The following is a 72,089-nucleotide window of genomic DNA, read 5'->3' as shown; positions in this document are numbered from 1 at the left end:
CCGACACAGGAATGGAAGACCCAGAGTTACCTCTGCTGCCCAAAAATTGCAGCCCAAAAGAATGCTTCACAGAGTTTAATTAACAGACACATCTCAACATCAACTGTTCAGAGGAGACTGTATGAATCAGACCTTCATGGTCGAATTGCTGCAAAGAAACCACTACTAAAGGACACCAATAAGAAGAAGAGACCTGCTTGGGCCAAGAAACATGAGCAATGGACATTCGACTGGTGGAAATTTGTCCTTTGGTCTGGAGTTCAAATTGGAGATTTATGGTTTCAACCGCAGTGTCTTTGTGAGACGAGGTGTGGGTGAACGGATGATCTCTGCATGTATGTGTCCCACCGTTAATGCATGGAATAGGAGGTGTTATGGTGTGGGGGTGATTTGCTGGTGACACTGTCTGTGATTTCTTTAGAATTCAAGGCACACTTAACCAGCATGGCTACCACAGCATTCTGCAGCGATACGCCATCCCATCTGGTTTGGGTTTAGTGGGACATATCATTTGTTTTTCAACAGGACAATGACCCAACACACCTCCAGGCTGTGTAAGGGCTATTTTACCAAGAAGGAGAGTGATGGAGTGCTGCATCAGATGACCTGGCCTCCACAATCACCTGACCTCAACCCAATTGAGATGGTTTGGGATGAGTCGGACTGCAGAGTGAAGGAAAAGCAGCCAACAAGTGCTCAGCATATGTGGGAACTCCTTCAAGACTGTTGGAAAAGCATTGAAGGTGAAGCTGGGTGAGAGAATGCCAATACTATGCAAAGCTGTCATCAAGGCAAAGGGTGGCTATTTGAAGAATCTCAAATATATTTTATATGTTTAACACTTTTTTGATTACTACAGGATTCCATATGTGTTTTTTCATAGTCTTGATGGCTTCACTATTATTCTACAATGTAGAAAACAGTAAAAATAAAGAAAAACCCTTTAATGAGTAGGTGTTCTAAAACTTTTGAATGGTGCTGTACTTCATAACAAAAAGAAGAACATCATGCAAAGCAGCCACAACTGTCAGTAAGAGTGTCCATGATTGAGTCTTTGAATGAAGAGATGGAGAAAAAACTGTCCAGTTTGAGTGTTATTTGCAGCGCGTTCCAGTCGCTAGCTGCAGCGAACTGAAAAGAGGAGCGACCCAGGGATGTGTGTGCTTTGGGGATCTTTAACAGAATGTGACAGGCAGAACGGGTGTTGTATGTGGAGGATGAGGGCTGCAGTAGGTATCTCAGATAGGGGGGAGTGAGGCCTAAGAGGGTTTTATAAATAAGCATCAACCAGTGGGTCTTGTGACGGGTACACAGAGATGACCAGTTTACAGAGGAGTATAGAGTGCAGTGATGTGTCCTATAAGGAGCATTGGTCCATTGGTGGCAAATCTGATGGCCGAATAGAACATGGAAAGATAAAAACAAGAGAAGCATCTAGAGAAAACAGAACCAATACTGCCTGAAGAGTAATGCTACAGACTGCTAGATAAAGGGGAAGTAATCATGGTAGTGATGAAGTCCAGGTGTGTGTAATGACGGTTGCCAGGTGTGTGTAATGACGGTTGCCAGGTGTGTGTAATGACGGTTGCCAGGTGTGTGTAATGATGGTTGCCAGGTGTGCGTAATGATGGTTGCCAGGTGTGCGTAATGATGGTTGCCAGGTGTGCGTAATGATGGTTGCCAAGTGTGCGTAATGATGGTTGCCAGGTGTGCGTAATGATGGTTGCCAGGTGTGCGTAATGATGGTTGCCAAGTGTGCGTAATGATGGTTGCCAGGTGTGCGTAATGATGGTTGCCAGGTGTGCGTAATGATGGGTTACCAGGAGCGGTGGTTAGTAAACCGGCGACGTCAAGCGCTGGCGCGGGAAAGCGGGAGTAGGCGTGACAGTACCCCCCACGATGCCGGCCAGGGGGACGGCCCCGAGGGCTCAGAGCGGGCCAGGGGGACGGCCCCGAGGGCGAGGAGCCGGCCAGGGGGACGGCCCCGAGGGCTCAGAGCGGGCCAGGGGGACGGCCCCGAGGGCTCAGAGCGGGCCAGGGGGACGGCCCCGAGGGCGAGGGGCCGGCCAGGGGGACGGCCCCGAGGGCGAGGGGCGGGCCGGCCAGGGGGACGGCCCCGAGGGCGAGGGGCGGGCCGGCCAGGGGGACGGCCCCGAGGGCGAGGGGCCGGCCAGGGGGACGGCCCCGAGGGCGAGGGGCCGGCCAGGGGGACGGCTCCGAGGGCGAGGGGCGGGCCGGCCAGGGGGACGGCCCCGAGGGCTCAGAGCGGGCCAGGGGGACGGCCCCGAGGGCTCAGAGCGGGCCAGGGGGATGGCTCCGAGGGCGAGGGGCCGGCCAGGGGACGGCCCCGAGGGCGAGGGCCGTCCCCCTGGCCGGCCCCTCGCCCTCGGGGCCGTCCCCCTGGCCCGCCCCTCGCCCTCGGGGCCGTCCCCCTGGCCGGCCCCTCGCCCTCGGGGCCGTCCCCCTGGCCCGCCCCTCGCCCTCGGAGCCATCCCCCTGGCCCGCTCTGAGCCCTCGGGGCCGGCCAGGGGGACGGTAGTTAGTGGGGATATGTAATCTATATGTCACCTTGTTGATCCTCCGGAGGACCTTGAACGGCCCCACGAACCGGGGGCTCAGCTTCTTATAGGGCCGACGGAGTGGGAGGTTCCTGGTGGAGAGTCAGACACGATCACCAGGATGGAACACGGGAGCCTCACTGCGGTGGCAATCCGCCTGCTCCTTCTGGCGGCGGACGGCGCGCTGGAGCCTCACGTGGGCATTGTTCCAAACCTCTTCTGCACGCCTGAATCACTCGTCCACCGCAGGAGCTTCGGTCTGCCTTGGGGTTCACAGAGCCAGGGCTGGCTGATATCCCAGAACACACTGGAAGGGAGTCAGCCCGGTGGAGGAGTGACAAAATTAATTCTGGGCGTACTCCGTCCAGGGAAGGAATCGGGCCCACTCCCCCTGCCGGTCCTGGTTCATGCTCTCCACCTGCCCGTTAGACTGAGGCCGGTACCTGGAACTGAGGCTGACCGTGACCCCCAGGACCAGCGGTTAGTAGACCGGCGCTCGAGCGCCGGAGCGGGAGTAGTTGTGACAGAAACACCTAAACAATAAAGACCTTGCTCCTGGAAGGTAAGGAACCCCTCATCATCCTGATGGTGGTTGGTGATCAGGGAGATAAAACCCTTCAAACAGAGACTCCCTGTTGTGCTATGGGTGGCTGTGTCACATGAGGCACAGAGAAGATGCCTGGGCAGGCAATCTTTGCATCGCACAACCGTATCCTCACTGTTGCAACACTGACACCGGCCCAACACAGTACCTTCAGCAGAGAGCATGATGTCCACCATTATCAATACTGATACTGGCCCAACAGTACCTCCACTTCTATGATCCTCAACACTGGGACCCCACAAGGGTACGTGCTCAACCCCCTCCTGTACTCCCTGTTCACCCATGACTGCATGGCCAAGCACGCCTCCAACTCAATCATCAAGTTTGCAGACGACACAACAGTAGTAGGCTTGATTACTAACAATGACGAGACAGCCTACAGGGAGGAGGTGAGGGCTCTGGGAGTGTGGTGCCAGGAAAATAACCTCTCACTCAACATCAACAAAACAAAGGAGATGATCGTGGACTTCAGGAAACAGCAGAGGGTGCACCCCCCTATCCACATCGACAGGACCGCAGTGGAGAAGGTGGAAAGCTTCAAGTTCCTTGGCGTACACATCACAGACAAACTGAAATGGTACACCCACACAGACAGTGTGGTGAAGAAGGTGCAACAGTGCCTCTTCAACCTCAGGAGGCTGAAGAAATTTGTCTTGGCACCTAAAACCCTCAAAAACCTTTACAGATGCACCGTTGAGAGCATCCTGTCGGGCTGTATCACTGCCTGGTACGGCAACTGCACCGCCCGCAACCGCAGGGCTCTCCAGAGGGTGGTGCAGTCTGCCCAACGCATCACCGGGGTAAACTACCTGCCCTCCAGGACACCTACAGCACCCGATGTCACAGGAATGCCAAAAAGATCATCAAGGACAACAATCATCCGAGCCACTGCCTGTTCACTCCGCTATCATCCAGAAGGCGAGGTCAGTACAGGTGCATCAAAGCTGGGACCGAGAGATTGAAAAACAGCTTCTATCTCAAGGCCATCAGACTGTTAAATAGCCATCACTAGCACATTAGAGGCTGCTGCTGCCTATTGAAATCACTGGCCAATAATAACATTTTGTTTTTAAATTATATTGTAAATTGGAAGGGTAGAGTTACAGTAAGGTCTGCTCAATCCAAGATTCCAACCAACTGATTACAGCATTACCCCAAACATGGAGTTATCAGAATGGTATGGGAAGGTCTGCTCAATCCAAGATTACAACCAACTGATTACAGCATTACCCCAAACATGGAGTTATCAGAATGGTATGGGAAGGTCTGCTCAATCCAAGATTCCAACCAACTGATTACAGCATTACCCCAAACATGGAGTTATCAGAATGGTATGGGAAGGTCTGCTCAATCCAAGATTCCAACCAACTGATTACAGCATTACCCCAAACATGGAGTTATCAGAATGGTATGGGAAGGTCTGCTCAATCCAAGATTACAACCAACTGATTACAGCATTACCCCAAACATGGAGTTATCAGAATGGTATGGGAAGGTCTGCTCAATCCAAGATTCCAACCAACTGATTACAGCATTACCCCAAACATGGAGTTATCAGAATGGTATGGGAAGGTCTGCTCAATCCAAGATTCCAACCAACTGATTACAGCATTACCCCAAACATGGAGTTATCAGAATGGTATGGGAAGGTCTGCTCAATCCAAGATTCCAACCAACTGATTACAGCATTACCCCAAACATGGAGTTATCAGAATGGTATGGGAAGGTCTGCTCAATCCAAGATTCCAACCAACTGATTACAGCATTACCCCAAACATGGAGTTATCAGAATGGTATGGGAAGGTCTGCTCAATCCAAGATTCCAACCAACTGATTACAGCATTACCCCAAACATGGAGTTATCAGAATGGTATGGGAAGGTCTGCTCAATCCAAGATTCCAACCAACTGATTACAGCATTACCCCAAACATGGAGTTATCAGAATGGTATGGGAAGGTCTGCTCAATCCAAGATTCCAACCAACTGATTACAGCATTACCCCAAACATGGAGTTATCAGAATGGTATGGGAAGGTCTGCTCAATCCAAGATTCCAACCAACTGATTACAGCATTACCCCAAACATGGAGTTATCAGAATGGTATGGGAAGGTCTGCTCAATCCAAGATTCCAACCAACTGATTACAGCATTACCCCAAACATGGAGTTATCAGAATGGTATGGGAAGGTCTGCTCAATCCAAGATTCCAACCAACTGATTACAGCATTACCCCAAACATGGAGTTATCAGAATGGTATGGGAAGGTCTGCTCAATCCAAGATTACAACCAACTGATTACAGCATTACCCCAAACATGGAGTTATCAGAATGGTATGGGAAGGTCTGCTCAATCCAAGATTCCAACCAACTGATTACAGCATTACCCCAAACATGGAGTTATCAGAATGGTATGGGAAGGTCTGCTCAATCCAAGATTCCAACCAACTGATTACAGCATTACCCCAAACATGGAGTTATCAGAATGGTATGGGAAGGTCTGCTCAATCCAAGATTCCAACCAACTGATTACAGCATTACCCCAAACATGGAGTTATCAGAATGGTATGGGAAGGTCTGCTCAATCCAAGATTACAACCAACTGATTACAGCATTACCCCAAACATGGAGTTATCAGAATGTTATGGGAAGGTCTGCTCAATCCAAGATTACAACCAACTGATTACAGCATTACCCCAAACATGGAGTTATCAGAATGGTATGGGAAGGTCTGCTCAATCCAAGATTCCAACCAACTGATTACAGCATTACCCCAAACATGGAGTTATCAGAATGGTATGGGAAGGTCTGCTCAATCCAAGATTCCAACCAACTGATTACAGCATTACCCCAAACATGGAGTTATCAGAATGGTATGGGAAGGTCTGCTCAATCCAAGATTCCAACCAACTGATTACAGCATTACCCCAAACATGGAGTTATCAGAATGGTATGGGAAGGTCTGCTCAATCCAAGATTCCAACCAACTGATTACAGCATTACCCCAAACATGGAGTTATCAGAATGGTATGGGAAGGTCTGCTCAATCCAAGATTCCAACCAACTGATTACAGCATTACCCCAAACATGGAGTTATCAGAATGGTATGGGAAGGTCTGCTCAATCCAAGATTCCAACCAACTGATTACAGCATTACCCCAAACATGGAGTTATCAGAATGTTATGGGAAGGTCTGCTCAATCCAAGATTCCAACCAACTGATTACAGCATTACCCCAAACATGGAGTTATCAGAATGGTATGGGAAGGTCTGCTCAATCCAAGATTCCAACCAACTGATTACAGCATTACCCCAAACATGGAGTTATCAGAATGGTATGGGAAGGTCTGCTCAATCCAAGATTCCAACCAACTGATTACAGCATTACCCCAAACATGGAGTTATCAGAATGTTATGGGAAGGTCTGCTCAATCCAAGATTCCAACCAACTGATTACAGCATTACCCCAAACATGGAGTTATCAGAATGGTATGGGAAGGTCTGCTCAATCCAAGATTCCAACCAACTGATTACAGCATTACCCCAAACATGGAGTTATCAGAATGGTATGGGAAGGTCTGCTCAATCCAAGATTCCAACCAACTGATTACAGCATTACCCCAAACATGGAGTTATCAGAATGGTATGGGAAGGTCTGCTCAATCCAAGATTCCAACCAACTGATTACAGCATTACCCCAAACATGGAGTTATCAGAATGGTATGGGAAGGTCTGCTCAATCCAAGATTACAACCAACTGATTACAGCATTACCCCAAACATGGAGTTATCAGAATGGTATGGGAAGGTCTGCTCAATCCAAGATTCCAACCAACTGATTACAGCATTACCCCAAACATGGAGTTATCAGAATGGTATGGGAAGGTCTGCTCAATCCAAGATTCCAACCAACTGATTACAGCATTACCCCAAACATGGAGTTATCAGAATGGTATGGGAAGGTCTGCTCAATCCAAGATTACAACCAACTGATTACAGCATTACCCCAAACATGGAGTTATCAGAATGGTATGGGAAGGTCTGCTCAATCCAAGATTCCAACCAACTGATTACAGCATTACCCCAAACATGGAGTTATCAGAATGGTATGGGAAGGTCTGCTCAATCCAAGATTCCAACCAACTGATTACAGCATTACCCCAAACATGGAGTTATCAGAATGGTATGGGAAGGTCTGCTCAATCCAAGATTACAACCAACTGATTACAGCATTACCCCAAACATGGAGTTATCAGAATGGTATGGGAAGGTCTGCTCAATCCAAGATTCCAACCAACTGATTACAGCATTACCCCAAACATGGAGTTATCAGAATGGTATGGGAAGGTCTGCTCAATCCAAGATTCCAACCAACTGATTACAGCATTACCCCAAACATGGAGTTATCAGAATGGTATGGGAAGGTCTGCTCAATCCAAGATTCCAACCAACTGATTACAGCATTACCCCAAACATGGAGTTATCAGAATGGTATGGGAAGGTCTGCTCAATCCAAGATTACAACCAACTGATTACAGCATTACCCCAAACATGGAGTTATCAGAATGGTATGGGAAGGTCTGCTCAATCCAAGATTACAACCAACTGATTACAGCATTACCCCAAACATGGAGTTATCAGAATGGTATGGGAAGGTCTGCTCAATCCAAGATTACAACCAACTGATTACAGCATTACCCCAAACATGGAGTTATCAGAATGGTATGGGAAGGTCTGCTCAATCCAAGATTCCAACCAACTGATTACAGCATTACCCCAAACATGGAGTTATCAGAATGGTATGGGAAGGTCTGCTCAATCCAAGATTCCAACCAACTGATTACAGCATTACCCCAAACATGGAGTTATCAGAATGGTATGGGAAGGTCTGCTCAATCCAAGATTACAACCAACTGATTACAGCATTACCCCAAACATGGAGTTATCAGAATGGTATGGGAAGGTCTGCTCAATCCAAGATTACAACCAACTGATTACAGCATTACCCCCAAACATGGAGTTATCAGAATGGTATGGGAAGGTCTGCTCAATCCAAGATTACAACCAACTGATTACAGCATTACCCCAAACATGGAGTTATCAGAATGGTATGGGAAGGTCTGCTCAATCCAAGATTACAACCAACTGATTACAGCATTACCCCAAACATGGAGTTATCAGAATGGTATGGGAAGGTCTGCTCAATCCAAGATTCCAACCAACTGATTACAGCATTACCCCAAACATGGAGTTATCAGAATGTTATGGGAAGGTCTGCTCAATCCAAGATTCCAACCAACTGATTACAGCATTACCCCAAACATGGAGTTATCAGAATGTTATGGGAAGGTCTGCTCAATCCAAGATTCCAACCAACTGATTACAGCATTACCCCCAAACATGGAGTTATCAGAATGTTATGGGAAGGTCTGCTCAATCCAAGATTCCAACCAACTGATTACAGCATTACCCCAAACATGGAGTTATCAGAATGTTATGGGAAGGTCTGCTCAATCCAAGATTACAACCAACTGATTACAGCATTACCCCAAACATGGAGTTATCAGAATGGTATGGGAAGGTCTGCTCAATCCAAGATTACAACCAACTGATTACAGCATTACCCCAAACATGGAGTTATCAGAATGGTATGGGAAGGTCTGCTCAATCCAAGATTACAACCAACTGATTACAGCATTACCTCAAACATGGAGGAGGCTGGTGGCAGCAGGAGGAGGTAAGGAACTGGTCTGTCTGCCCAATATAAAGGATCAAGGGAGGAGGCAGGGAACTGGTCTGTCTGCCCAGTATAAAGGATCAAGGGAGGAGGTAGGGAACTGGTCTGTCTGCCCAATATAAAGGATCAAGGGAGGAGGTAGGGAACTGGTCTGTCTGCCCAATATAAAGGATCAAGGGAGGAGGTAGGGAACTGGTCTGTCTGCCCAATATAAAGGATCAAGGGAGGAGGTAGGGAACTGGTCTGTCTGCCCAATATAAAGGATCAAGGGAGGAGGTAGGGAACTGGTCTGTCTGCCCAATATAAAGGATCAAAACTGGTGGAGGAATAAAAATATAATAAATAGGAAAGTATAGCAGTTTCATTTGAGGACCAGGATGTTGCCAGCTGTGCCATACAGATTGCAAAATAGTTGGGAAGAGATTTTTGTTGTACCTATTCCATGGTACAGGGTGTATGAGTTGATATATAAAACGACACAAGACTCAAGACTTCGTGCTTTTCGGCTAAAATTATTTTACGGAATTCTCGCCACCAACAAAATGTTGAATATTTGGGGCTGTTTTGGAATTCCCTCAGGTTGTTTCTGGTCTCAGGTTCAGGAATGGCTGAAAATGCATAACATTGATCTAAAATTGACCCCAGAAATAGTATTGTTGGGAGATCTGGAGAGACCGGGTCAGTCAATTACTAACATACTAATACTCTTAGTAAAAGTATTTATCTTCAACTCGCAATCTGTGGATTCTATTCGATTAGATAGATTCAAATTGTATGTTAAACATCACAACATAGTTGAAAGATATAAGGTGTGTAGAAATCCGAAGAGGGTGGCCAGCAGAGATAGGTGGGATGGGCTGAGGGAAGCTGAGGGTTGGGATGGGGAGATAGGTGGGATGGGCTGAGGGAAGCTGAGGGTTGGGATGGAGAGATAGGTGGGATGGGCTGAGGGAAGCTGAGGGTTGGGATGCAGAGATAGGTGGGATGGGCTGAGGGAAGCTGAGGGTTGGGATGGAGAGATAGGTGGGATGGGCTGAGGGAAGCTGAGGGTTGGGATGGAGAGATAGATGGGATGGGCTGAGGGAAGCTGAGGGTTGGGATGGAGAGATAGGTGGGATGGGCTGAGGGAAGCTGAGGGTTGGGATGGAGAGATAGGTGGGATGGGCTGAGGGAAGCTGAGGGTTGGGATGGAGAGATAGATGGGATGGGCTGAGGGAAGCTGAGGGTTGGGATGTGGGAGTGGAGTTTCTGGGAGGGGATAGAATGACGGTCAAAGATAAAAGTCAAAAAATAAAGTCAAAATAAAACATAACAGAAAGTCAGTTTGAATGACACTGAGGGGCAGTTGTTGTTACAGCTAATGGCTGAGGCTGATGCTGTGCAGGTGTTTTTTACACATGCATATTTACATTTTAGTCATTTAGCAGACGCGACTTACAGTTAGTGAGTGCATACATAAAAATAAAAAAATCATTCTGGCTCCCCGTGGGAATCAAACCCACAACCCTGCCGTTGCAAGCGCCATGCTCTAACAACTGAGCTACACTAAACACACTTTCATTGAAATGTACACACGTTGTCACGATCGTCGAAGGGAGTAGACCAAGGCGCAGCGTGATGAACGAACATACTTCTTTATTTAATGAATGCACGAACAACAAAACAATAAACGATACCGTGACGTCCTATGTTAAACACAACAACACGGAATAACCCAAAAGGAACAAGATCCCACAACTAATGTGGGAAAACAGCCTCTATAAGTATGGCTCCCAATCAGAGACAACCAGCAACAGCTGACACTCGTTGCCTCTGATTGGGAACCACTCTGGCCAACACAGAAATACAACACTAGAATCCCGACATAGAAACACAACACATAGAAAATACACACCCTGGCTCAACATATAGAGTCCCAGAGCCAGGGTGTGACACACGTGCACATACACACACACACACTGTACACACGTAAATAATGCCATACATGCACTCAAACATATTCAGTTGTCCTTGATGTTATGATGTTTGTTGTCCTTGATGTTATGATGTTTGTTGTCCTTGATGTTATGATGTTTGTTGTCCTTGATGTTATGATGTTGTTGTCCTTGATGTTATGATGTTTGTTGTCCTTGCTGTTATGATGTTTGTTGTCCTTGATGTTATGATGTTTGTTGTCCTTGATGTTATGATGTTTGTTGTCCTTGATGTTATGATGTTTGTTGTCCTTGCTGTTATGATGTTTGTTGTCCTTGATGTTATGATGTTTGTTGTCCTTGATGTTATGATGTTTGTTGTCATTGATGTTACGATGTTTGTTGTCCTTGATGTTACGATGTTTGTTGTCCTTGATGTTACGATGTTTGTTGTCCTTGATGTTACAATGTTTGTTGTCCTTGATGTTACGATGTTTGTTGTCCTTGATGTTACGATGTTTGTTGTCCTTGATGTTACGATGTTTGTTGTCCTTGATGTTACGATGTTTGTTGGGGACAGGGCCTTGGGGACAGGGCCTTGGGGACGGGGCCTTGGAGACGGGGCCTTGGGGACGGGGCCTTGGAGACGGGGCCTTGGAGACGGGGCCTTGGAGACGGGGCCTTGGAGACGGGGCCTTGGGGACGGGGCCCAAGGGACACCAGAGTGTCTAACTTAAGTTGGATCTGCAGTTTGTTCCATAAATAAGGTGCAAAGGAACTGAAGGCAGTCCTACCCAACTCTGTGGAGACCACAGGAGTCTCTAATGTCATCCACATCTGTGATCTGGTTTTAAAATTAGTATATCTAGTGGAAATTAATGATGAAATATATGGAGGTAGTTTTAAAAGAAGTGCTTTATAAATGAACAAGAGAGCATGTTGCTCTCGCCTCACAGATAGAGAGGCCCAACCCACATGTTGATATAGGAAACAGTGATGAGTTTTGTAACTATCACCCGTGATAAACCTGAGTGCACAATGGTAAATAGCCTCCAGTGGTTTTAATGTGTTTGCCGATGCATGCATATAGATAATATCACCATCATCTAAAACGGACATAAAAGTATCCTGCACAATTTGTTTTCTATTTACGGAGGACAGACAAGCCCTGTTTCTGTAAAGGAACCCTATCTTGAATTTGAGCTTTTTTCCCAATTCAGTAACATGTTTTTTAAAAGAAAGCCTATCATCTAACCATACCCCTAAGTATATATATGCAGAGACCTGTTTGATTTGAGTACCATCCAAGCTAGTGATTACAAAAGTGTTTCTAATTGAGAGTTTAGACCTAGAAAAAAACATGACATTTGTTTTCTTAGCGTTTAAAACAAGTTTAAGCTGTAAAAGAGACCCCTGTAGTATCCAACTGCATTAAAGCTTGGTCCGCTGTTGGAGCAATAGACTACATCACTGGGTCATCTGCATATAAATGGAATTTACAATATCTGACATCATCACCAATGTTGTTTATATAAAGTGAGAACAATAGTGGGCCAATTATTGAACCCTGAGGGACCCCTTTAAGTTACTGTAAGGGGTCAGACTTGACCCCGTCCACCATGACGGCCTGAGTTCTATCTTTAAAATAGTCATAAAACCATCGACAGGCATCAGTGCCCAGTCCTATAGATGACAGCTTACTCAAAAGGATAGCGTGGTCTACAGTGTCAAAAGCTTTTGACAAATCTACAAACAACGCAGCACAGTGCTTTCTATCATCTAAGGCATTTGCAATATAATTTACAACAAGCATAGTGGCCGGTGTGGTACTGTGTTTAGATCTAAAACCAGATTGATTGGGGCTAAAAATACTGTTAACAGAAAGAAAAGATTGTAACTGTTTGTTGACTATAGATTCTAGGATCTTTGCCAGACAAGGGAGCCTAGAGATGGGTCGATAGTTATCCAAATCACTACCGTTACCTCCCTTATGTAATGGCAGAACAAAAGCTGCTTTCCACACCTTAGGGATATTTCCTGTGCTTAATGTTAGATAAAAAATGTGTGTCACTGAACCAGTAATGATAGGTGCAGCACACTTAAGTAAGTATGGGTCTAAATTGTCAGCGCCTAAGGATTTTGCGAATACTACTTAATGTATTCCTGGTCGGTCTGTAAAAGCTGGCAAGGTGACTGAGAATATGGCCGAATACAAACAATTTAGTTATTCCCTCCGTAAGGCAATCAAACAGGCAAAACGTCAGTATAGAGACAAAGTGGAGTCGCAATTCAACGGCTCAGACACGAGACGTATGCAGGGTCTACAGACAATCACGGACTACAAAGGGAAAACCAGCCATGTCACGGACACCGACGTCTTGATCCCGGACAAGCTAAACACCTTCTTCACCTGCATTGACGATAACACAGTGCCACTGACGCGGCCCGCTACCAAGGACTGTGGGTTCTCCTTCTCCGTGGCCGACGTGAGTAAGACATTTAAGCGTGTTAACCCTCGCAAGGCTGCCGGCCCAGACGGCATCCCTAGCCGCGTCCTCAGAGCATGCACAGACCAGCTGGCTGGAGTGTTTACGGACATATTCAATCTCTCCCTATCCCCGTCTGCTGTCTCAACATGCTTCAAGATGTTCACCATTGTTCCTGTACCCAAGAAAGCAAAGGTAACTGTACTAAATGACTATCGCCCCATAGCACTGACTTCTGTCATCATGAAGTTCTTTGAGAGGCTAGTTAAGGATCCTATCCCCTCTACCTTACCTGACACCCTAGACCCACTTCAATTTGGTTACCGCCCCAATAGATCCACAGACGATGCAATCGCCATCACACTGCACATTGCCCTATCCCATCTGGACAAGAGGAATACCTACAGTGAGGGAAAAAAGTATTTGATCCCCTGCTGATTTTGTACGTTTGCCCACTGACAAAGACATGATCAGTCTATAATTTTAATGGTAGGTTTATTTGAACAGTGAGAGACAGAACAAAAAAATCCAGAAAATCGCATGTCAAAAATGTTATAAATTGATTTGCATTTGAATGAGGGAAATAAGTATTTGACCCCTCTGCAAAACATTACTTAGTACTTGGTGGCAAAACCCTTGTTGGCAATCACAGAGGTCAGACGTTTCTTGTAGTTGGCCACCAGGTTTGCACACATCTCAGGAGGGATTTTGTTCCACTCCTCTTTGCAGATCTTCTCCAAGTCATTAAGGTTTCGAGGCTGACGTTTGGCAACTCGAACCTTCAGCTCCCTCCACAGATTTTCTATGGGATTAAGATCTGGAGACTGGCTAGGCCACTCCAGGACCTTAATGTACTTCTTCTTGAGCCACTCCTTTGTTGCCTTGGCCGTGTGTTTTGGATCATTGTCATGCTGGAATACCCATCCACGACCCATTTTCAATGCCCTGGCTGAGGGAAGGAGGTTCTCACCCAAGATTTGACGGTACATGGCCCCGTCCATCGTCCCTTTGATGCGGTGAAGTTGTCCTGTCCCCTTAGCAGAAAAACACCCCCAAAGCATAATGTTTCCACCTCCATGTTTGACGGTGGGGATGGTGTTCTTGGGGTCATAGGCAGCATTCCTCCTCCTCCAAACACGGCGAGTTGAGTTGATGCCAAAGAGCTCGATTTTGGTCTCATCTGACCACAACACTTTCACCCAGTTCCCCTCTGAATCATTCAGATGTTCATTGGCAAACTTTAGACGGCCCTGTATATGTGCTTTCTTGAACAGGGGGACCTTGCGGGCGCTGCAGGATTTCAGTCCTTCACGGCGTAGTGCGTTACCAATTGTTTTCTTGGTGACTATGGTCCCAGCTGCCTTGAGATCATTGACAAGATCCTCCCGTGTAGTTCTGGGCTGATTCCTCACCGTTCTCATGATCATTGCAATTCCACGAGGTGAGATCTTGCATGGAGCCCCAGGCCGAGGGAGATTGACAGTTCTTTTGTTTCTTCCATTTGCGAATAATCGCACCAACTGTTGTCACCTTCTCACCAAACTGCTTGGCGATTGTCTTGTAGCCCATTCCAGCCTTGTGTAGGTCTACAATCTTGTCCCTGACATCCTTGGAGAGCTCTTTGGTCTTGGCCATGGTGGAGAGTTTGGAATCTGATTGATTGATTGCTTCTGTGGACAAGTATCTTTTATACAGATAACAAGCTCGTTACCTGTATGAAAGACACCTGGGAGCCAGAAATCTTTCTGATTGAGAGGGGGTCAAATACTTATTTCCCTCATTGAAATGCAAATCAATTTATAACATTTTTGACATGCGTTTTTCTGGATTTTGTTGTTGTTATTCTGTCTCTCACTGTTCAAATAAATGTACCATTAAAATTATAGACTGATCATTTCTTTGTCAGTGGGCAAACGTACAAAATCAGCAGGGGATCAAATACTTTTTTCCCTCACTGTATGTAAGAATGCTGTTCATTGACTATAGCTCAGAATTCAACAAATCATATCACATTTTATTTGTCACATACACGTGTTTAGCAGATGTTATTGCGGGTGTAGTGAAATGCTTGTGCTTCTAGCTCCGACAGTGCAGTAGTATCTAACAAGTAATATCTAACAATTTCACAGCATATACCCAATACACACAAATCTAGCTCGTTACCTGTATAAAAGACACCTGGGAGCCAGAAATCTTTCTGATTGAGATGGGGTCAAATACTTATTTCCCTCATTGAAATGCAAATCAATTTATAACATTTTTGACATGCGTTTTTCTGGATTTTGTTGTTGTTATTCTGTCTCTCACTCCTGAGTGGCGCAGTGGTCTAAGGCACTGCATTGCAGTGCTAACTGTGCCACTAGAGATCCTGGTTCGAATCCAGGCTCTGTCGCAGCCGGCGGCGACCGGGAGTCTCATGGGCGGCGCACAGTTGTCCAGGGTAGGGGAGGGAATGGCCGGCAGGGATGTAGCTCAGTTGATAGAGCATGGCGTTTGCAACGCCAGGGTTGTGGGTTCGATTCCCACGGGGGGCCAGTATAAAAAAATATGTATTCACTAACTGTAAGTCGCTCTGGATAAGAGCGTCTGCTAAATGACTAAAATGTAAATAGTAAGGAATTGAATTTAAGAATATATACATATATGGACAAGCAATGACAGAGCGGCATGGACTAAGATACAGTAGAATATTATAGAATAGAATACAGTAAATACATATGAGATGAGTAGTGCAAGATATGTAAACATTATTAAAGTGACTAGTGTTCCATTTCTTAAAGTGGCCAGTGATTTCTATAGGCAGCAGCAGCCTCTAATGTGCTAGTGATGGCTATTTAACAGTCTGATGGCCTTGAGATAGAAGCTGTTTTTCCATTCTCTCAGTCCCAGCTTTGATGCACCTGTACTGACCTCGCCTTCTGGATGATAGCGGGGTGAACAGGCAGAGGCTCGGGTGGTTGATGTCCTTGATGATCTTTTTGGCCTTCCTGTGACATCGGGTGCTCTAAGTGTCTTGGAGGGTGGGTAGTTTGCCCCCGGTGACATTCTGACAGTTTGTGCAGAAATTATTCTGTTGTTCAAATCCACAGTTTCATCAGCTGTCCGGGTGGCTGGTCTCAGACGATCCTGCAGGTGAAGAAGCTGGATGTGGAGGTCCTGGGCTGGCGTGGTAACACGTGGTCTGCGGTTTTGAGGGTGGTTGAACATACTGCCAAATTCTCTAAAACGACGTTGGAGGCGGCTTATGGTAGAGAAATGAACATTCAATTCTCTGGAACAGCTTTAGTGGACATTCCTGTAGTCAGCATGCCAATTTGCACGCTCCCTCAAAACTTGAGACATCTGTGACATTTTAGAGTGGCCTTTTATTGTCCCTAGCACAAGGTGCACCTGTGTAATGATCATACTGTTTAATCAGCTTCTTGATATGCCACACCTGTCAGTTGGATGGATTATCTTGGCAAAGGAAAAATGCTCACTGACAGGGATGTAAACAAATTAGTGCGCAACATTTGAGAGAAATAAGCTTTTTGTGCATATGGAGAATTCCTGGGATCTTTTATTTCAGCACATGAAACATGGTAACAAAACGTTACATGTTGCGTTTATATTTTTGTTCAGTATAGATACTGTTATGTTTACTAAAAGTATTTAGTATGTAAAAGTATTACATATTATTTATAACATACTGTTTAATAAAAATGACATATGACTATAACCCTACTGAGGTATAGGCTAACGGCTAACCCTCAAAAAGGGCTTTAGTTTGTATTTATTTATATATATATACACTACCAGTCAAAGGTTTGGACACACCTACTCATTACAGGGTTTTTCTTTATTTTTTACTATTTTCTACATAATAGTGAAGACATCAAAACTATGAAATAACACACATGGAATCATGTAGTAATCAAAAAGGTGTTAAACAAATCAAAATATATTTGAGATTTGAGATTCTTCAAAGTAGCCACCCTTTGCCTTGATGACAGCTTTGCACACTCTTGGCATTCTCTCAACCAGCTTCATGGGGGCGTGCTCAGTCCTCTTTTTTTTCCTGTAGTCCAAAATCATATCCTTTGTCTTGATCACGTTGAGGGAGAGGTTGTTATCCTGGCACCACACGGCCAGGTCTCTGACCTCCTCCCTATAGGCTGTCTCATCGTTGTCGGTGATCAGGCCTACCACCGTTGTTTCGTCAGCAAACTTAATGATGGTGTTGGAGTCGTGCCTGGCCGTGCAGTCATGGGTGAACAGGGAGTACAGGAGGGGACTGAGCACGCACCCCTGAGGGGCCCCCGTGTTGAGGATCAGCATGGCAGATGTGTTGTTACCTACCCTTACCACCTGGGGGCGGCCCGTCAGGAAGTCCAGGATCCAGTTGCAGAGGGAGGTGTTTAGTCCCAGGGTCCTTAGCTTAGTGATGAGCTTTGAGGGCGCTATGGTGTTGAACGCTGAGCTGTAGTCAATGAATAGCTCACGTAGGTGTTCCTTTTGTCCAGGTGGGAAAGGGCAGTGTGGAATGCAATAGAGATTGCATCATCTGTGGATCTGTTGGGGCGATATGCGAATTGGACTGGGTCTAGGGTTTCCGGGATGATGGTGTTGATGTGAGCCATGACCAGCCATTCAAAGCACTTCATGGCTACCGACGTGAGTGCTACGGGGCGGTAATCATTTAGGCAGGTTACCTTCGCTTCCGTGGGCACAGGGACTATGGTGGTCTGCTTGAAACATGTAGGAATTACAGACCGGGTCAGGGAGAGGTTGAAAATGTCAGTGAAGACACGTCCTGGTAATCCATCTGGCCCTGCGGCCTTGTGAATGTTGACCTGTTTAAAGGTCTTGCTCACATCGGCTACCGAGAGCGTTATCACACAGTTGTCCGGAACAGCTGGTGCTCTCATACATGCTTAAGTGTTGCTTGCCACGAAGCGAGCATAAAAGGCATTTAGCTCGTCTGGTAGGCTCGCTTTACTGGGCAGCTTGTGGCTGGGTTTCCCTTTGTAGTCCATAATAGTTTTCAAGCCCTGCCACATCCGACGAGCATCAGAGCCGGTGTAGTAGGATTCAGTCTTAATCCTGTATTGACGCTTTGCCTGTTTGATGGTTCGTCTGAGGGCACAGTGGGATTTCTTATAAGTGTCCGAATTAGTGTCCCGCTCCTTGAAAGCGGCAGCTCTAGCCTTTAGCTTGATGCGGATGTTGCCTGTAATCCATGGCTTCTGGTTGGGATATGTACATACGGTCACTGTGGGGACGACGTCGTTGATGCACTTATTGATGAAGCCGATAACTGAGGTGGTATACTCCTCAATGCCATTGGATGAATCCTGGAACATATTCCAGTCTGTGCTAGCAAAACAGTCCTGTAGCGTAGCATCCACGTCTTCTGACCACTTCCGTATTGAGCGAGTCACTGGTACTCCCTGCTTTAGTTTTTGCTTGTAAGAAGGAATCAGGAGGATAGAATTATAGTCAGATTTGCCAAATAGAGGGCGAGGGAGAGCTTTGTATGCATCTCTGTGTGTGGAGTAAAGGTGGTCTAGAGTTTTTCTTCCTCTGGTTGCACATGTGACATGCTGGTAGAAATTAGGTAAAACGGATTTAAGTTCGCCTGCATTAAAGTCCCTTGGCCACTAGGAGCGCCGCTTGTGGATGAGCATTTTCTTGTTTGCTTTTGGCCTTATACAGCTCGTTGAGTGCAGTCTTAGTGCCAGCAGCGGTTTGTGGTGGTAAATAGACGGCTACGAATAATATAGATGAGAACTCTCTTGGTAGATAGTGTGGTCTACAGCTTATCATGAGATACTCTACCTCAGGCGAGCAATACCTCGAGACTTCCTTAATATTACACATCGTGCACCAGCTGTTATTGACAAATAGACACACACCTCCACCCCTCGTCTTACCAGACGTAGCTGCTCTGTCCTGCCGATGCTCGGAAAACCCAGCCAACTGTATATTATCCATGTCGTCGTTCAGCCACAACTCAGTGAAACATAAGATATTACAGTTTTTAATGTCCGTTGGCAGGATATTCTTGATCGTAGATCATCCATTTGGTTTTCCAATGATTGCACGTTGGCCAATAGAACGGATGGTAGTGGAAGTTTACTCACTCGCCTACGAATTCTCAGAAGGCAGCCCGAACTCCGCCCCCTTTTTCTCCGTCTTTTCTTCACGCAAATGACGGGGATTTGGGCCCGTTCCTGAGAAAGCAGTATATCCTTCGCGTCAGACTTGTTAAAGAAAACCTCTTCGTCCAGTGCGAGGTGCATAATCGCTGTTCTGATGTCCAGAAGTTATTTTCGGTCATAAGAGACGGTAGCAGCAACGTTATGTACACAATAAGTTAAAACATAAGTTACAAACAATGCAAAAAAACTAACAAAATAGCACAGTTGGTTAGGAGCCTGTAAAACGGCAGCCATCCCCTCCGACGCCATTATGCATTATGTTCTGAGCCAATTGTAATTTTCCTAAGTCCCTCTTTGTGGCACCTGACAACACGACTGAACAGTAGTCCAGGTGCGACAAAACTAGGGCCTGTAGGATCTTAGCTACTGTTGTATCAACATGTTTTGACCATGACAGTTTACAATCCAGGGTTACTCCAAGCAGTTTAGTCACCTCAACTTGCTCAATTTCCACATTATTCATTACGAGATTTGTTGAGGTTTAGGGTTTAGTGAATGATTTGTCCCAAATGCAATGCTTTTAGTTTTTGAAATATTTAGGACTAACTTATTCCTTGCCACCCATTCTGAAACTAACTGCAGCTCTTTGTTGTGTTGCAGTCATTTCAGTAGCTGATGTGTACAGTGTTGAGTCATCCGCATACATAGACACACTGGCTTTACTCAAAGTCAGTGGCATGTCTTTAGTAAAGATGGAAAAAAGCAATGGGCCTAGACAGCTGCCCTGGGGAATTCCTGATTCTACCTGGATTTTGTTGGAGAGGCTTCCATTAAAGAACACCCTCTGTGTTCTGTTAGACAGGTAACTCTTTATCCACAATATAGCAGGGGATGTTAAGCCATAACACATACGTTTTTCCAGCAGCAGACTATGATCGATAATGTAAAAAGCAACACTGAAGTCTAACAAAACAGCCCCCACAATCTTTTTATCATCAATTTCTCTCAGCCAATCATCAGTCATTTGTGTAAGTGCTGTGCTTGTTGAATGTCCTTCTCTATAAGCGTGCTGAAATTCTGTTGTCAATTTGTTTACTGTGAAATAACATTGCACCTGGTCAAACACATTTTTTTCCAATAGTCTACTAAGTGTTGGTATCAGGCTGATTGGTCGGCTATTTGATCCAGTAAAGGGGGCTTTACTATTCTTGGGTAGCGGAATTACTTTTTCTTCTCTTGTCAGTAATTTTCCATCCAAGTTGTCAGACTGTGCTTCTACATCTGCATTGCTTGCTCTTTGGGGTTTTAGGCTGGGTTTCTGTATAGCACTTAGTGACATCTGCTGATGTAAAAAGGACTTCATAAATACATTTGATTGATTGATTGGTTGATCCTGGTGGCTTGAGAACTGCTGGGAGAAGGCAGAATGGCTGAGAAAAGTAGGGAGAAGTGTCAGACCTACTCCCACTCCCCCGCTCCAGCGCTCGGCGTCGCCGGTCTACTAACCACCAGTCCTGGCAACCCTCATTACGCACACCTGGCAACCCTCATTACACACACCTGGCAACCCTCATTACGCACACCTGGCAACCCTCATTACGCACACCTGGCAACCCTCAATACGCACACCTGGCAACCATCATTATGCACACCTGGACCTCATCATCACCTTGATTACTCTCCCTTTATTTAGCCCTCAGTAGCCTCAGTCATCAGGTGGGTTTTTTCACGTTCAGTACACGGCTCCTGTTTTGTTTCTCTGCCTTTGTTATGATTATTAAACTCACCTTCTGTTCCTGCTTCCTGACTCCTAGTGTAATCGTTACAAGAAGACAGAATGGCTGAGAACTGTAGGGAGAAGACAGAATGGCTGAGAACTGTAGGGAGAAGGCAGAATGGCTGAGAACTGTAGGGAGAAGACAGAATGGCTGAGAACTGTAGGGAGAATGGCAGAATGGCTGAGAACTGTAGGGAGAAGGCAGAATGGCTGAGAACTGTAGGGAGAAGACAGAATGGCTGAGAACTGTAGGGAGAAGACAGAATGGCTGAGAACTGTAGGGAGAAGACAGAATGGCTGAGAACTGTAGGGAGAAGACAGAATGGCTGAGAACTGTAGGGAGAAGACAGAATGGCTGAGAACTGTAGGGAGAAGACAGAATGGCTGAGAACTGTAGGGAGAAGGCAGAATGGCTGAGAACTGTAGGGAGAAGACAGAATGGCTGAGAACTGTAGGGAGAAGACAGAATGGCTGAGAACTGTAGGGAGAAGGCAGAATGGCTGAGAACTGTAGGGAGAAGACAGAATGGCTGAGAACTGTAGGGAGAAGGCAGAATGGCTGAGAACTGTAGGGAGAAGACAGAATGGCTGAGAACTGTAGGGAGAAGACAGAATGGCTGAGAACTGTAGGGAGAAGACAGAATGGCTGAGAACTGTAGGGAGAATGGCAGAATGGCACCTAGAGTTTTCGAGAGCTAGCTTAACATGCACAATTATGTGCCAAATCGGTTATTTTGTGAATTTTTATTGGATAAGCATTAGAATAAGACGCCTCAATATTTGCAGCCGTCGGTAGTAATATCTCTCTAGGAACTGATCCCTCATCAGTACAGTAAAATCATTTTAATGTTATGGAAAGATTTGAATACAGAAAGCTGATTCGAGAGTAGCACTCCCTTTCGAGACGTCAGTATTGATACATGCTCCAACAACGCACTTAGCGACAGTTCTCTCTGCGTGCTGTTTTGTGAAACGCATGTTACATCTTCTGCCGTTGTAGGAAAGATCCACTTATCGTAAGAGTAGGGGTGTTAACCCCGGTGTCCTGGCTAGATTCTGGCCCACATACCATCATGGCCACCTAATCATCCCCAGCTTCCAATTGGCTCATTCATCCCCCTCCTCTCCCTTGTAACTATTCCGCAGGTCGTTGCTGTAAATGAGAATGGGTTCTCAGTCAACTTGCCTGGCAAAATAAGGGTAAAATAAAATAAATAAGCCTACATTCCATCACTATCGGGGAAACCGGGCCACAGACAGAAGGGGTAACCCAGACACGTCACACGGGCTATAAAGCCGAAGCATCCATTTAGAACGTTTTCTCACCTCCAAATATTTTAGTGAGAGGAAGTCCAATCGACGGTAATGGGAGAGGATGGAACTAGGTGAAACTGGGCCGACATTCTGCTAATTTTCTCATTGATGAAAGATCTGATATCAATACATTTTTCTGTTACCAAAACTATAATATATTACGAACACAGTGCACTAGGTTTTATAGACTTGACGCTTTGCCAAAGTTGTAAAAAATGGCATTGTTTAGAAAGAGTGCAAGGTCGAATCGAGTTTGTGCACACGCGCACTTCACAGAGGAGGCGTCCCCTATGCTTCATTTGTTCCCACGTTAAAACGACACAGGTCAACTATCTGGAGTTAGTTCTGTTTATCTTGGACCGGCCATGGTCATTGCGTCACACTGACATGCTCAGTAGCGCCAGGGCAGAACAGGTGCAGAGCAGAACTACACGGTTCATGTTGTGTTGGTGTATTTTAAACATCGATATATAAATCGTGAGAATAGTTTTTGTTTTACATTTATATCTGAATCTTTGCAGTTACTGATAGAAAATAACGGCAGTAAACTAGCGGGTCTACTACGCATACAGAAGTGCATTTTGGATCTTTATCCCAGCAGCGCCGAAAGCCTCCATCCATCCAGCACTAAACCAATCTAAAGGAATCTGGCTATCCGACCTGAAGTGTGCATCAGACGGTCGTCAATAGGTGACAGCATCGGACTATTGGGTGAGTCAGGTTTTAATGTCATCAAGACGATAACAACCCCAGGTTGTAGACTCACACCGCATATTGTATATAAGACATGTAGGACTTTGAAACAGTTGGCAGCTGCTGCACGTTTCGGAACATTGTTTTTACCACTATATTATGTCAGCAAGTGGCACTGACGTGTCCGGCTCCCTGGTCAATATTACAACATATCTCATGGTGATGATGCTTTCTGGAGCCAGAGAGTCAAACCGACAGCTACTGGACTGAATGTAGCCTACAGAACATTTCTCCTCTTGTTAGGCCACACATTTTGCAGGGAAAATAATGGGTTATGCAATGGAGTTCCTTTGTATTGCACAGCTCTGCATATAGCTACCTCCATGGGCCCCAAGCTGTGGAGCTAACCCTACACAACCAGCTAACGCTAACCCTACACAACCAGCTAACCCTAACTCTACACAACCAGCTAACCCTAACTCTACACAACCAGCTAACCCTAACCCTACACAACCAGCTAACCCTACACAACCAGCTAACCCTAACCCTACACAACCAGCTAACCCTAACCCTACACAACCAGCTAACCCTAACCCTACACAACCAGCTAACCCTAACCCTACACAACCCAGCAGCATCTTTATTCAGCCAGGTCTCATAGGCTAGATGTAACATAGTAAATGACAATCCGGGACATTCAAATTAGTATGATATGTTACGTTTGGTACGGTTACATAAGAGAGAAGGTTACTTATTCCATTTGAGACTCAGACTCGGGGGGGCTTCATGCGGGCTGAGCTCTTCCTGAGTCCGGCAGAATCATATTACTCTGGGTTCCAGCTAATGGTACTCGGCCGAGTTCACTTCAGCATATCCTGCCCGATTCAACTTTTTCAGGAGTAGGGTTTTATATGGCAGGTGATGGAAGAATAAAAAAACTAAGATGTAATAATTTCACCTGCACATTTTCTAGGTCATTTGCAAACAAACATTCGGTCCTTTAGGCTAGTAGATTGAGAAGGACCCTAATGAGGGCATTTTAAAACCCTGTTGATTAATGAGTACACCGAGGTGTGCAATTGATTTAATAACTTGTTTATGATGGCTGTGAAGTTAGTGATGTTGTAATACACCTGTTATTTACAGTTGAAGTTGGAAGTTTACATTCACCTTAGCCAAATACATTTAAACTCAGTTAGGGTCACCACTTTATTTTAAGAATGTGAAATGTCAGAATAATAGTAGAGAATTATTTCTTTCAGCTTTTATTTCTTTCATCACTTTCCCAGTGGGTCAGAAGTTTACATACACTCAATTAGTATTTGGTAGCATTGCCTTTAAATTGTTTAACTTGGATCAAACGTTTCGGGTAGCTTTCCACAAGCTTCCCACAATAAGTTGGGTGAATTTTGGCCCATTCCTCCTGACAGAGCTGGTGTAACTGAGTCAGGTTTGTAGGCCTCCTTGCTCGCACACGCTTTTTCAGTTCTGCCCACAAATGTTCTATAGGATTGAGGTCAGGGCTTTGTGATGGCCACTCCAATACCTTGACTTTGTTGTCCTTAAGCCATTTTGCCACAACTTTGGAAGTATGCTTGGGGTCATTGTCCATTTGGAAGACCCATTTGCGACCAAGCTTCAACTTCCTGACTGATGTCTTGAGATGTTGCTTCAATTTATCCACATAATTTTCCTTCCTCATGATGCCATCTATTTTGTGAAGTGCACCAGTCCCTCCTGCAGCAAAGCACCCCCACAGCATGATGCTGCCACCCCCGTGCTTCACGGTTGGGATGGTGTTCTTCGGCTTGCAAGCAACCCCCTTTTTCCTCCAAACATAACAATGGTCATTATGGCCAAACAGTTCTATTTTTGTTTCATCAGACCAGAGGACATTTCTCCAAAAAGTACGATCTTTGTCCCCATGTGCAGTTGCAAACCGTAGTCTGGCTTTTTTATGGTGGTTTTTGAGCAGTGGCTTCTTCCTTGCTGAGCGGCCTTTCAGGTTATGTCAATATAGGACTCGTTTTACTGTGGATATAGATACTTTTGTACCGGTTTCCTCCAGCATCTTCACAAGGTCCTTTGCTGTTGTTCTGGGATTGATTTGCACTTTTCGCACCAAAGTACGTTCATCTCTAGGAGACAGAACGTGTCTCCTTCCTGAGCGGTATGATGGCTGCGTGGTCCCATGGTGTTTATACTTGTGTACTATTGTTTGTACAGATGAACGTGGTACCTTCAGGTGTTTGGAAATTGCTCCCAAGGATGAACCAGACTTGTGGAGGTCTACAATATTTTTCTGAGGTCTTGGCTGATTTCTTTTGATTTTCCCATGATGTCAAGCAAAGAGGCACTGAGTTTGAAGGTAGGCCTTGAAATACATCCACAGGTACACCTCCAATTGACTCAAATGATGTCAATTAGCCCATCAGAAGCTTCTAAAGCCATGACATCATTTTCTGGAATTGTCCAAGCTGTTTAAAGGCACAGTCAACTTAGTGTATGTAAACTTCTGACCCACTGGAATTGTGATACAGTGAATTATAAGTGAAATAATCTGTCTGTAAACAATTGTTGGAAAAATTACTTGTGTCATGCACAAACTAGATGTCCTAACCGAATTGCCCAAACTATAGTTTGTTAACAAGAAATTGGTGGAGTTGTTGTAAAACGAGTTTTAATGACTCCAACCTAAGTGTATGTAAACTTCTGACTTCAACTGTATCTTAGCTAACTGTTAAAGCAGAGGTAAGGCAATACGTTTAGGGTCCACCCTATGTGACGTTATGTAGCTAATTGAAGGAACTGGTTTTTGTTTGTAAAACATTGGTAATCTAGCTAAGACTAGGCAAGACAGCACCCAGTTAACATAGCTAGTTAGCTAGCAGTCACAGTTAGGTAGTCACAAAGTATTAGAGCGACCACAACTGGTCTCGAGCAGACATGGCAAAGAGCGCTCCAAGATTGAATGGTTTATTTAATTTGTTTCATATGTAAAAGCTGAATTACAGTAACACAAACAATACATAAAAAAAATATATATATATATACACTGCTCAAAAAAATAAAGGAAACACTTAAACAACACAATGTAACTCCAAGTCAATCACACTTCTGTGAAATCAAACTGTCCACTTAGGAAGCAACACTGATTGACAATACATTTCACATGCTGTTGTGCAAATGGAATAGACAACAGGTGGAAATTATAGGCAATTAGCAAGACACCCCCAATAAAGGAGTGGTTCTGCAGGTGGTGACCACAGACCACTTCTCAGTTCCTATGCTTCCTGGCTGATGTTTTGGTCACTTTTGAATGCTGGCGGTGCTTTCACTCTAGTGGTAGCATGAGACGGAGTCTACAACCCACACAAGTGGCTCAGGTAGTGCAGCTCATCCAGGATGGCACATCAATGTGAGCTGTGGCAAGGTTTGCTGTGTCTGTCAGCGTAGTGTCCAGAGCATGGAGGCGCTACCAGGAGACAGGCCAGTACATCAGGAGACGTGGAGGAGGCCGTAGGAGGGCAACAACCCAGCAGCAGGACCGCTACCTCCGCCTTTGTGCAAGGAGGAGCAGGAAGAGCACTGCCAGAGCCCTGCAAAATGACCTCCAGCAGGCCACAAATGTGCATGTGTCTGCTCAACACCATGCAGGACGTTTGGCATTTGCCAGAGAACACCAAGATTGGCAAATTCGCCACTGGCGCCCTGTGCTCTTCACAGATGAAAGCAGGTTCACACTGAGCACATGTGACAGAGTCTGGAGACGCCGTGGAGAACGTTCTGCTGCCTGCAACATCCTCCAGCATGACCGGTTTGGGGGTGGGTCAGTCATGGTGTGGGGTGGCATTTCTTTGGGGGGCCGCACAGCCCTCCATGTGCTCGCCAGAGGTAGCCTGACTGCCATTAGGTACCGAGATGAGATCCTCAGACCCCTTGTGAGAACATATGCTGGTGCGGTTGGCCCTGGGTTCCTCCTAATGCAAGACAATGCTAGACCTCATGTGGCTGGAGTGTGTCAGCAGTTCCTGCAAGAGGAAGGCATTGATGCTATGGACTGGCCCGCCCGTTCCCCAGACCTGAATCCAACTGAGCACATCTGGGACATCATGTCTCGCTCCATCCACCAACGCCACGTTGCACCACAGACTGTCCAGGAGTTGGCGGATGCTTTAGTCCAGGTCTGGGAGGAGATCCCTCAGGAGACCATCCGCCACCTCATCAGGAGCATGCCCAGGCGTTGTAGGGAGGTCATACAGGCACGTGGAGGCCACACACACTACTGAGCCTCATTTTGACTTGTTTTAAGGACATTACATCAAAGTTGGATCAGCCTGTAGTGTGGTTTTCCACTTTAATTTTGAGGGTGACTCCAAATCCAGACCTCCATGGGTTGATACATTTGATTTCCATTGATAATTTTTGTGTGATTTTGTTGTCAGCACATTCAACTATGTAAAGAAAAACGTATTTAATAAGATTATTTCATTCATTCAGATCTAGGATGTGTTGTTTAAGTGTTCCCTTTATTTTTTTGAGCAGTGTGTGTGTGTGTGTGTGTGTGTGTATAGATATAGATATATATATATATCTCAGTGAGGTGAAAAAAGTATTTGATCCCCTGCTGATTTTCTATGTTTGCCCACTGACAAAGACATGATCAGTCTATAATTTTAATGGTAGGTTTATTTGAACTATCAGCGTCTGGGTGCAGTGGGGAAAAGGAATCAGGCGCAGGTTACAGAACTGAGAATAAATGGCTTTACTCGACTCCAAGTAAATATTAGCAAACCTTCCACGCAGGGAAGAGCAAAAACAACAGCTCAACAGACGACGTAACAAAGAACAATCACGCACACACCCATGAGGGAAAACAGAGGTAATATAGGGAAACTAATAAGCCTAATGAGTAACAGGTGGGAACAATACAGACAGAACTAGTGAGACACAGAAACATCGATCGGTGGCAGTTAGTACTCCGGTGACGACGACCGCCGAAGCCTGCCCGAACGAGGAGGAGGAGCAGCCTCGGCCGTATCCGTGACAGTACCCCCCTGATGCGCGGCTCCAGCCGTGCGTCGACACCGGCCTCGGGGACAGCCAGGAGGACTCGGAGCAGGGCGAGTCGGATGACGACGATGGAACTCCCTTAACAAGGAGGGATCGAGGATGTCCCTCCTAGGGACCCAGCACCATTCCTCCGGACCGTATCCCTCCCACTCCACGAGGTACTGCAGGCCATCCGACGCCTCAAATCCATGATGGAACGGACCGAGTAAGCCGGTGCCCCCTCAATGTCCAATGGGGGCGAGGAACCTGCCGTACCTCAGACTCCTGGAGCGGACCAGCTACCACCGGCCTGAGGAGAGACACATGGAACGAGGGGTTAATACGGTAATCAGGGGGGAGCTGTAACCTATAACAAACCTTGTTCAACCTCCTCAGGACTTTAAATGGCCCCACAAACCGCCGACCCAGCTTCCGGCGGGGCAGGTTTCTGGTCGAGAGCCAGACCCGGTCCCTCTGTGCATAAACCGGAGCCTCACTGCGGTGGCGGTCGGCACTCGCCTTCTGTCTCCTAATCGCCCTTTGCAGGCGTACATGGGCAGCGTTCCATGTCTCCTCCGAGCGCCGAAACCATTCATCCACCGCAGGAGCCTCGATCTGGCTCTGATGCCACGGTGCCAGGACCGGCTGGTAACCTAGTACACACTGAAAGGGAGACAGGTCAGTGGAGGAGTGGCGGAGGGGATTTTGTGCCATCTCTGCCCAGGGGATGTAAACTGACCAATCCCCCTGCCGGTCCTGGCAATACGACCTCAGAAACCTACCCACATCCTGGTTTACTCTTTCCATCTGCCCATTACTCTCGGGGTGAAAACCTGAGGTCAGGCTGACGAGACCCCCAGATGGTCCATAAACGTCTTCCAGACCCTCTGTGAACTGGGGACCCCGATCAGACACTATATCCTCAGGCACCCCGTAGTGCCGGAAGACGTGTGTAAACAGGGCCTCTGCGGTCTGTAGGGCAGTAGGGAGACCGGGCAAAGGAATGAGACGACAGGACTTAGAAAACCGATCCACAACGACCAGGATCGTGGTGTTACCCTGTGACGGAGGAAGATCTGTAACAAAGTCCACCGATAGGTGTGACCACGGCCGCTGTGGAACGGGGAGAGGTTGTAATTGACCTCTGGGCAGGTGTCTAGGTGCCTTGCACTGAGCGCACACCGAACAGGAAGAAACATAAACCCTCACGTCCTGAGCTAAGGTGGGACACCAGTACTTCCCACTAAGACAGCGCACTGTCCGACCAATGCCAGGATGGCCAGAAGAAGGTGACGTGTGAGCCCAATAAATCAAACGATCGCGAACCTCGGACGGAACGTATGCACGACCCACTGGACACTGGGGGGGAGTGGGCTCCGTGCGTAACGCCCGCTCGATGTCCGCGTCAACCTCCCATACCACCGGTGCCACCAGACAAGAAGCCGGAAGTATGGGAGTAGGCTCCCTGGTCTGATCCTCTGAGTCATATAGCCGGGACAGAGCGTCTGCCTTAGCATTCTGGGAACCTGGTCTATACGATAGGGTGAACACAAAATGCGTGAAAAACATGGCCCACCTTGCCTGACGAGGATTCATTCTCCTCGCTGCCCGAATGTACTCCAGATTGCGGTGGTCAGTCAAAATGAGAAAAGGGTGTTTAGCCCCCTCAAGCCAATGCCTCCACACCTTAAGAGCTTTCACAACAGCTAACAGCTCCCGATCCCCCACGTCGTAGTTTTGCTCCGCCGGGCTGAGCTTCTTTGAGAAGAAAGAACAAGGGCGTAGTTTGGGAGGCGTACCCGAGCACTGAGACAGTACAGCTCCTATCCCCGCCTCGGACGCGTCCACCTCGACTATGAATTGCAAGGAAGGATCCGGATGAGCCAGCACGGGAGCCGTGGTGAACAGCGCCTTCAGCTGACCAAAAGCCCTGTTCGCCTCCGCTGACCACTGCAGACGCACCGAACCGCCCTTTAGCAAATAGGTTATGGGAGCTGCTACCTGGCCAAAGCCCCGGATAAATCTCCGGTAGTAGTTGGCAAAACCCCAAAATCGCTGCACCTCCTTTACCGTGGTAGGAGTCGGCCAATTACGCACGGCTGAAATGCGGTCACACTCCATCTCGACCCCTGACTCTGACAAGCGGTATCCTAAGAAGGAGACGGACTGTCTGAAGAACAGACATTTCTCAGCCTTAACGTACAGGTCATGCTCCAACAGTCTACCAAGCACCCGACGCACCAGGGACACATGCTCGTCGTGTGTTGCGGAGTATATGAGAATATCATCTATATACACCACTACACCCTGTCCATGCAGGTCCCTGAAAATCTCATCGACAAAGGATTGAAAGACTGATGGAGCATTCATCAACCCGTACGGCATGACGAGGTACTCATAGTGACCAGAGGTGGTACTAAATGCCGTCTTCCACTCGTCCCCCTCCCGGATACGGATCAGATTGTACGCGCTCCTGAGGTCCAATTTTGTGAAGAAGCGTGCCCCGTGCAATGACTCCGTCATACTAGCAATGAGAGGAAGAGGATAGCTGTATTTTACGGTTATCTGATTTAGACCTCGATAGTCAATGCACGGGCGTAAACCTCCATCCTTTTTCTTCACAAAAAAGAAACTTGAGGAGGCAGGGGAAGTGGAGGGCCGAATGTATCCCTGTCCCAGAGATTCTGTGACATATGTCTCCATAGCCACCGTCTCCTCCTGTGACAGAGGATACACGTGACTCCTGGGAAGTGCAGCACCCTCACGGAGATCTATCACACAATCCCCTCGTCGATGGGGTGGTAATTGAGTCGCCTTCCTTTTACAGAAGGCGAGAGCCAAATTGGCATATTCTGAGGGAATGTGCATTGGGGAGACATGGTTTGGACTCTCCACCGTGTTTGCCCCTACGGAAACACCTACACACCTTCCCGAGCACTGAGGTGACCATCCCTTAAGAGCCCTCTGTTGCCACGAAATACTGGGGTCATGGGTGGCTAGCCAGGGAAGGCCCAGCACCACGGGAAACGCAGGGGTATCAATAAGGAAGAGACTAATTCTCTCTTCATGACCCCCCTGTGTCTCCATCCGAAGTGGAGCTGTGACCTCCCTAACCATACCTGACCCTAATGGGCGACTATCTAGGGCACGTATGGGGAAGGGCACATCTAACGGCAATATAGGAATCCCTAATCTATGCGCAACCAATCTATCCATGAAATTCCCAGCTGCGCCGGAATCTACGAGCGCCCTATGCTGGGAATGTGGGGAAAACTCAGGGAAAATAACATGAATCATCATGTGAGCAACAGGGAGCTCTGGGTGAGTTGGGTGCCTACTCACCTGGGATGGTCCCCCAGAACCCTGCCTGCTGCCTCGATTCCATGAGGGTCGTCTCCTGCACCGGCCCGCAGAGCCACAGTTGGTGCAGGAGACCACCCCCTTGCTCGGTCTCTCCGCATCAGCACTTCCAAGCTCCATAGGTGTGGACTCGGAAGTGCTGGGGGATGGACTGGACAGACCCTGATCTGGACGTCCGCGGGTAGCCAACAGGTTATCCAGCCGGATCGATAAATCTACCAGCTGGTCCAGGATAAGATTAGTGTCCCTGCAGGCCAGCTCCCGACGAACGTCCTCCCGTAGACTGCATCAGTAGTGATCAATCAGGGCCCTCTCGTTCCATCCCGCGCTGGCTGCCAGTGTCCTGAAATCCAGGGCGTATTCCTCCTTCCCTGGCTGAGGTGAAACAGACGCTCCCCCGCCGCTCTCCCCTCAGGCGGATGATCGAATACTGCCCGGAAACGGCAGGTAAAGTCCTCATAACGAACGGACTCAGCGTCTATTCCACCCCACTCCGCGTTGGCCCGTTCCAGGGCTCTGCCCGACAGACAGGAGGTGAGGGCGGACACGCTCTCGTATCCCGAGGGAGCCGGGTGGATGCTGGCCAGGTAAAGCTCCACCTGGAGCAGGAAACCCTTACACCCGGCAGCTGTCCCATCTTATTCCCTCGGGAGCGAGAGCCGAAGACCACTGGACCCAGGGTTTGAGGATCCTGATGGAAGAGAAATCGGCGAAGGAGGAGGTGCAGAAAACCCAACTCTCTCCCATCGACCCATGGTGTGGATCACTTGATCCAGAGCCGAACCTAGTGTAGGTCTACAATCCTGTCCCTGACATCCTTGGAGAGCTCTTTGGTCTTGGCCATGGTGGAGAGTTTGGAATCTGATTGATTGATTGCTTCTGTGGACAGGTGTCTTTTATACAGGTAACAAACTGAGATTAGGAGCACTCCCTTTAAGAGTGTTCTCCTAATCTCAGCTCGTTACCTGTATAAAAGACACCTGGGAGCCAGAAATCTTTCTGATTGAGAGGGGGGTCAAATACTTATTTCCATCATTAAAATGCAAATCAATTTATATCATTTTTGCCGTGCGTTTTTCTGGATTTTTGTTGTTGTTATTCTGTCTCTCACTGTTCAAATAAACCTACCATTAAAATTATAGACAGATAATTTCTTTGTCAGTGGGCAAACGTACAAAATCAGCAGGGGATCAAATACTTTTTTCCCTCACTGTATATATGTATGTATGTATATGTGTATGTGTGTGTGTGTGTGTGTATATATATTGTGATTGACCCTATACAGTCAATGGGTCAATCAGCTACTGTCTACTTTCATTGAAAAGCAAATCTATAAGAAAATAAACTATACGTTTAATGTAAAACAACATTCTATAGGTTGAATGATTAGTGTTTCCAGCTGATCCTATTCCTCACTTGAACCCCATGTAAAGTGATGTGCTCTACAATACGTCTTCTTGTTTGTCTCCCTGCCAGCAGACTCAAGTTTCTCCATCCTCAGCCTCTCTGACGGACTGTCTCCACCTTCCACCACCGTGTGCTAGATACTTAGACTGTCTCCACCTTCCACCACCATGTGCTAGATACTTAGACTGTCTCCACCTTCCACCACCATGTGCTAGATACTTAGACTGTCTCCACCTTCCACCACCATGTGCTAGATACTTAGACTGTCTCCACCTTCCACCACCATGTGCTAGATACTCAGACTGTCTCCACCTTCCACCACCATGTGCTAGATACTAAGACTGTCTCCACCTTCCACCACCATGTGCTAGATACTAAGACTGTCTCCACCTTCCACCACCATGTGCTAGATACTTACTGTCTCCACCTTCCACCACCATGTGCTAGATACTTAGACTGTCTCCACCTTCCACCACCATGTGCTAGATACTTAGACTGTCTCCACCTTCCACCACCATGTGCTAGATACTAAGACTGTCTCCACCTTCCACCACCATGTGCTAGATACTAAGACTGTCTCCACCTTCCACCACCATGTGCTAGATACTTAGACTGTCTCCACCTTCCACCACCATGTACTAGATACTAAGACTGTCTCCACCTTCCACCACCATGTACTAGATACTAAGACTGTCTCCACCTTCCACCACCATGTACTAGATACTAAGACTGTCTCCCCCTTCCACCACCATGTGCTAGATACTAAGACTGTCTCCACCTTCCACCACCATGTGCTAGATACTTAGACTGTCTCCACCTTCCACCACCATGTGCTAGATACTTAGACTGTCTCCACCTTCCACCACCATGTGCTAGATACTTAGACTGTCTCCACCTTCCACCACCATGTGCTAGATACTTAGACTGTCTCCACCTTCCACCACCATGTGCTAGATACTAAGACTGTCTCCACCTTCCACCACCATGTGCTAGATACTTAGACTGTCTCCACCTTCCACCACCATGTACTAGATACTAAGACTGTCTCCACCTTCCACCACCATGTGCTAGATACTTAGACTGTCTCCACCTTCCACCACCATGTACTAGATACTAAGACTGTCTCCACCTTCCACCACCATGTGCTAGATACTTAGACTGTCTCCACCTTCCACCACCATGTACTAGATACTAAGACTGTCTCCACCTTCCACCACCATGTACTAGATACTAAGACTGTCTCCACCTTCCACCACCATGTGCTAGATACTTAGACTGTCTCCACCTTCCACCACCGTGTGCTAGATACTAAGACTGTCTCCACCTTCCACCACCGTGTACTAGATACTAAGACTGTCTCCACCTTCCACCACCATGTGCTAGATACTTAGACTGTCTCCACCTTCCACCACCGTGTGCTAGATACTTAGACTGTCTCCACCTTCCACCACCATGTGCTAGATACTAAGACTGTCTCCACCTTCCACCACCATGTGCTAGATACTTAGACTGTCTCCACCTTCCACCACCATGTGCTAGATACTAAGACTGTCTCCACCTTCCACCACCATGTGCTAGATACTTAGACTGTCTCCACCTTCCACCACCATGTGCTAGATACTTAGACTGTCTCCACCTTCCACCACCGTGTGCTAGATACTTAGACTGTCTCCACCTTCCACCACCATGTGCTAGATACTTAGACTGTCTCCACCTTCCACCACCATATACTAGATACTTAGACTGTCTCCACCTTCCACCACCATGTGCTAGATACTAAGACTGTCTCCACCTTCCACCACCATGTGCTAGATACTAAGACTGTCTCCACCTTCCACCACCATGTGCTAGATACTTAGACTGTCTCCACCTTCCACCACCATGTGCTAGATACTAAGACTGTCTCCACCTTCCACCACCATGTGCTAGATACTAAGACTGTCTCCACCTTCCACCACCATGTGCTAGATACTTAGACTGTCTCCACCTTCCACCACCATGTGCTAGATACTAAGACTGTCTCCACCTTCCACCACCATGTGCTAGATACTTAGACTGTCTCCACCTTCCACCACCATGTGCTAGATACTAAGACTGTCTCCACCTTCCACCACCATGTGCTAGATTGATATTTAGATTGAAATTTAGATTGTTCACAGCCAGAAATGTATGTGTGACACAACAGTTATCACTCATAATAACGTATTATTGATCAACAATTACAGTCCATCCATTCTGGTTTACAATACTTTTTCACTTTCCACTAGTAATGACAAGAAGTATAATGTAAAACATTATTACATTCATGCTTGTGGCAATGAGGCAATGAGGCTTGTGAGTTTGTTGATGCTTGGGCCATAAAATAAAATATAACACACAGTGCTTTGAATATACTATTGAACATTAATATGGATGACAATTGGATGGATGTTAGGATGTTGTTTTTAAGGGTTAAAACAAGAAGGAAATATATAAACGCAACAAAGATTTTACTGAGGTCCAGTTCATAAGGAAATCAGTCAATTGAAATAAATTCGTTAGACCCTAATCTATGGATTTCACATGACTGGGAATACAGATCTGCATCTGTTGGTCACAAATACCTTTAAAAAAAGGTAGGGGCGTGGATCAGAAAACCAGTCAGTATTTGGTGTGACCACCATTTCCCCTATTTGACCTAGATAGTTTGTGTGTATGTATTGATATGTAGGTTACATGCTTTAAAAAATAAAAATAATAATGATTGATGTAGTTCTGTCCTTGAGCGGTTTTTGTCTATTAATGTTCTGTATTATGTCATGTTTCATGTTCTGTGTGGACCCCAGGAAGAGTAGCTGCTGCTTTTGAAACAGCTAATGGGCATCCTAATAAATACCAAAAATACCATTTGCCTCATGCAGCACGACACCTCTCCTTTGCATAGTTGATCAGGCTGTTGATTGTGGCCTGTGGAATGGTGTCCCACTCCTCTTCAATGGCTGTGTGAAGTTGATGGATATTGGTGGGAACTGGAACACGTTGTCGTCCATTGTCAATCCAAACATGTTCAATGGGGGACATGTCTTGTGAGTATGCAGGCCATGGAGGAACATTCTCAGTTTCGACATGGGGCCGTGCATTTTCATGCTGAAACATGAGGTGATGGCGGCAGATGAACGGCACGGCAATGGGCCTCAGGATCTCATCAAGGTATTTATGTGCATTCAAATTGCCATCGATAAAATGCAATTGTGTTCATTGTCCGTAGCTTATACCTGCCCATACCATAACCCCACCGTCACCATGGGGGACTCTGTTCACAACGTTGACATCAGCAAACCGCTCACCCACACAACGCTGGTACAGTTGAAACCGGGATTCATCCGTGAAGAGCACACTTCTCCAGCGTGCCAGTGGCCATCGAAGGTGAGCATTTGCCCACTGAAGTCTGTTATGAAGCAGAACAGCAGTCCGGTCAAGACCCTGGTGAGGACGGCAAGCACGCAGATGAGCTTCCCTGAGACGGTTTCTGAAACTTTGCAGAAATTCTTTGGTTGTGCAAACCCACAGTTTCATCAGCTGTCTAGGTGGCTGGTCTCAGACGATCTTGTATTTGAAGAAGCCGGATGTGGAGGTCCTGGGCTGGCGTGGTTACACGTGGTCTGTGGTTGTGAGGCCAGTTGGACGTACTGCCAAATTCTCTAAAACGACGTTGGTAGAGAAATTAACATTCAATTCTCTGGCAACAGCTCTGGTGGACATTCTTGCAGTCAGCATGCCAATTGCACGCTGCCTCAAAACTTGAGACATCTGTGGCATTGTGTTGTGTGACAAAACTGCACATTTTAGAGTGGCCTTTTACTGTCCCCAGCACAAGGTGCACCTGTTTAATGATCATGCTGTTTAATCAGCTTCTTGATATGCCACACCTGTCAGGAGGATGGACTATCACGGTAAAGGAGAAATTCTCACTAACAGGGATGTAAACAAATTTGTGCACAAAACTTGAAAGAAATAAGCTTTTTGTGCGTATGGAATATTTCTGGGATCTTTTACTTCAGCTCATGAAACATGGGACCAACACTTTACATGTTGCGGTCCCGCTTTAAATGAGGTGCAGCTTATAAAGGCTTCATAAACACTACATAAATGTGTTACAAATCATCTATAACCATATGTCATGCTTTGTGGTCCTCTGTAGCTCAGCTGGTAGAGCACGGCGCTTATAACGCCAAGGTAGTGGGTTCGATCCCCGGGACCACCCATACACAAAGAAATGTATGCACGCATGACTGTAAGTCACTTTGGATAAAAGCGTCTGCTAAATGGCATATTATTATTATTTATTATTATTATAAAAGGTTCATAACTGTGACAGAAACGCCAATGTCAAATGGGACATAACCCACTATGTCAAATATGACAAACCTGTGCTTTATAAAGGGTGGCATAAGCACCGCTTAATAAAGACCTTATAAATCATATTAAATTGCGGCTTCACAAAGCATTTATAACCCTGTTATTTTTTTGTAGAGCATTGCAACGCCAGGATATTGGGTTTGATTCCCGGGACCACCCATTCATAAAAATGTATTCACGCATAAAAGTGACTGCTAACTTTGATGTATAATATTGTATTTCACTAAAACATTTCTAGGATGGCCCAACCTCTTTCCCTCTTGGGTGCATAGCAGTGGAGGCTCCTCAGAGGAGGAAGGGGAGGACCATCCTCCTCAGTGAATTTCATAAAAATGGTGAAACATTGAAAAAGTTATAATTTTTAGATAAAACTATACTAAATATAATTAACTAAATATATTCACGTCACCAAATAATTGATTAAAACACACTGTCTTGCAATTAAGGTCTACAGTAGCCTCATCAGCACTCTGTAGGGCAGCACCATGATAAAGCCGGAGGACAGCTAGCTCCTCTTGGTACATTGACTTCAATACTAAACCTAGGAGGCTCTTGGTTCTCACCCCCTTCCATAGACTTACACAGTCATTATTACAACTTCCGGAGGACGTTCTCCAACCTATCAGAGCTCTTGCAGCATGAACTGACATGTTGTCCACCCAATCAAAGGATCTGTAACGATCTGGGTTGGACAGACGCTGGGAGACAGGAAGCAGGGGGATGATTTAATAATTAAAAGCCGGACAGCGTCTGGACCGGGGAAACAAAACAACATCAATGATGGGGATCACACTGAGGAACAGACAGATATAGGGGCGGTAACCAAGCAGTGATGAAGTCCAGGTGAGTCCAATGAAGAGTTGATGCACGTAACGATGGTGACAGGTGTGTGTAATGATGGGCAGCCTGGCGCCCTCGAGCACCAGGGAGAGGGAGCGGGCATGACAGTACCCCCCCCCTCTAGGGACGCCACCGTGATCAGGGGTGTATTCATTCCGCCGATTCTGTTGAAAAACGTTTCTTAAACGGAAGCAAACGAAACAGGCATAAAAATACCTGAATTTGTCCAATAGAAACTCTCGTTTGCAACTGTTGGACTAATGATTACACCCTAGATCAGCTAGATGCAGGCGAGAGTGTGCAAGGCGTTATTGAATGTGTCACTATGTCATCTCAAATGTTTCTCTCGACCTGTGTGCACCTACATTGTAAACTTTCATTCATAGGCTAGGTAGTAGCAACCTCATGATGGGTATAGGGAACATTTGAGTATCATGTAGTAGCCTAAACCTATTGCTGTTACATTGAACTGGGTGGATGGAATATGAATGACAGTCATACAACATGCTGTAATAGACATACAGTCCATTCAGAAAGTATTCAGACCTCTTGACTCTTTCCACATTTTGTTATCTTACAGCCTTATTCAATTTTGTATATTTTTTTATCCTCATCAATCTACACACAATACCCCATAATGACAATGCGAAAACAGGTTTTTAGAAATGTTTGCAAATGATTTAAAATAGAAAACAGAAATACCTAATTCACATAAGTATTCAGACCCTTTGCTATGAGACTCGAAATTACTATATAATGCCCATAGTTGACAGTGCATGTCAGAGCAAAAACCAAGCCATGAGGTCAAAGGAATTGTCCGTAGAGCTCAGAGACAGGATTGTGTCGAGGCACAGATTTGGGGAAGGGTACCAAAACATATCTGCAGCATTGAAGGTCCCCAAGAACACAGTGGCCTCCATCATTCTTAAATGGAAGAAGTTTCGAACCACCAAGCCTCTTCTTAGAGCTGGCCGCCCGGCCAAACTGAGCAATCAGGGGAGAAGGGCCTTGGTCAGGGAGGGACCAAGAACCCAATGGTCACTCTGACAGAGCTCCAGAGTTCCTCTGTGGAGATGGGAGAACCTTCCAGAAGGACAACCATCTCTGTAGCACCTCCATCAATCAGGCCTTTATAGTAGAGTGGCCAGACGGAAGTCACTCCTCAGTAAAAGGCACATGACAGCCCGCTTGGAGTTAGCCAAAAGGCACCTAAAGGACTCTCCGATCATGAGAAACAAGATTCTCTGGTCTGATGAAACTAAGATTGAACTCTTATGCCAAGCGTCACGTCTGGAGGAAACTGGCACCATCCCTACGGTGAAGCATGGTGGTGGCAGCATCATGCTGTGGGGATATTTTTCAGCGGCAGGGACTGGGAGACTAGTCAGGATCAAGGGAAAGATAAACGGAGCAAAGTACAGAGAGATCCTTGATGAAAACCTGCTCCAGAGCGCTCAGACTGGGGCGAAGGTTTACCTTCTAACAGGACAATGACCCTAAGCACACAGCCAAGACAACGCAGGAGTGGCTTCGGGACAAGTCTCTGAATGTCCTTTAGTGGCCCAGCCAGAGCCCGGACTTGAACCCAATCGAACATCTCTGGAGAGACCTGAAAATAGCTGTGCAGTGACGCTCCCCATCCAACCTGACAGAGCTTGAGAGGATCTGCAGAGATTAAGTGTTGAGTTAGATTACGTACTGTAGCTACCTCAATCGTTATTTCAAATAATTTTGGTGACTTCACATCAATTGCTAGCTAGCCGAAATGTAGAGTCGTGGTCAAACGTTTTGAGAATGACACAAGTATTGATCTTCACAAAGTTTGCTGCTTCAGTGTTTTTAGATATTTTTGTCAGATGTTACTATGGTATACTGAAGTAAAATTACAAGCATTCCATAAGTGTCAAAGGCTTTTATTGACAATTACATTAAGTTTATGCAAGTCAATATTTGCAGTGTTGACCCTTCTTTTTCAAGACCTCTGCAATCCGCCCTGGCATGCTGTCAATTAACTTCTAGCCACATCCTGACTGATGGCAGCCCATTCTTGCATAATCAATGCTTGGAGTTTGTCAGAATTTGTGGGTTTTTGTTTGTCCATCCGCCTCTTGAGGATTGACCACACGTTCTCAATGGGATTAAGGTCTGGGGAGTTTCCTGGCCATGGACCCAAAATGTCGATGCTTTGTTCCCCAAGCCACTTAGTTATCACTTTTGCCTTATGGCAAGGTGCTCCATCATGCTGGAAAAGGCATTGGTCGTCACCAAACTGTTCTTGGATGGTTGGGAGAAGTTGCTCTCGGAGGATGTGTTGGTACCATTCTTTATTCATGGCTGTGTTCTTAGGCAAAATTGTGAGTGAGCCCACTCCCTTGGCTGAGAAGCAACCCCACACATGAATGGTCTCAGGATGCTTTACTGTTGGCATGACACAGGACTGATAGTAGCGCTCACCTGGTCTTCTCCGGACAAGCTTTTTTCCGGATGCCCTAAACAATCGGAAAGGGGATTAATCAGAGAAAATGACTTTACCTCAGTCCTCAGCAGTCCAATCCCTGTATCTTTTGCAGAATATCAGTCTGTCTCTGATGTTTTTCCTGGAGAGAAGTGGCTTCCTCGCTGCCCTTCTTGACACCAGGCCATCCTCCAAAAGTCTTCGCCTCACTGTGCGTGCAGATTCACTCACACCTGCCTGCTGCCATTCCTGAGCAAGCTCTGCACTGGTTGTTGCCCTGATCCCGCAGCTGAATCAACTTTAGGAGATGGTCCTGGCACTTGCTGGACTTTCTTGGGCGCCCTGAAGCCTTCTTCACAACAATTGAACCTCTCTCCTTGAAGTTCTTGATGATCTGATAAATGGTTGATTTAGGTGCAATCTTACTAGCAGCAATATCCTTTCCTGTGAAGCCCTTTTTGTGCAAAGCAATGATGACGGCACGTGTTTCCTTGCAGGTAACCATGTTTAACAGAGGAAGAACAATGATTTCAAGCACCACCCTCCTTTTTAAAGCTTCCAGTCTGTTATTCTAACTCAATCAGCATGACAGAGTGATCTCCAGCCTTGTCCTCGTCAACACTCTCACCTGTATTAACGAGAGAATCACTGACATGATGGCAGCTGGTCCTTTTGTGGCAGGGCTGAAATGCAGTGGAAATGTTTTTTGGGGATTAAGTTAATTTTCATGGATGGCAAAGAGGGACTTTGCAATTAATTGCAATTCATCTGATTACTCTTCATAACATTCTGGAGTATATGCAAATTGCCATCATAAAAACTGAGGTGAAACTTTGTGAAAAGTAATATTTGTGTCATTCTCAACTTTTGACCACGACTGTAGCTAGCTAGCAGGCTCAGCTAAATACAAATCCCCCTACATACAGCCATGTCTCATAGTCACGTCATGAGATTTGAAAATGAAAGAGGAATATAATCATACAAATTGAATGGTTTCCCATCTTCCCATTTAGAGTTTCTGGCGCAGCACATCTATGCCCTTGTCCAGATGGTGTGACGAAGGCATTTCCTAACAGATCTGCTAACTTTCTTTGTTGTTACTTTTAAGGTTACTTAAGTCAAATGACACCGCTGGTCCTGCTCACACTGCCCTACCCTATGATTTGACTTCTTTCTCCCCTCTCTCTCCAGATGAAATCTTGCGACTTGTGACGGCCGGCCGCCCAACAACCTGCCCGCTTGACCCTATCCCCTCCTCTCTTCTCCAGACCATTTCCGGAGACCTTCTCCCTTACCTCACCTCGCTCATCAACTCATCCTTGACCGCTGGCCATGTCCCTTCCGTCTTCAAGAGAGCGAGAGTTGCACCCCTTCTCAAAAAACCTACACTCGATCCCTCCGATGTCAACAACTACAGACCAGTTTCCCTTCTTTCTTTTCTCTCCAAAACTCTTGAGCGTGCCGTCTTTAGCCAACTCTCCTGCTATCTCTCTCAGAATGACCTTCTTGATCCAAACCAGTCAGGTTTCAAGACTGGTCATTCAACTGAGACTGCTCTTCTCTGTGTCACGGAGGCTCTCCGCACTGCTAAAGCTAACTCTCTCTCCTCTGCTCTCGTCCTTCTAGACCTATCTGCTGCCTTTTGATACTGTGAACCATCAGATCCTCCTCTCCACCCTCTCCGAGTTGGGCATCTCTGGCGCGGCTCACTCTTGGATTGCGTCCTACCTGACAGGTCGCTCCTACCAGGTGGCGTGGCGAATCTGTCTACGCACCACGTGCTCTCATCACTGGTGTCCCCCAGGGCTCAGTTCTAGGCACTCTCATATCCTCGCTATACACCAAGTCACTTGGCTCTGTCATATCCTCACATGGCCTCTCCTATCATTGCTACGCAGACGAAACCCAATTAATCTTCTCCTTTCCCCCTTCTGATAACCAGGTGGCAAATCACATCTCTGCATGTCTGGCAGACATATCAGTGTGGATGTCGGATCACCACCTCAAGCTGAACCTCGGCAAGACGGAGCTGCTCTTCCTCCCGGGGAAGGACTGTCCGTTCCATGATCTCGCCATTACGGTTGACAACACCCTGTCGTTCTCCGCTAACATCAAGGCGGTGACCCGATCCTGTAGGTTCATGCTCTACAACATTCGCAGAGTACGACCCTGCCTTACACAGGAAGCGGCACAGGTCCTAATCCAGGCACTTGTCATCTCCCGTCTGGATTACTGCAACTCGCTGTTGGCTGGGCTCCCTGCCTGTGCCATTAAACCCCAACAACTCATCCAGAACGCCGCAGCCCGTCTGGTGTTCAACCTTCCCAAGTTCTCTCACGTCACCCCCCTCCTCCGCACACTCCACTGGCTTTCAGTTGAAGCTTGCATCTGCTACAAGACCATGGTGCTTGCCTACGGAGCTGTGAGGGGAACGGCACCTCCGTACCTTCAGTCTCTGATCAGTCCCTACACCCAAACGAGGGCATTGCGTTCATCCACCTCTGGCCTACTGCCCCCCCCTACCTCTGCGGAAGCACAGTTCCCGCTCAGCCCAGTCAAAATTGTTCGCTGCTCTGGCACCCCAATGGTGGAACAAGCTCCCTCACGACGCCAGGACAGCGGAGTCACTCACCACCTTCCGGAGACACTTGAAACCCCACCTCTTTAAGGAATACCTGGGATAGGATAAAGTAATCCTTCTACCCCCCCCTTACCCCACCCCAAAAAAAAATATTAAAAAAATTGTAAAGTGGTTGTCCCACTGGCTATCATAAGGTGAATGCACCAATTTGTAAGTCGCTCTGGATAAGAGTGTCTGCTAAATGACGAAAATGTAAATGTAAAAGGTTGGAACCAACATGCAGTATCTCCAGCAGACAGAGAGGTAAAGAACCATTCGTCCTCCAGCAGGAAGAGAGGTGAAGAACCATTCGTCCTCCAGCAGGAAGAGAGGTAAAGAACCATTCATCCTCCAGCAGACAGAGATGTAAAGAACCATTCATCCTCCAGCAGACAGAGATGTAAAGAACCATTCATCCTCCAGCAGACAGAGAGGTAAAGAACCATTCGTCCTCCAGCAGACAGAGAGGTAAAGAACCATTCGTCCTCCAGCAGGAAGAGAGGTAAAGAACCATTCGTCCTCCAGCAGGAAGAGAGGTAAAGAACCATTCGTCCTCCAGCAGTGCCTCCAGCAGACAGAGAGGTAAAGAACCATTCGTCCTCCAGCAGGCAGAGAGGTAAAGAACCATTCGTCCTCCAGCAGGAAGAGAGGTAAAGAACCATTCGTCCTCCAGCAGGAAGAGAGGTAAAGAACCATTCGTCCTCCAGCTCAGGGACAAACTACACTATTCACAGCTCTGTGGAATGTTCAAAGTAATTGCATTGCTGGACTTTTTGAAACTTCATGTGTTTTTGTATTGTTTTAAAAATGTACATATAAAAGGAAATGTTTTTTTAATGTTTATTTGTTTTAGCTATTAGTGATAATTCCGTAAGTGTTAATACATTTGTGTTTACATCATTAAGCCTTTATGGATGTGTTATGAATGACCAAAGGGGTCTGACTTTATAGTAAGTACAGCGATATAGAGTCTTTATGGATGTGTTATGAATCACTGAAGGTGACTCACTTCAAACTAAGTATTACAGGACACTACATAAAGTGTCAAATAGGTTATTAAGGTTCTGCTGATTTATGAAGGTTCTCTCATGATCCACAGGTTACTGTAGAGTGTGAGAGGTATTTAAATGGGTTGATGGACCTGCAAAGTTTGTGTGTGTGTCAGAACCAAGATGATTTGGAGTGGTCCAACCTGAGACCACCGCACCAGGTATTCCTCTTCTGATCCCATGGAGACCAGGGCTTGATTACAATCTGTTTACAATGGTGCCAACATTTTGTGGCTGATCTTTCAGTGGGGGAGTGGGTGAATGTGTCAAAGACCTGACTGGGCCCAACACCGAGCGGTACGGCTCGTTATATTGTTGTGTCAAAGACCTGACTGGGTCCAGCACCGCACGGTATAACTGGTTATATTGTTGTGTCAAAGACCTGACTGGGTCCAGCACCGCACGGTATAACTGGTTATATTGTTGTGTCAAAGACCTGACTGGGCCCAGCACCGCACGGTATAACTGGTTATATTGTTGTGTCAAAGACCTGACTGGGTCCAGCACCGCACGGTATAACTGGTTATATTGTTGTGTCAAAGACCTGACTGGGTCCAGCACCGAGCGGTACGGCTCGTTATATTGTTGTCAAAGACCTGACTGGGCCCAGCACCGAGCGGTACGGCTCGTTATATTGTTGTCAAAGACCTGACTGGGTCCAGCACCGAGCGATATGGCTCGTTATATTGTTGTCAAAGACCTGACTGGGCCCAGCACTGAGCGGTACGGCTCGTTATATTGTTGTCAAAGACCTGACTGGGTCCAGCACCGAGCGGTATAACTGGTTATATTGTTGTGTCAAAGACCTGACTGGGCCCAGCACCGAGCGGTATAACTGGTTATATTGTTGTGTCAAAGACCTGACTGGGTCCAGCACCGAGCGGTACGGCTCGTTATATTGTTGTGTCAAAGACCTGACTGGGCCCAGCACCGCACGGTATGACTGGTTATATTGTTGTGTGAAAGACCTGACTGGGCCCAGCACTGAGTGGTATGGCTCGTTATATTGTTGTCAAAGACCTGACTGGGCCCAGCACTGAGTGGTATGGCTCGTTATATTGTTGTGTTAAAGACCTGACTGGGTCCAGCACCGAGCGGTATAACTGGTTATATTGTTGTGTCAAAGACCTGACTGGGCCCAGCACTGAGTGGTATGGCTCGTTATATTGTTGTGTGAAAGACCTGACTGGACCCAGCACCGAGCGATATGGCTCGTTTTTGTTGTGTGTTTGTGTACTGAGGAACATGTAACTTGGTTCCAGAAGAAAGACACTTTAAATGTCTTTATGTTGGGGGGCTTTCATCAAGGTAAGTGTTTCTTGGTGTAACGTCGTCCCCAGGCTATTGAACACACAGCACATATAAGCCTGGGAGATCAACCACTCAAAGTTGGCTTTAGAGGGAGTGACCATAGAATTCTATAGGAGTATTTGTATTTATTAGGGATCCCCATTAGTTTCTGCCAAGGCAGCAGCTACTCTTCCTGGGGTCCAAACATATTAAAGCACTTACATTACATATAAAACAAAAGATAAAACAGTACATCATATGACATTATTACACCACTACATATCTACAATACAAAATGTTTAATACCACCATACAACAATATCACAATGTGTGTGTCTGCATGTGTCTATACCCTTTGTGTGTGTCTCTTCACAGTCCCCGCTGTTCCATAAGGTGTATTTTTATCTGTTTTTTAAAATCTGATTCTACTGCGTGCATCAGTTACCTGATGTGGAATAGAGTTCCATGTAGTCATGGCTCTATGTAGTACTGTGCACCTCCCATAGTCTGTTCTGGACTTGGGGACTGTGAAGAGTCCTCTGGTGGCATGTCTTGTGGGGTATGCATGGGTGGCCGAGCTGTGTGCCAACAGTTCAAACAGACAGCTCGGTGCTTTTAACATGTCAACACCTCTTACAAAAACAAGCAGTGATGAAGTCAATCTCTCCTCCACTCTGAGCCAGGAGAGACTGACATGCATGTCATTAATGTTAGCTCTCCGTGTACTTTTAAGGGCCAGCCGTGCTGCCCTGTTCTGAGCCAACTGCAATTTTCCCAAGTCCCTCTTTGTGGCACCTGACCACACTACTGAACAGTAGTCCAGGTGAGACAAAACTAGGGCCTGTAGGACCTGCCTTGTTGATAGTGTTGTTAAGAAGGCAGAGCAGCGCTTAATTATGGACATACTTCTCCCCATCTTAGCTACTGTTGTATCAATATGCTTTGACCATAACAGTTTACAATCCAGGGTTACTCCAAGCAGTTTAGTCTCCTCAACTTGCTCAATTTCCACATTATTCATTACGAGATGTAGTTGAGGTTTAGGGTTTAGTGAATGATTTGACCGAAATACAATGCTTTTAGTTTTGGAAATATTCAGGACAAACTTATTCCTTACCTCTTTGTTAAGTGTTGCAGTTATTTCAGTTGCTGTAGTAGCTGACGTGTACAGTGTTGAGTCATCCGCATACATAGACACACTGGCTTTACTCAAAGCCAGTGTGGCATGTCGTTAGTAAAGATGGAAAAAAGTAAGGGGCCTAGACAGCTGCCCTGGGGAATTCCTGATTCCACCTGGGTTAAGTTTGTGAGGCATCCATTAAAGAGCATGGTGTTCTGTTAGACAGGTAACTCTTTATCCAAAATATAGCAGGGGGTGTAAAGCCATAACACATACGTTTTTCCAGCTGCAGACTATGATTGATAATGTCAAAAGCCTCACTGAAGTCTAACAAAACAGCCCCCACAATCTTTTTATCATCAATTTCTCTCAGCCAATCATCAGTCATTTGTGTAAGTGCTGTGCTTGTTGAATGTCCTTCCCTATAAGTGTGCTAAAAGTCTGTTGTCAATTTGTTAACTGTAAAATAGCATTGTATCTGGTCAAACACAATTTTTTCCTAATGTTTACTAAGGGTTGGTAACAGGCTGATTGGTCGGCTATTTGAGCCAGTAAAGGGGGCTTTACTATTCTTTGGTAGCGAAATGACTTATGCTTCCCTCCAGGCCTGAGGACACACACATTCTAGTAGGCTTAGATTGAAGATATGGCAAATAGGAATATCAATATCGTCCGCTATTATCCTCACAAATTTTCCATCCAGATTGTCAGACCCCGGTGGCTTGCATTGTTGCTAGACAACAATACTTTTTTCACCTCTTCCACACTCACTTTACGGAATTCAAAATTACGATGCTTGTCTTTCATAATTTGGTCAGATATACTTGGATGTGTAGTGTCAGCATTTGTTGCTGTCATGCCTAAATTTGCTAATCTTGCCAATGAAAAAAATAATTAAAGTAGTTGGCAATATCAGTGGGTTTTGTGATGAATGAGCCATCTGATTCAATGAATGAGTTTGTCTTTTTGCCCAACATTTCATTTAAGGTGCTCCAAAGCTTTTTACTATCATTCTTTATGTCATTTATCTTTGTTTCATAGTGTAGTTTCTTCTTATTTATATTCAGTTTAGTCACATGATTTGTCAATTTGCAGTACATTTGCCAATTGGTTTTGCTGCCAGACTTATTTGCCATTCCTTTTGCCTCATCCCTCTCAACCATACACATTTTCAATTCCTCATCAATCCACGGGGATTTAACAATTTTTCCAGTCATTATCTTAATGGGTGCATGCTTATTAGTAACTGGGATAAGCAATGTCATAAATGTGTGCAGCATCTGGTTTCTCCTCATTACACACCACAGCAAATATTATTTACATCAACAACATAAGAATCTCTACAAAACTTATTGTATGACCTCTTATACACTATATTAGGCCCAGCCTTTGGAACTTTGGTTTTCCTAGATACTGATAACCTGAACCAGGTTGCATGCACTGGTTACAGTTTGAAGCTGTTTCTTGAGTGGGCAGCTTGATGAAAGCCAGTCAATATTTAAATCACCCAGAGAATATACCTCTCTGTTGCTATCACATACATTATCAAGCATTTCACACACATTATCCAGATACTGACTGTTAGCACTTGGTGGTCTATAGCAGCTTCCCACCAGAATGGGCTTTAGGTGAGGCAGATGAACCTGTAGCCATATTACTTCAACAGTATTTAACATGAGATCCTCTCTAATCTTTACAGGAATGTGGTTCTGTATATAAACAGCAACACCTCCACCTTTAGCGTTTCTGTCTTTTCTGTAGATCTTATAACCATGTACTGCTACCACTGTATCATCAAAGGTATTATCTAAGTGAGTTTCAGAATATGAATGTCATCTGTTACTAGCAAGTTATTTTCATGAACCTTGTTTCTTAGGCTACATATGTAACCGTGGGCTATTTTTAGCACTTTTCTGGAATGGTTGATTGTTTTCATTGTGCTACTGGGAAGCTTAGCAGAGGTAGACATTCTCATGCTATTTCTGTTAGTGCAGGGTGAGCTGCACCCAGTGGACTTCCTGCTAGGGCACACCACCTCAATGCTAACAGTATTACTCTGGTTCATAGGCACATGATTACTGCATCCAATAGCTGTGGGATCAGCAGAGGCATTCAGGGCAGTTAGAGGGACATAAATTAGGTTACTTACATTGTGTCTTCCAACGCCCCTAGGATAATGTACATTTGCTGAAGCATTATGACAACTCAGCAACACAATGGTAGGGTCATTGATCAGTCATTGTCTCAACGCAGCCTTATAATGCTATGAAAAGATCTAGGAACCCATCCTCCTTATAAAACAAGCTTTCTTTCCAGAAGGTATCAAAATTGTCAATAAATGTTACACACACAGAGCTGCAGTAGTCTCGTAGCCAGTTATGGAGGGCTAAATGTCTGCTGAACCGTTCAATGCCACGATTTAGGGAGGGCAGAGGGCCAGATATTATGGGGCATTTGTTGGTGTCAAGCAGAGACCCAATCAGTTCTTTAAAATCCATCTCCAGCTGTTCTGAGCTGCCCTCAATAATGTCATTGAATCCCACATGAACTATGATAGACTTGACTTCCTGATGCTGGTTTAAAATGTTTGGGAGCAGCTTATTGATGTCCTGTATTCGTGCTCCTGGATAGAACAACGTTTTTTATCCAGGGACTGAGACATTTCTCACCATTGAACCAGAGAGAGGGAAAGGAGCCGAACTCGAAGACGAAGCCTCTGCTGGAGTCAGTGTAGTTGGAGTCAGCACCACCGTCCCAGACACAGGCAGTCCCAGACACAGGCAGTCCCAGTGATGAAGGCGCAGGTAGATCTGTCACCAGTGCAGTGAAGCTATTCCTCATGTCAATCTGCTCCGAACATCTCGCAGTCACTCCCGTCCGCTTAGCAGCATGCCGCTGCCTTCGGTTTCCACGACTTGTGACATGGGACCAGCGCTGATTGGAACCTTCTTCTTGCTGTTCTCCGTCTACTTCACTACAGGATGGAGGAGGAGAAGCAGATGGAGACGACTTCCTTGGCAGGCAAGATCCAGGTAGCACAGCCCATTCTGATAGGGACAGTTGACAAGGAGGGGAAACATCCATCAGGCCCGAGCGGCGTCCAGCCATAGGAGTTGAGAAAGTTCAGATTTGCGTTTTCTCCTGTAAATTCATGCAGAATTGAGATTTGCTTGCTAAGCATAGCCACCTCCTTGCTGTAATCCTCTGCTAGCAAACAATTACCGGATTGGAACTCCGGATTGTCAATATTGTCCCAGTCGAGCGTAATAATGCACCTGAGCTCAATTTCGAGTCTCATAGCAAAGGGTCTGAATACTTATGTAAATAAGGTATTTAAGTTTATTGTTTTTTAAAATAAATGTGCAAACATTTCAAAATCTGTTTTCGCTTTGTCATTATGGGGTATTGTGTGTAGGTTAATGAGGATTTTTATTTATTTAATCCATTTTAGAATAAGGCTGTAACGTAACAAAATGTGGAAAAAGGGAAGGGGTCTGAATACTTTCCGAATGCACTGTAAACAGTTTAAAAACTATTTTGACAAGAAGTTGGCGCCCACCAACTTCTTGCTAACTTTACTAACAAGATAAAAGTCAAAAATAAAGTCACTGTGGAGGGGTCTTGGATGGTTGAGGGGCAGCTCTCGAGGGGAACTGTGTTGGGGATCTTGGATGGTTGGTGGCCTGGCGGTTGTGAGCTTGAGCCGGTGGCCGAGAGGTCGCTGGTTCGGGTCCCCGATTCGACTGGGTGGGGGATCTGTCCTTGTGCTCTTGACCGTGGGTGCTTGACCGTGGGTGCTTGACCGTGGGTGCTTGACCGTGGTTGCTCCTGTGGGTCACTCTGGATAGGAGTGTCTGCTGGATGACTGAATGTCATGTAAATGTTGAGCGGCTTCACTGCAGGTAGATTGTATGTTTTTAAAATTTACAACTGGATGTGCAACGCACCTGCCATTAATACTAGAAAATCATAATTCAATTACATTTTTTATCTGCCAATTTGTCAACAACCCAAATAAGAAATGCAGCACTCAATATCTAATGATTTCATATTTTTATTTTTAAACAGATGTTCCATGTTGTGGAATTTCTAGACAGTCAGTGAGAATGGAGATGGCGGTGGTGTGAGACAGTTGGCTAGTAAATGGTCAGGTGTGCAGATGGCCAAATACAACAAATTCTTCCAAAATGGCCAAATACAACAAATTCTTCCAAAATGGCCAAATACAACAAATTCTTCCAAAATGGCCAAATCTGTGAAATACAAAGAAACACCCCAACCAGACTGGAAATTCTACAGAGTACCAATTGAATATTCAAATGGTACGTTGATGAACAAATCATTGGTGTAGAGGTTGAGAGTTAACTGGCTCGCCTTTTGATAGTTTGTGAATAGTTCAAATGGTTTGTAATGATCTTCCTTCACTGTAGTCTCTTGTTGTAAAGTGGCTAAGAATATAGAATCTAAGAATATAGAATCTAAGAATGTAGAATCTAAGAATGTAGAATCTAAGAATGTAGAATCTAAGAATATAGAATATTGAATCTAAGAATATTGAATCTAAGAATATTGAATCTAAGAATATAGAATCTAAGAATATAGAATATTGAATCTAAGAATATAGAATATAGAATCTAAGAATATTGAATGTAAGAATATTGAATCTAAGAATATTGAATCTAAGAATATTGAATCTAAGAATATTGCAAGAGCTGTTTGTTTATCTTTGCCTTTTTTTAAGCAAAACATTTATTTGTATTTTTATCATATAAACAAGTTAGGTCCAAATGATCCAAATCTGAAAAACCCACTGAACTGCAACCACTGAGAATGATCTCCCAGTCTACAGAAGAAGAGAGAAGACAGAACCGGTACATATTACTGACGGGCCCAGTTTCTCAATACCGATAGAACTTAAGCTTTTACAAGTGTTTTCCATTTATCATCATATACTAATAGAATCATCTCTGATTATGTGAGTAACTTTTTTTAAGTTCTCAGTGACTTCAAACATCTGTAAACTTTGCATTTCTATTCAACTTTGCATGTTTTCCTCCATTAGAGGAGCAAGGAAGTTGAGCTCAAGTGAGGATGAAGAGGCTGATGACAGGAGAGCAGGACGGCAGGGGAAGTAGCTTTAAAGCCGGCTCCATTTATTTCACCACCAGCTTCTACCGACCTCCAGAGTAGTTCTACCTCTAAGACCTACCCTGTACAGCAAAGAGAGAGACTGTTACCCGAGACTGAACCCACTCTACCCAAGAGAACCCTTACTTCTTACAGTCCTGATAGCCCCTTCGCCCTGAATCCCCCCAACAGCCCCCTGTCTTACAGTCCAGACATGGCCTCTGTCCTGCATCCCTCCGAGAGAGCCCCGGCCCTGCATCCCTCCGAGAGAGCCCCGGCCCTGCATCCCTCCGATAACAGCGTCTGCTAAATGACTAAAATGTAAATGTAAAAAAATATAGGCCTGTTTAACTGAAAACAAACACTGTATATGGTTAGAACTATAATGTTGCATCGATAGCTCTATGAATCTGAGTTACATTTCTCCAGCCCCATTCCTCAACCCTTTACCAAAACAGTGTTGGGGTGCCTGTTTTGTTATTGTTTGAACTGCAAATTGCCCCTTAATGGATGATTTTAAAGTATGATGCACCCATTTTACAAATAGCATTAGGCCTACATGTATTTACACCCCTACTCTTGTGATACACTGTTGTTCACAGCTGTACTGCAGGAAATGGTGACCCTTCTGATGATCCTGAGAGAACAGAACAAGGACATATTTTCCCAGCTTCAAAACATTAACAGAGCACTGGAGCAGACCAACGACCCTCCACCAGAAGAGTCTGGTGACCCCTAGACAACCCCTGGTGACCCTCTAGACGACCCCTGGTGACCCTCTAGACGACCCCTGGTGACCCACTAGACGACCCCTGGTGACCCCTAGACGACCCCTGGTGACCCACTAGACGACCCCTGGTGACCCCTAGACGACCCCTGGTGACCCACTAGACGACCCCTGGTGACCCACTAGACGACCCCTGGTGACCCACTAGACGACCCCTGGTGACCCACTAGACGACCCCTGGTGACCCCCTAGACGACCCCTGGTGACCCCCTAGACGACCCCTGGTGACCCCCTAGACGACCCCTGGTGACCCCCTAGACAACCCCTGGTGACCCCCTAGACAACCCCTGGTGACCCCCTAGACGACCCCTGGTGACCCCCTAACCAACCCCTGGTGACCCCCTAACCAACCCCTGGTGATGGGATCTAGAGGCTGAACTCAGGACAAATGGGGACCTAAAAAGAAAACTGGTCAAATCAAATCAAATGGTATTTGTCACATGGTGTAGACTATAACCCTAACCCAAATGGTATTTGTCACATGCACCGAATACAACAGGTGTAGACCTTACAGTGAAATGCTTACTGTAAAGTAAGGTAGCTTACTGGGCGGCAGGTAGCTTGGTGGTTAAGAGCATTGTGCCAGTAACCGAAAGGTCGCTGGTTCTAATCCCCGAGCCGACTAGGTGAAAAATCTGTCTGTGCCCTTGAGCAAGGCACTTAACCCTAATTGCTCATGTACAGTGGGGAAAAAAGTATTTAGTCAGCCAGCAATTGTGCAAGTTCTCCCACTTAAAAAGATGAGAGGCCTGTAATTTTCATCATAGGTACACGTCAACTATGACAGACAAAATGAGAAAAAAATTTCCAGAAAATCACATTGTAGGATTTTTAATGAATTTATTTGCAAATTATGGTGGAAAATAAGTATTTGGTCAATAACAAAAGTTTCTCGATACTTTGTTATATACCCTTTGTTGGCAATGACACAGGTCAAACGTTTTCTGTAAGTCTTCAAAAGGTTTTCACACACGGTTGCTGGTATTTTGGCCCATTGCTCCATGCAGATCTCCTCTAGAGTAGTGATGTTTTGGGGCTGTCGCTGGGCAACACGGACTTTCAACTCCCTCCAAAGATTTTCTATGGGGTTGAGATCTGGAGACTGGCTAGGCTACCCCAGGACCTTGAAATGCTTCTTACGAAGCCACTCCTTCGTTGCCCGGGCGGTGTGTTTGGGATCATTGTCATGCTGAAAGACCCAGCCACGTTTCATCTTCAATGCCCTTGCTGATGGAAGGAGGTTTTCACTAAAAATCTCATAATACATGGCCCCATTCATTCTTTCCTTTACACGGATCAGTCGTCCTGGTCCCTTTGCAGAAAAACAGCCCCAAAGCATGATGTTTCCACCCCCATGCTTCACAGTAGGTATGGTGTTCTTTGGATGCAACTCAGCATTCTTTGTCCTCCAAACACGACGAGTTGTGTTTTTACCAAAAAGTTATATTTTGGTTTCATCTGACCATATGACATTCTCCCAATCCTCTTCTGGATCATCCAAATGCACTCTAGCAAACTTCAGACGGGCCTGGACATGTACTGGCTTAAGCAGGGGGACACGTCTGGCACTGCAGGATTTGAGTCCCTGGCGGCGTAGTGTGTTACTGATGGTAGGCTTTGTTACTTTGGTCCCAGCTATCTGCAGGTCATTCACTAGGTCCCCCGTGTGGTTCTGGGATTTTTGCTCACCGTTCTTGTGATCATTTTGACCCCACGGGGTGAGATCTTGCGTGGAGCCCCAGATCGAGGGAGATTATCAGTGGTTTTGTATGTCTTCCATTTCCTAATAATTGCTCCCACAGTTGATTTCTTCAAACCAAGCTGCTTACCTATTGCAGATTCAGTCTTCCCAGCCTGGTGCAGGTCTACAATTTTGTTTCTGGTGTCCTTTGACAGCTCTTTGGTCTTGGCCATAGTGGAGTTTGGAGTGTGACTGTTTGAGGTTGTGGACAGGTGTCTTTTATACTGATAACAAGTTCAAACAGGTGCCATTAATACAGGTAACGAGTGGAGGACAGAGGAGCCTCTTAAAGAATAAGTTACAGGTCTGTGAGAGCCAGAAATCTTGCTTGTTTGTAGGTGACCAAATACTTATTTTCCACCATAATTTGCAAATAAATTCATAAAAAATCCTACAATGTGATTTTCTGGATTTTTTTTCCTCAATTTGTCTGTCATAGTTGACGTGTACCTATGATGAAAATTACAGGCCTCTCTCATCTTTTTAAGTGGGAGAACTTGCACAATTTCCCCACTGTAAGTCGCTCTGGATAAGAACGTCTGCTAAATGACTAAAATGTAAATGTAAAAATGTACAAGCCTTTAACCAACAATGCAGATTTAAGAAAATAGAGTTAAGAAAATATTTAATAAATAAACAAAAAAAAGAAGATAAAAAATGGCACAATAAAATAACAATAACGAGGCTATATACAGGGGCTACCGGTACCGAGTCAATGTGCTGGGCTACCGGTACCGAGTCAATGTGCGGGGCTACCGGTACCGAGTCAATGTGCGGGGATACCGGTACCGAGTCAATGTGCGGGGGTACAGGTACCGAGTCAATGTGCGGGGGTACAGGTACCGAGTCAATGTGCGGGGGTACAGGTACCGAGTCAATGTGCGGGGGTACAGGTACCGAGTCAATGTGCGGGGTACAGGTACCGAGTCAATGTGCGGGGTACAGGTACCGAGTCAATGTGCGGGGGTACAGGTACCGAGTCAATGTGCGGGGGTACAGGTACCGAGTCAATGTGCGGGGGTACAGGTACCGAGTCAATGTGCGGGGGTACAGGTACCGAGTCAATGTGCGGGGGTACAGGTTAGTTAGGTAGAGGGAAAGTGACTGTACTGATAATGGTACTTCTTATTGTTAGTAGAAGTTACTGAAACTACTCTAACAGCTGCATGTTCTGCACACAGCAGCATGTTATAAACACAGCAGCATGTTATAAACACAGCAGCATGTTATAACCACAGCAGCATGTTCTGCACACAGCAGCATGTTATAAACACAGCAGCATGTTATAACCACAGCAGCATGTTATAAACACAGCAGCATGTTATAAACACAGCAGCATGTTATAACCACAGCAGCATGTTATAAACACAGCAGCATGTTATAAACACAGCAGCATGTTATATACACAGCAGCATGTTATAAACACAGCAGCATGTTCTGCACACAGCAGCATGTTATAACCACAGCAGCATGTTATAAACACAGCAGCATGTTATAAACATTTACATTTACATTTTAGTCATTTAGCAGACGCTCTAATCCAGAGCGACTTACAGGAGCAATTAGGGTTAAGTGCCTTGCTCAAGGGCACATTAACGTCATTTAGCAGACGCTCTTAGCCAGAGCGACTCACAAATTGGTGCGTTCACCCTATAGCCAGTGGGATAACCACTTTACAATTGGGGGGGGGGTAGAAGGATTCCTTTATCCTATCCCAGGTATTCCTTAAAGAGGTGGGGTTTCAAATGTCTCCGGAAGGTGGTGAGTGACTCCGCTGTCCTGGCGTCGTGAGGGAGCTTGTTCCACCATTGGGGTGCCAGGGCAGCGAACAGTTTTGACTGGGCTGAGCGGGAACTATGCTTCCGCAGAGGAAGGGAGCCAGCAGGCCAGAGGTGGATGAGCGAATGCCCTCGTTTGGGTGTAGGGACTGATCAGAGCCTGAAGGTACAGAGGTGCCGTTCCCCTCACTGCTCCATAGGCAAGCACCATGGTCTTGTAGCGGATGCGAGCTTCAACTGGAAGCCAGTGGAGTGTGCGGAGGAGGGGGGGTGACGTGAGAGAACTTGGGAAGGTTGAACACCAGACGGGCTGCGGCATTCTGGATGAGTTGTAGGGGTTTAATGGCACAGGCAGGGAGGCCAGCCAACAGCGAGTTGCAGTAGTCCAGACGGGAGATGACAAGTGCCTGGATTAGGACCTGTGCCGCTTCCTGTGTAAGGCAGGGTCGTACTCTCCGAATGTTGTAGAGCATGAACCTGCAGGAGCGGGTCACCGCCTTGATGTTGGCGGAGAACGACAGGGTGTTGTCCAGGGTCACGCCTAGGCTCTTCGCACTCTGGGAGGAGGACACAGCGGAGTTGTCAACCGTGATGGCGAGATCATGGAACGGGCAGTCCTTCCCGGGAGGAAGAGCAGCTCCGTCTTGCCAGGGTTCAGCTTGAGGTGGTGATCCGTCATCCATACTGATATGTCTGCCAGACATGCAGAGATGCGATTCGCCACCTGGTTATCAGAAGGGGGAAAGGAGAAGATTAGTTGTGTATCGTCAGCGTAGCAATGATAGGAGAGACCATGTGAGGATATGACAGAGCCAAGTGACTTGGTGTATAGGGAGAAAAGGAGAGGGCCTAGAACTGAGCCTTGGGGGACACCAGTGGTGAGAGCACGTGGTGCGGAGACAGCTTCTCGCCACGCCACTTGGTAGGAGCGACCGGTCAGGTAGGACGCAATCCAGGAGTGAGCCGCGCCGGAGATGCCCAGCTCGGAGAGGGTGGAGAGGAGGATCTGATGGTTCACAGTGTCAAAGGCAGCAGACAGGTCTAGAAGGACAAGAGCAGAGGAGAGAGAGTTAGCTTTAGCAGTGCGGAGAGTCTCCGTGACACAGAGAAGAGCAGTCTCAGTTGAATGACCAGTCCTGAAACCTGATTGGTTTGGATCAAGAAGGTCATTCTGAGAGAGATAGCAAGAGAGTTGGCTAAAGACGGCACGCTCAATAGTTTTGGAAAGAAAAGAAAGAAGGGATACTGGTCTGTAGTTGTTGACATCAGTGGGGTCGAGTGTTGGTTTTTTTTTTTTTTTAGCAACTCTCGCTCTCTTGAAGACGGAAGGGACATGGCCAGCGGTCAAGGATGAGTTGATCAGCGAGGTGAGGTAGGGGAGAAGGTCACCGGAGATGGTCTGGAGAAGGGAGGAGGGGATGGGGTCAAGCGGGCAGGTTGTTGGGCGGCCTGCAGTCACAAGTCGCAGGATTTTATCTGGAGAGAGAGGGGAGAAAGAAGTCAAAGCATAGGGTAGGGCAGTGTGAGCAGGACCAGCAGTGTCATTAGACTTAACAAACGAGGATCGGATGTCGTCAACCTTCTTTTCAAAGTGGTTGACGAAGTCATCCACAGAGAGAGAGGGGGGGGAGGATTCAGGAGGGAGGAAAATGTGTCAAAGAGCTTCCTAGGGTTAGAGGCAGATGCTTGGAATTTAGAGTGGTAGAAGGTGGCCTTAGCAGCAGAAACAGATGAAGAAAATGTAGAGAGGAGGGAGTGAAAAGATGCCAGGTCGGCAGGGAGTTTAGTTTTCTTCCATTTCCGCTCCGCTGCCCGGAGCTCTGTTCTGTGAGCTCGCAGTGAGTCATCAAGCCACGGAGCTGGAGGGGAGGACCGAGCCGGCCGGGAGGATAGGGGACACAGAGAGTCAAAGGATGCAGAAAGGGAGGAGAGGAGGGTTGAGGAGGCAGAATCAGGAGATTGGAGGGAGAAGGATTGAGCAGAGGGAAGAGATGATAGGATGGAAGAGGAGAGAGTAGTGGGAGAGAGAGAGCGAAGGTTGCGGCGGCGCATTACCATCTGTGTAGGGGCAGAGTGAGTAGTGTGGGAGGAGAGCGAGAGAGAAAAGGAAACAAAGTAGTGGTCGGAGACATGGAGGGGAGTTGCAGTGAGATTAGTAGAAGAGCAGCATCTAGTAAAGATGAGGTCAAGCGTATTGCCTGCCTTGTGAGTAGGGGGGACGGTGAGAGGGTGAGGTCAAAAGAGGAGAGGAGTGGAAAGAAGGAGGCAGAGAGAAATGAGTCAAATGTGGACATAGGGAGGTTGAAATCCCCCAAAACTGTGAGGGGTGAGCCATCCTCAGGAAAGGAACTTATCAAGGCGTCAAGCTCATTGATGAACTCTCCAAGGGAACCTGGAGGGCGATAGATGACAAGGATATTAAGCTTAAATGGGCTAGTGACTGTGACAGCATGGAATTCAAATGAGGAGATAGACAGATGGGTTAGGGGAAAAACTGAGAATGTCCACTTGGGAGAGATGAGGATTCCTGTACCACCACCCCTCTGACCAGATGCTCTCGGGGTATGCGAGAACACATGGTCAGACGAGGAGAGAGCAGTAGGAGTAGCAGTGTTTTCAGTGGTGATCCATGTTTCCGTCAGCGCCAGGAAGTCGAGGGACTGGAGGTTGGCATAGGCTGGGATGAAGTCAGCTTTGTTGGCAGCAGAACGGCAGTTCCAGAGGCTGCCTGCGACCTGGAACTCCAGGTGAGGGGTGCGTGCAGGGACCACCAGGTTAGAGAGGCAGCAGCCGCGCGGTGTGGTGCGTTTGTGTAGCCTGTGCAGAGAGGAGAGAACAGGGATAGGCAGAGGCATAGTTGACAGGCTGTAGCAAATGGCTACAAAAATGCAGAGGAGATCGGAATGAAATGAGCTAAGCATCTGGGAGAGGAGAGAGCAGGGCCTCCCTCACCAAAAACTTCTACCTCAGAAACTAAAATTGTTTCACTGAACCACCCGGAACAAAAACTCTCCCAACTTCCACCTTTAGAAATCAGAATTGTTGTGAACCACAGCGGTTCAATGTTTAAAGGAATAGACTCAACCCACTTTATTCAGCTAGCTAACTATGACACCATAGCTAACTAGCATGCTAGCATCCAATAACACACAGTTTAACACACAGTTTAGCACCAACACTTGGTCACAACAAACCACCAATAGTGTGTTAACTAGCTAACTAGCATGCTAGCATCCAGTAACACACAGTTTAGCACAAACACTTGGTCACAACAAACCACCAATAGTGTGATAACACACTAAACAGATCATTCGTGTCTGTGTCAAGTTCCTTTCATGACGCAGCAATGATTCAACGTTGGCTAGCTAGGACAAGTATATTGTATTTAGCTACTACAGTACAGTTAGCTGGTCGTGTTGGGTAGCTAGCATTGGCCACTGTGTTGACTTTGTTTGAAGAACGGCTAGCTAGCTAGCTTCGTGCTACACCCGGCACACAATGGCTACTGTGTTGACTCTGACTCTGTTCGAAAAACGGCTAGTTAGCTCGCCCGTGCTACAGCCGGCACGGCCGAAGACACTGCCAACCTGCAGTAACTACCCACAACAACCCACGATACCTAGCTGTGACGCCGTAGCTAACTAGCAAGCTAGCATCCATTAACACACAATTTAGCACCAATACTTGGTTACAACAAACTGCCAAGAGTGTGTTAGCACACTAAACCTGCAGTAACTACCCACAACAACCCACGATACCTAGCTATGACGCCGTAGCTAACTAGCAAGCTAGCATCCATTAACACACAATTTAGCACCAATACTTGGTTACAACAAACTGCCAAGAGTGTGTTAGCACACTAAACAGATAATTCATGTCCGTGTCTAGTTCCTTTCATAACGCATAACGCAGCAAAAATTAAACGTTGGGTAGCAGCACATTAACATTGGAAACAGCTCTCCACCGTTGCTAATCGTTACCAGTAGCTACCCGCTAGCTAGCTAGCCTCGTGCTTCGATACTAACCTACAATTACCTACGGAAACCTACAATAACAACAATACTAACCTATAATAAATACAATACCTAACTACAACTAACTACCTACCTACGATCTAATACATGGTTAAGCTTTACTCAACACCATATGAGAAGCTTACCTCCTGCTTACCTCCAGCTAGAGAAAAAAACCACTTACTGCTGCAGGCAGGTATCTTCTCATATGGTTATAACACAGCAGCATGTTATAAACACAGCAGCATGTTATAAACACAGCAGCATGTTATAACCACAGCAGCATGTTATAAACACAGCAGCATGTTATAACCACAGCAGCATGTTATAAACACAGCAGCATGTTATAAACACAGCAGCATGTTCTGCACACAGCAGCATGTTATAACCACAGCAGCATGTTATAACCACAGCAGCATGTTATAACCACAGCAGCATGTTATAACCACAGCAGCATGTTATAAACACAGCAGCATGTTATAAACACAGCAGCATGTTATAACCACAGCAGCATGTTATAAACACAGCAGCATGTTCTGCACACAGCAGCATGTTATAAACACAGCAGCATGTTATAACCACAGCAGCATGTTATAAACACAGCAGCATGTTATAAACACAGCAGCATGTTATAACCACAGCAGCATGTTATAAACACAGCAGCATGTTATAAACACAGCAGCATGTTATAAACAGCAGCATGTTATAACCACAGCAGCATGTTATAAACACAGCAGCATGTTATAAACACAGCAGCATGTTATAAACACAGCAGCATGTTATAAACACAGCAGCATGTTCTGCACACAGCAGCATGTTATAACCACAGCAGCATGTTATAAACACAGCAGCATGTTATAAACACAGCAGCATGTTATAACCACAGCAGCATGTTATGCACACAGCAGCATGTTCTGCACACAGCAGCATGTTATAACCACACAAACACAGCAGCATGTTATAAACACAGCAGCATGTTATAAACACAGCAGCATGTTATAAACACAGCAGCATGTTATAAACACAGCAGCATGTTCTAAACACAGCAGCATGTTATAAACACAGCAGCATGTTATAAACACAGCAGCATGTTATAACCACAGCAGCATGTTATAACCACAGCAGCATGTTATAACCACAGCAGCATGTTATAAACACAGCAGCATGTTATAACCACAGCAGCATGTTATAAACACAGCAGCATGTTATAAACACAGCAGCATGTTATAACCACAGCAGCATGTTATAAACACAGCAGCATGTTATAAACACAGCAGCATGTTATAAACACAGCAGCATGTTCTGCACACAGCAGCATGTTATAACCACAGCAGCATGTTATAAACACAGCAGCATGTTCTGCACACAGCAGCATGTTATAAACACAGCAGCATGTTATAACCACAGCAGCATGTTATAAACACAGCAGCATGTTATAAACACAGCAGCATGTTATAAACACAGCAGCATGTTATAAACACAGCAGCATGTTATAAACACAGCAGCATGTTATAAACACAGCAGCATGTTATAACCACAGCAGCATGTTATAAACACAGCAGCATGTTATAAACACAGCAGCATGTTATAAACACAGCAGCATGTTCTGCACACAGCAGCATGTTATAACCACAGCAGCATGTTATAAACACAGCACCATGTTATAAACACAGCAGCATGTTATAACCACAGCAGCATGTTCTGCACACAGCAGCATGTTCTGCACACAGCAGCATGTTATAACCACACAAACACAGCAGCATGTTATAAACACAGCAGCATGTTATAAACACAGCAGCATGTTCTAAACACAGCAGCATGTTATAAACACAGCAGCATGTTATAACCACAGCAGCATGTTATAACCACAGCAGCATGTTATAACCACAGCAGCATGTTATAACCACAGCAGCATGTTATAACCACAGCAGCATGTTATAAACACAGCAGCATGTTATAACCACAGCAGCATGTTATAAACACAGCAGCATGTTATAAACACAGCAGCATGTTATAACCACAGCAGCATGTTATAAACACAGCAGCATGTTATAAACACAGCAGCATGTTATAAACACAGCAGCATGTTCTGCACACAGCAGCATGTTATAACCACAGCAGCATGTTATAAACACAGCAGCATGTTCTGCACACAGCAGCATGTTATAAACACAGCAGCATGTTATAACCACAGCAGCATGTTATAAACACAGCAGCATGTTATAAACACAGCAGCATGTTATAAACACAGCAGCATGTTTTAAACACAGCAGCATGTTATAACCACAGCAGCATGTTATAAACAGCAGCATGTTCTGCACACAGCAGCATGTTATAAACACAGCAGCATGTTATAACCACAGCAGCATGTTATAAACACAGCAGCATGTTATAACCACAGCAGCATGTTATAACCACAGCAGCATGTTATAACCACAGCAGCATGTTATAACCACAGCAGCATGTTATAAACACAGCAGCATGTTATAAACACAGCAGCATGTTATAACCACAGCAGCATGTTATAAACACAGCAGCATGTTATAAACACAGCAGCATGTTATAAACACAGCAGCATGTTATAAACAGCAGCATGTTATAACCACAGCAGCATGTTATAAACACAGCAGCATGTTATAAACACAGCAGCATGTTATAAACACAGCAGCATGTTCTGCACACAGCAGCATGTTATAACCACAGCAGCATGTTATAAACACAGCACCATGTTATAAACACAGCAGCATGTTATAACCACAGCAGCATGTTCTGCACACAGCAGCATGTTCTGCACACAGCAGCATGTTATAACCACACAAACACAGCAGCATGTTATAAACACAGCAGCATGTTATAAACACAGCAGCATGTTCTAAACACAGCAGCATGTTATAAACACAGCAGCATGTTATAACCACAGCAGCATGTTATAACCACAGCAGCATGTTATAACCACAGCAGCATGTTATAACCACAGCAGCATGTTATAACCACAGCAGCATGTTATAAACACAGCAGCATGTTATAAACACAGCAGCATGTTATAAACACAGCAGCATGTTATAAACACAGCAGCATGTTATAAACACAGCAGCATGTTCTGCACACAGCAGCATGTTATAAACACAGCAGCATGTTATAAACACAGCAGCATGTTCTAAACACAGCAGCATGTTATAAACACAGCAGCATGTTATAAACACAGCAGCATGTTATAAACAGCAGCATGTTCTGCTGCACACAGCAGCATGTTATAAACACAGCAGCATGTTATAAACACAGCAGCATGTTATAAACAGCAGCATGTTCTGCACACAGCAGCATGTTCTGCACACAGCAGCATGTTATAAACACAGCAGCATGTTATAAACACAGCAGCATGTTATAAACACAGCAGCATGTTATAACCACAGCAGCATGTTATAAACACAGCAGCATGTTATAAACACAGCAGCATGTTATAAACACAGCAGCATGTTATAAAAAGCAGCATGTTCTAAACACAGCAGCATGTTATAACCACAGCAGCATGTTATAAACACAGCAGCATGTTATAAACACAGCAGCATGTTATAAACACAGCAGCATGTTCTGCACACAGCAGCATGTTATAAACACAGCAGCATGTTATAAACACAGCAGCATGTTCTGCACACAGCAGCATGTTATAACCACAGCAGCATGTTATAAACACAGCAGCATGTTATAAACACAGCAGCATGTTATAACCACAGCAGCATGTTCAGCACACAGCAGCATGTTCTGCACACAGCAGCATGTTATAACCACAGCAGCATGTTATAAACACAGCAGCATGTTATAAACACAGCAGCATGTTATAACCACAGCATCATGTTATAAACACAGCAGCATGTTATAAACACAGCAGCATGTTATAAACACAGCAGCATGTTATAAACACAGTAGCATGTTATAACCACAGCAGCATGTTATAACCACAGCAGCATGTTATAAACACAGCAGCATGTTATAAACACAGCAGCATGTTCTGCACACAGCAGCATGTTATAAACACAGTAGCATGTTATAAACACAGTAGCATGTTATAAACACAGCAGCATGTTATAAACACAGCAGCATGTTATAAACACAGCAGCATGTCTTGGATGGAAGGAGTTGAGATTTGATGTAGAAAAGACTAGTCTGGTTTCTAAGCCGGATAAGACATCAGAATGAATTTAAAGCAACAATCAGCCGTTGAAACAATAACAGTGATGGGGGATGACAGTTGCACTATGCTCATTAGGCATGAAGAAGTTATATTCTTCAAGAATCAATGGGTACATATCATTAACTCCAAAAATGGGTGTAGCAACTGTAGATTGCCCCTTTAATGCACGGCAGGTTCTTTATCAATTGTCAACTGCATCAATTGAAGAGGTGCTGTGATACAACACTTCATTAAAAACCTTTTGTGTCAACAAGAAGTCTGGAGGCTTTTCCTTAAAATAAACTGTCTGGAGGGTCATAGGGAAACTGCTGTACAATTCCCTGGCAAAAATGATAAATGGACAGGCGCAAATGGCAAGTAAGCCCTGAAAAGCATGGTGCTGAAAGAGGTCATTTTAGGTTTTAAATGCATATTTACAAGTAGATTTAAACACAAATGTTATCCAATATAATTAGGGGTGCAAGCAGCGAAGCTGTTGAGACCCTGTTGTATTTGTTGCCGTTGGTTATTAGGGGTTCAAGCAGCGAAGCTGGTGAAACCCTGTTGTATTTGTTGGTGTTGGTTATTAGGGGTTGATGCTGGTGAAACCCTGTTGTATTGGTTGGTGTTGGTTATTAGGGGTTGATGCTGGTGAAACCCTGTTGTATTGGTTATTAGGGGTTCAAGCAGCGACGCTGTCAGAGCGGCATGGAGTGGCATGGACTAATACATACCATACGAAACGTAACATATCATACTAAATGGAGGGAGACAGATTAACATTTACTATGTTACGTCTTTCACCTGAGTCCAGGTTGCTTTATTATGAAGAACCTATATCCCATTGTCTGGCTTTCCGATAGGCTAACTATGCACAACAGACAAGCAAACCCTCAGTCATGACTAACGTTCCAACATGGCATTATATTCAACTGCTGATCTGTTGTTCTGTTTTGCCCACTGCCTCTTCTCTCTCCTATCACCCTCCATCCCACTCTCTTCTCCTCCCCCATCAGGACTTCATATCATGGCAGAACATCTGTCCCAGAGCGAACTGGACTACCCCTTTAAACTGCTGGAGTATTTCAATGGATTCAGAGTCTCAAAGGTTGGAGTTTATCATATTTATTTATCATGTAGACTGACATCCCCTGACCTATCGTACAAAGCCACAGGAAATATTTACAACATAATGTACAGATATGTAGATTAGATCTGACAAAATGACATTATGAAATAAATCAAGGCCCCTCTCTTTCGGCCAATCATGTTAACACCAAAAGATGCTGTCAGACTCCTCTGACCCCTGACCCTCCCATCAGGTTATCTTCTCAGCCTGTGAGTTGGGGGTGTTTGACCTCCTGCTACTGTCCCAGAAGCCCCTGTCTGCAGAGCGCGTTGCCCAGGAGCTGGGCGCCAGCGTGGACGGGATAGAACGCCTTCTGGACGTACTGGTGGGAGTCAACATCCTGGAGGTGGAGCAGATAGACGGGACAGGTGAACCGCTGACACCTTACCAATAACAGACACATTATAACATACATACAATCAATCAAATGTATTTATTAAGCCCTTTTTACATCAGCAGATGTCACAAAGTGCTATATAGAAACCCAGCCCAAACAGCAAGCAATGCAGAAGCACGGTGGCTAGGAAGAAACCAGGCTCTGAAGAGTGGCAACGATTATAAGAGTACATGGCCATTAAGGCCAGATTGTTCTTCAAGACGTTCATAGATGACCAGTAGGGTTGTAGAGGGTGCAACAGTTCAGAGAGAGAGAGACCAGTGCCAACCAGATTTATTGGTTCTAGTCCAGATTCTAGCAGCCGTGTTTAGCACTAACTGAAGTTTATTTACTACTTTAGCCGGAGAGTAGAGCATTGCAGTAGTCTAATCTAATCTAGAAGTGACAAAAGCATGGATTAGCTTTTCTGCATCATTACACACATGGATTTTGTATTGTAAATATGTGGTTGTAGAGTTGTGACCTGAGGGCACACACTTAATGTTTTTAATTGTATATAACTGCCTTAATTTTGCTGGACCCCAGGAAGAGTAGCTGCTGCCTTGGCAGGAACTAATGGGGATCCATAATAAACCCCAGGAAGAGTAGCTGCTGCCTTGGCAGGAACTAATGGGGATCCATAATAAACCTCAGGAAGAGTAGCTGCTGCCTTGGCAGGAACTAATGGGGATCCATAATAAACCCCAGGAAGAGTAGCTGCTGCCTTGGCAGGAACTAATGGGGATCCATAATAAACCCCAGGAAGAGTAGCTGCTGCCTTGGCAGGAACTAATGGGGATCCATAATAAACCCCAGGAAGAGTAGCTGCTGCCTTGGCAGGAACTAATGGGGATCCATAATAAACCCCAGGAAGAGTAGCTGCTGCCTTGGCAGGAACTAATGGGGATCCATAATAAACCCCAGGAAGAGTAGCTGCTGCCTTGGCAGGAACTAATGGGGATCCATAACAAATACAAATACACCCTTACCACTAACTCTTTAAAAATGGCTTTACATAGAGGAACAGATAAGAGGGGACAGGTGACCTGACCCCTAACCTCTACCCTAACCTCTACCCTAACCTCTACCCTAACCCTAACCCTACCCTCTACCCTAACCCTACCCTCTACCCTAACCTAACCTCTACCCTAACCTAACCTCTACCCTAACCTCTACCCTAACCTCTACCCTAACCTAACCTCTACCCTAACCTCTACCCTAACCTCTACCCTAACCTAACCTCTACCCTAACCTCTACCCTAACCTCTACCCTAACCTCTACCCTAACCTAACCTCTACCCTAACCTCTACCCTAACCTCTACCCTACCCTAACCTCTACCCTAACCTCTACCCTAACCTCTACCCTAACCTCTACCCTAACCTAACCTCTACCCTAACCTCTACCCTAACCTCTACCCTAACCTCTATCCTAACCTTCACCCTAACACTTACCTTTAACCGTACCGCTTAAAACTGGGATATGTACCTGTACACAGCCCATCTGAAATTAGCCCACCCAACTACCTCATCCCTATATTGTTATTTATTTTGCTCATTTGCACCCCAGTATCTATCTCTATTTGCACATCATCTCTTGCACATCTATCATTCCAGTGTTACTAAATGTAATTATTTTGCACTATGGCCTATTTATTGCCTTACCTCCATAACTTGCTACATTTGCACACACTGTATATATATTTTCTGTTGTATTTTTGACTTTATGTTTTGTTTTACCCCATATGTAACTCTGTGTTGTTGTTTTTATCGCACTGCTTTGCTTTATCTTGGCCAGGTTGCAGTTGTAAATGAGAACTTGTTCTCAACTGGCTTACCTGGTTAAATAAAGGTGAATCAAATAAAAATGTGAACCCTTACCCCCTAAACTGTCTTGACTTTATCACTCTGATCCTGTCCCCTTGTTTTCTCACTCATCATCATTAATATTAGTTAGAAGGGTTCTAAAGTGTTATTGTTATCTTGGTTCTAGAGTGTTACAGCAGTACTGTTCTTTTGGTTCTAGTGTTACAGCAGTACTGTTCTTTTGGTTCTAGTGTTACAGCAGTACTGTTCTCTTGGTTCTAGTGTTACAGCAGTACTGTTCTCTTGGTTCTAGTGTTACAGCAGTACTGTTCTCTTGGTTCTAGTGTTACAGCAGTACTGTTCTCTTGGTTCTAGTGTTACAGCAGTACTGTTCTCTTGGTTCTAGTGTTACAGCAGTACTGTTCTCTTGGTTCTAGTGTTACAGCAGTACTGTTCTCTTGGTTCTAGTGTTACAGCAGTACTGTTCTCTTGGTTCTAGAGTGTTACAGCAGTACTGTTCTCTTGGTTCTAGAGTGTTACAGTAGTAATGTTCTCTTAGTTCTAGCATATTATAGCAGTAATGTTTTTACTGTTCTCTTGGTTCTAGCGTGTTACAGCAGTACTGATGTTGCCAACCTCTACCTGGCCAAAGGCAGCGCTAAGTCTCTTCATGACATGATCATCTACCAATCACAGACCATCTACCCTCTGTGGAACAACATGGTGCACGCTGTCAGGTGGCTAAACAACACAACAACAGATGCTGCATGAAGATGTGCTCTAAACTGAATACTAGAAATGAAGAATTTCACGTTCATCTACCTCACGTAAACCATTACATTACATCAGTTAAGCAGGGTTATGTTGTGATATACTTCTCAGCTGACTGGACATTGTGTTTGATGTCTTACAGAGAGGGGAAAAACCAAAATGAAAAAACCTTTGGCATCTCACCTGAAGACATCTTCCAAACCATCTACAGGTAGGTGGACTTTATATAATCATTATCATGATGTAATAATCAGTAGAGGAAGTAAGTAGGGGATCTATAACTATATTCTATATGGTTAGTATTGCTGAGAGAGGCCAACATCACAACACAAGAACAGGTGCATTTAAAAAAAAAGCATTAAAACACATCTTAAAATATATCCTAGAATGGGTTAGGGTTAGGATCCACAGTGCTGCAAGCTTGGGTTAGGGTTAGTATGGGTTAGGTTTAGGATGGGTTAGTGTGGGTTAGTATGGGTTAGGTTAGGATGGACTAGTGTGGGTTGGGGTTAGGATGGGTTAGGATTAGTATGGGTTAGTGTTAGGATGGGTTAGTGTGGGTTAGGGTTAGTATGGGTTAGGTTAGGATGGACTAGTGTGGGTTAGGATTAGTATGGGTTAGGGTTACCATGGGTTAGTGTGGGTTGGGGTTAGGATGGGTTAGGATAAGTTAGGGTTAGTATGGGTTATGGTTAGCATGGGTTAGTATAGGTTAGGGTTAGTATGGAAACCTGAGCGGTTTCATTCCTATCCGGCAACTGAGTTAGGACGGACGCCTGTATCTTTGTAGTGACTGGGTGTATTGATACACCATCCAACGTGTAATTAATAACTTCACCATGCTCAAAGGGATATTCAATGTCTGTTTTTTTTTTTTTTTTACTCATCTACCATTGTCAACTCAAGCTCTTGAATCTTACCTGGTAGGAGACCGGTATTATGGCGTAGCCGGACAATGTTTGTTCCCTTAGACTTACGGTGTTCAGCAGTGAAAACTATTTTGAATATGCTGGGGATTCGCGTGCTATTAAGTGTATAATCTGCGACATGTTCGTAGTTGTCACGGGGAAAGGTCCGATGGATACCTTCATTTGTGAAAAATGTATTGAACTTGATCAAATCAAATTTTATTGGCCACATGCGCCGAATACAACTGGTGCAGACATTACAGTGAAATGCTTACTTACAGCCCTTAACCAACAGTGCATTTATTTTAAATAAAAAAGTACAATAAAACAAAAACAAAAAAGTGTTGAGAAAAAAAGAGCAGAAGTAAAATAAAGTGACAGTAGGGAGGCTATATATACAGGGGGTACCGGTGCAGAGTCAATGTGCGGGGGCACCGGCTAGTTGAGGTAGTTGAGGTAATATGTACATGTGGGTAGAGTTAAAGTGACTATGCATAAATAATTAACAGAGTAGCAGCACGTTAAGGACCAAGGCGCAGCGTGAAAGGCGTACATGTTTATTTCACCGATAAACACACGAACAAAACAACAAACCAACGAAACGTGAAGTCCTGAGGCTAAACACACTACAAGCCTCTAAACACGGAACAAGATCCCACAACTAGTGATTGCCAACAGGCTGCCTAAGTATGATCCCCAATCAGAGACAACGAGCGACAGCTGTCTCTGATTGGGAATCACACCCGGCCAAACATAGAACTACAACACCTAGAATGTGAACATAGAAATACTAACATAGAATATCCACACCCTGACTCAACATACAAGAGTCCCATGAGTCAGGGCGTGACAGATGGGGTGGGGGGTGTGGGTGGGAGGGCAGTGAAAATAGTCCGGGTAGCCATGATTAGCTGTTCAGGAGTCTAATGGCTTGGGGTAGAAGCTGTTGAGAAGTATTTTGGACCTAGACTTGGCACTCCGGTACCGCTTGCCGTGCGGTAGCAGAGAGAACAGTCTATGACTAGGGTGGCTGGAGTCTGACAATTTTGAGGGCCTTCCTCTGACACCGCCTGGTATAGAGGTCCTGGATGGCAGGAAGCTTGGCCCCAGTGATGTACTGGGCCGTACGCACTACCCTCTGTAGTGCCTTGCGGTCGGAGGCCAAGCAGTTGCCATACCAGGCGGTGATGCAACCAGTCAGCATGCTCTCAATGGTGCAGCTGTAGAATTGTTTGAGGATCTGAGGACCCATGCCAAATCTTTTCAGTCTCCTGAGGGGGAATGGGCTTTGTCGTGCCCTCTTCACGACTGTCTTGGTGTGTTTGGACCATGATAGTTCGTTGGTGATGTGGACACCAAGGAACTTGAAGCTCTCAACCTGTTCCACTACAGCCCCGTCGATGAGAATGGGGGCGTGCTCAGTCCTCTTTTTTTTCCTGTAGTCCACAATCATCTCCTTTGTCTTGGTCACGTTGAGGGAGAGGTTGTTCTCCTGACACCACACGGCCAGGTCTCTGACCTCCTCCCTATAGGCTGTCTCATCGTTGTCGGTGATCAGGCCTACCACTGTTGTGTTGTCGGCAAACTTAATGATGGTGTTGGAGTCGTGCCTGGCCATGCAGTCATGGGTGAACAGGGAGTACAGGAGGGGACTGAGCACGCACCCCTGAGGGGCCCCCGTGTTGAGGATCAGTGTGGCAGATGTGTTGTTACCTACCCTTACCACCTGGGGGCGGCCAGTCAGGAAGTCCAGGATCCAGTTGCAGAGGGAGGTGTTTAGTCCCAGGATCCTTAGCTTAGTGATGAGCTTTGAGGGCATTATGGTGTTGAATGCTGAGCTGTAGTCAATGAATAGCATTCTCACGTAGGTGTTCCTCTTGTCCAGGTGGGAAAGGGTAGTGTGGAGTGCAATAGAGATTGCATAATCTGTGGATCTGTTGGGGTGGTATGCAAATTGGAGTGGGTCTAGGGTTTCTGGTATAATGGTGTTGATGTGAGCCATGACCAGCCTTTCAAAGCACTTCATGGCTACAGACGTCAGTGCTACGGGTCGGTAGTCATTTAGGCAGGTTATCTTAGTGTCCTTGGGCACGGGGACTATGGTGGTCTGCTTGAAACATGTTGGTATTACAGACTCAGTCAGGGACATGTTGAAAATGTCAGTGAAGACACTTGCCAGTTGGTCAGCACATGCTCGGAGTACACGTCCTGGTAATCCGTCTGGCCCTGCGGCCTTGTGAATGTTGACCTGCTTAAAAGTCTTACTCACATCGGCTACGGAGAGCGTGATCACATAGTCATTCGGAACAGCTGGTGCGCTCATGCATGCTTTAGTGTTGCTTGCCTTGAAGCGAGCATAGAAGTGGTTTAGCTCGTCTGGAACTTGATGCAGCTAAAGAAATGATTATTACTCTTCATGAAGAAATAAAACATTTGTACCAAGCGGATCAGAGCTCTGTCCCTTTGGCTGTTGCGGCCTGCACGCAGCTGTTATCTCAGCGGCCCTCTTCTTAGGTGAGTTCTGTGGCTCTGGCCTCACAATCTGCTTCCAGACACGACAGAGGCCGGATCATTCCGGCGATTGCGATAGGGAGTTCGATGGTGAGGCATATATCTGTACCTGGGGCAAAGACTTTGTGTTTTCCTGGGGCAAAAGTTCAGGATATCACCAGGTT

General features: G+C 45.7%; 1 protein-coding gene across 1 annotated transcript; it reads left to right on the top strand.

Moving 5' to 3' along the window:
- Positions 1–22,929: 22,929 nt before the first annotated feature.
- On the top strand, positions 22,930–68,721 carry LOC123481025 (acetylserotonin O-methyltransferase-like). The gene is made up of 5 exons (XM_045214612.1): positions 22,930–23,236; positions 65,443–65,534; positions 65,749–65,923; positions 68,343–68,472; positions 68,649–68,721. The coding sequence occupies exons 2-5, from the start codon at positions 65,454–65,456 to the stop codon at positions 68,719–68,721; spliced, it is 459 nt and encodes a 152-aa protein (XP_045070547.1). The 5' UTR covers positions 22,930–23,236; positions 65,443–65,453.
- The last annotated feature ends 3,368 nt before the right edge of the window (positions 68,722–72,089 follow it).

The sequence above is a fragment of the Coregonus clupeaformis genome, unplaced genomic scaffold, assembly GCF_020615455.1.
Source record: "Coregonus clupeaformis isolate EN_2021a unplaced genomic scaffold, ASM2061545v1 scaf0286, whole genome shotgun sequence".
NCBI classification, from domain to species: Eukaryota; Metazoa; Chordata; class Actinopteri; order Salmoniformes; family Salmonidae; genus Coregonus; species Coregonus clupeaformis.
This window is presented reverse-complemented; position numbering and strand designations above follow the sequence as displayed.

What these genes read in the sequence shown, in the direction of transcription:
- LOC123481025 (XM_045214612.1), top strand. Translation starts at nt 65,454, where the DNA reads ATGGCAGAACATCTGTCCCAGAGCGAACTGGACTACCCCTTTAAACTG. An exon ending in GGAGCAGATAGACGGGACAG is followed by an intron (nt 65,924 to 68,342) that starts GTGAACCGCTGA and finishes TCTTGGTTCTAG; the next exon opens with CGTGTTACAGCAGTACTGAT. An exon ending in AACATGGTGCACGCTGTCAG is followed by an intron (nt 68,473 to 68,648) that starts GTGGCTAAACAA and finishes GATGTCTTACAG; the next exon opens with AGAGGGGAAAAACCAAAATG.